This window comes from Aedes aegypti, chromosome 1, assembly GCF_002204515.2.
Source record: "Aedes aegypti strain LVP_AGWG chromosome 1, AaegL5.0 Primary Assembly, whole genome shotgun sequence".
NCBI classification, from domain to species: domain Eukaryota; kingdom Metazoa; phylum Arthropoda; class Insecta; order Diptera; family Culicidae; genus Aedes; species Aedes aegypti.
In genome coordinates, this window is record NC_035107.1 from 216,278,748 (window position 1) to 216,342,088 (window position 63,341).

Consider the following 63,341-nt stretch of genomic DNA (forward strand, 5'->3'; position numbering starts at 1 on the left):
ATTGCATACATTTAGGCGTTTTCCGAGTAATTGTTGAAATTTAACTGTTCGTTATTTATATAAATAATGCAGTGTAAAGAATTTGACAAGCATATTCGGATTCAGAGAGCTCAAATTTATCATGTAGAGTTGTTTTGAAAACTAACAATAATGGCATTGACAAGAGATCAATTTCACCCCGAAATGAGATCCCCTCACTGAGGAAACGAAACGTATGAGTACATAAGTTTTACTTATGGAATAACGACATAAGAAGTATTTTGTTTTTCATTAGAGAATCTTAAAAAATACCACTACAGACTTATGAAATAATACTCATTACATAGCCAGATATAATTTCATAAGAAACTCGTTTTGGTTATCATACGCATTGATCATTGGCTTTCATAAGACAATCTAATGGAGTACGATTTTCTTAACAATTTCATACGAAAATCTTATGAATTACGTGGAGCGATGGTAATAACATAATATTCACGATAAAGATTCATAAGCGCGCTTATGACAATTATTATTAACACTTGTGAAAAACAGTCGACTTCCTATCGAAAAACACGTAAGAATTTCATACGAATTTCTTATGGAATAAAGACATAAGAAGCATCTAATGAGACTCATAAGAAAAACTTGTGAACTTCCATCGATCATTGCGTTCATAATATAAATGGGTATAATATCATAAGATACTCTTATGAAGGATCATAGATATCAATTATGGAATTCTTTTCGACCATTATGTATTTATAGAATCGCTCTTTGAATTTAGGAAAATAAAGATATTCATAAGATCTCTAATGATAACGACAATAATTTCTTGTGAATATCGGACGTTTTGTATTTCATAAGACTCTTATGAAAGAGAGAAAACCAGTCGAGAAATCAATTCACAAGCGTTCTCTAATGAAATTCGTACGAAATTACGGTACCGTAAATTCGGGTGAAATTGATCATTTTTCACGTTTTTTCTAGTCTGTTTTCTATAATGTTTACAATGCCAAACAACTAAATGCAGGAAAACAAGTACGAAGGTGAGCCTCATCGACTCATGTACCGAAATTTTCTAACAAATGTCATTTTAGCAGGGTTCTGAATCATCGGATCAATGATGCGAAATCTATGATTTTTCGCACGTAAGGAGAATGCTTTTTCGCTTCCTCACGTGAATATCTTTTTTCGCTCACACTTATTTTCCCTTGAGTAACGATGAAGGATAACCGAAAATCATTCCACTCCGGGGATAATTTCTTTTTCACCCCATCATATTTTCGCTCACCAACTTCTCCCGAGAATTATCACTATGTGGATAAACAAAAACTAGTGCCGCCGACGGGATTCGAACCTACAACATTGCTAAAAACAGCCGCGATGCGTGCACGCTATCCATGCTACCACATCAAAGCAGCAGTTAATTTGATGCATAAAAGCAACTGCTGCTTGTGGCGATGGACACATGAAAAGTTCTTCATGGAGAGGAGAATGATAAAATAAAATTCTCACAGCTGTGGAGTTGTGCCATTATCTATTTTCGCTTTGTTTTGTAGACGGATAATTTCGCAAGGCAGTTTTTCGCTGAAAATTGTGGTGATGGAGAAATCCATTATCGTGAGAGTGAGTGAGAATTCGGAAGCTTGCATTTTAGTGTTAACAAATATCTCTAAAATGAAAAATCAGGTCTCATTTCGGGGTGAAATTGATCACTTGTCAATGCCATTATTGTTAGTTTTCAAAATAACTCAACAAGATAAATTTGAGCTCCCTGAATCCGAATATGCTTGTCAAATTCTTAACAATGCAATATTTATATAAATAACGAATAGTTAAATTTCGAGAATTACGCGGAAAACGCCTAAATGTATGCAATTTCCTAAGTAATTTAATGATATCTAACAGAAATTCAATTATTTCAACCATATGAGCTAATTGATACGAGTTTTGGTGATGAAATCTGGTTTGGGGATATATCTCAAGCATCCTCACAAACTTTCAGGTATATACCATGTTCAAATCCTTGCTTATAAATAGAAGTTTATAGGTGTTTGTCAATAGTGCACCGTGCATGATTTTAAAATTTTACGTTATTTTCATAGCAATAAACATTCTTTAACGCAAAAAACTTCACAACACACAATTCGACAATGGACCGATACACGAGTTCACTAATTTGACGTTTGAGCGGTGCCAAATTCACTCGTTACCATGACCACATAAATAACACGGCACCGCTCAAACGTCAGATAGTGAACTCGTGCATCGGTCCATGATTATGACAAACAACGTTCATTTACTGCAGCTTACTTTGATATTTGTGCTCCATTACGAATAAATAAAATCGTGTGATACGATGATCAATCAATGGGTTCGATCCCTGGTCGGTCCAGGATCTTTTCGTAATGGAAATTTCCTTGACTTCCCTGGGCATAGAGTATAATCGTACCTGCCACACGATGTACGAATGAGAAAATTGCAATTTTGGCACAGAAAGCTCGCAGTTAATAACTGTGGAACTGAGAGAGAGGAGACAGCTCACTGACAACTGGCTTGTTTTCTTGGCTTTTTGATTTCTTCTTCTCATGTTTGGGCTATGCACAATGGTTCGGAGAGTACAAACTAAGTCAAAACCATTTTCACATTCCATTTGATATTAAAAAGATCATAAAATTTAAAATTTGCAAGAGCAAATGGAGTTCAATCGACAATATTTAAATATTCAACTATTTTATATTCGATAGCACAGGAAAACAACCTAAATTTTCAATTACATCCAGTTTTAGTTCGGTTAAATTTTGACGGTTTTTCACGTTCTGCCCTTCGAATGTGCGGTTTTCCAGTGACAGATGATGACAGGTTTCCATGACTTTTGGGAGCTCGCAATCTAAGCCAGCTGTCTCCTCTCTCTCAGCTGTGGAAGTGCTCATAAGAACACTAAGCAGATAAGCAGGCTCTGTCCCAGTGAGGACGTAATACCAAGAATAAGAAGAAGGCTGCGTTTTTTCCTAGGCTTTATAACAAAAAAAATAAGCAAATATCCACGTGGAGTTGATTTTAGACAAATCGTATGAAGTTCAAATAACATTTGCCCACATGTAATCAATCTTTTCGAAAACAAGTAGAGTCTTTCGTTGAAAACTGGGAGTGGTACCTTAAATAGAAAGTGTGAAAACTTTAGAACCCTACTCAAATCATGGAATAGATCCCTCAAATGTTCCTATATATTGTATTACATATAAATTTTCTTTAAAAAACATAAAAAAGATACATTTCATTCAAAGGAAATCTGAGATATTTAAATAGATTTTAATTGGCCGTGATTATCAGAAGAAATAAACCATAAAAATTAGGTTCAAAGTATGTGTTTTTAGTTATTTGTGACCTCTGGGTGGAGTTTTGAATGAGATGATCGTCGAAATTTTGAGTTACGCCCTTTTTGAAGTGTATCTATTGAAATCACTAATTTTAAATAGATTAATTAGATATTCTAACTCCGGTAAGCATGTTCAAATGATGCCAATGACACATTGCACTTATATGCCGTCAAAGTCTTCCACAATTGACTGCTTTTTTATAGGCTCAAGCGATATAAGGCATTACGGAGCCAATTTTGTAACGTCATTGACTGAGAGAGACTAGCGAAGAGGAAAAATGTCAACATCATTTTAATTTTACTTGCCTCCTTAAAAATCAAAGCTCAGATCAAACCTCTCATGAAATGATTCTACCCCATAGCCCTGAATTTCATTTCCCCGAATTTTATTAATCCGAGAGTCATCACCCTGAACGGATCATTATGCTGAATAATATAGTCCCGAATTTATAATTACCGTAATCCGGGGTAACATTGATCATTTTTCTGAGTGTTTCTTTAATATTTCGTTTGAAAATACATATGTTACAATTTTTATATTTTCAAAACAAGTACTGCCACTTATAGCTCGAGACTATATAATGTGTTTTGTTTATTGAAAGATTTAAGCATGTTTAAAAAATGTTTTAAGCGATTTTTTGATTTAGCTCATATGGGGTTACATTGATCGGCTCCATCCCATAACCCCGAACGCCACTACCCCGAACGCCACTACCCCAAATGGGTCACTACCCCGAAAGCCATTACCCCGAATAGTATGAGATTGCGGGCAAAAATGCGTCTCTAATAAAAACAGGTAATTAATGGAGCGTAAAATTCGTTAGTAAAATGATCATCATATATTTTCCCTTCTTTTATATGTCAGCTATTTTTTTCAAAATGTCTTGTTGGCAACTATATTCTTCTTATTCTTTCTGAGACAATGCCTGAGTGTTTATCAGCTCAGTGGGCACTTTCACAGTTCAAGGGTTTATTCACAAATTTAATAACGCGCAAAACTTCAAACCCATTATCCTCGAGATGGTCTTTCTTCTTGGTGGTGTTCATATTTCAATTTTGTTTTTAAACTAATATTTGCCTTTCTTATGAATATAGGTTTTGCCATAGCTGTGAACGTTTCACCAGTAATTTGACCTTCTTTTTTAAATAGGCTGTTCTTTCAAGTTTTCATTGGATAACTAGTCACTAATATTTGCATAAAGAACAGCTTTTTTTAAAGGAATATATCCTTAAGGCATTCACTAAAGTGATTCCTGCTATAATTCTAATACGAAATTTTCCATTTTTTTTTATCTTCTTGTATGAAAACAGGTCTCTTATGGATTTGTCACCATTTTTATGCCATCATCATTTCATCATTGTCTTGAATCAAACACATGATATTTTGGGAGATATGTAACCCCCTACCCCCCCCCCCCCCTCCCCTTTTTTGTCACGTTTTTTGTATGAGTCCTCCGAAAACTTTGTAAGGCTTGTCACGCTTGGCCTGTTCCCCTCCCCCGCTTGGAGCGTGGCATAATGTGTGCATGAGCCCATAGCAGCAAACAATTCACCAGAAATTTGCCTTTCTTATATAGGCTGTTCTCTCAAGTTTTCGTTGGATAAGCTAGTCACTAATATTTCCATATAGAACGGCTTTTTTTTTCAAATGAATACATCTTGAAGGCATTCACTAAAGTGAATCCTGCTATAATTCTAATCAGAAATTTTCCCTTTCTTTCATCTTCTTGTTTTAAAACAAACATCTCTTATGGATTTGCTCACCACTTTTCCGCCATCATTATTTCTTCATTGTCTTGAATAAAAAAATATTTTTTTTGTGGTTATCTCATCGATATTCAAATTAATGATCCCACAAACCAACGAAAGTTTTTACTATAGCGGCAATCAGAGGCCGCCGTTTTTCTAACAAGTACAAGTATATTAACGTTTCTTTGCTATAGCGGAACGGTTGTCTATCAGGTTGGTCTTTAAGAACAACACTTGTAGCGACGATATCAGGGTGATCTTCCATTACCATCGTATACAAAGCAAAATCTTTAAGAAAATCTTAATGCTTGTAGCACGATAACTAATAAAACGAGTAAAGGAAGTGGGTACCGACGTCCAATAAGAGACTTTACTACATTCTAATTTTGTGAATATTATAGCTATCCGTTTCATACTAAATACACCCTTCTTTCGGAATAGGCTGTTCTTCAGAGCATTACAATGTGTCTGTGTGAATCTCACTAAAATTAAAGGACAAATCCATACAAAACTTAGTGTGTAAAAATTATTTGCTGAAAAATAGCTGCTTTTTTATTTTCTAATATTTGAAAAATACATTGTTGAGCCAAACTATTTAAATACTCATAAGGAATCGTACAATTATCTCCCCACTCTCTAACTAGAATAAGTCTCAAAATGTTATGCATTCGGGGTAATGGCGTTCGGGGTAGTGACCCATTCGGGGTAGGGGCGTTCGGGGTAATGACCCATTCGGGGTAATGGCTTTCGGGGTAATGGCGTTCGGGGTAGTGGCGTTCGGGGTAGTGTCATAGAGTCACATTGATCACCTACGTAAACAACCTTCGGTTATACTGAGAATGTCGTTACCGTAAAACGGTGTAACTTTGATAATGCGGGTAACTATGATAGTGCGAGACTCTCAACATACTAAACGAAATAACAAAGTTCCTGCTAATCTGTTAAACAAACCGAATGCAAAAGTAAAGAGTATTAGTATGACACTTCATGTTAAAGCTATTTTCGTTGGAATCAAGTATATTTGAGGATTTATATGCAAATAAGGAAAATTTATAAAATTTTAGCAATTTTGAAATGCTCTCAAACAATCTGTTCTACGATCACTATTTGATGAAGTCATAATGAATTCGTCACTTATACTTGATAGCCTTGTTATAGTAGAACTCGAATTCGATCTCAAAACCCTTAGCGAAAACAATTTTTACAAACTGGGACCATTTCTGTAATCTAAGTCAGAAATTTCCATATAGTGTTAAACGCCTAAAGGTATGCAACGCCCTACAAATGTTCCATAATTCATTCAATTTTGTTCGATTGATGCTCCATTATCAAAGTTACCCCAAAACAGAAAACCGACTTTCGATTATATGAAAAATTATATATTCATTAAGAATAAATCTTTTGGAAATCTATCAACTGCAATCGATAGTGAGGATACCAGTACTTGTTTTAAAAATATAAATTATAATTCTTTGAATCAGCATTCATAAATATTCAAGTTTTCTTCGAAAAAACTATCAAAGTTACCCCGTTTTACGGTACTGATTTAAATCATGGTCCTTGAAGTCGATTATGAAGGCCAAACGCTTACAAGTCATTTACTTTTTGAGTTATTTTAAAATTAAATACACCCCGATCCACGGAATACGCCTAAAGGTAGGCAATTTCCTAAGAGATTATTAAATTCTTAATAGTAATTCGGTAATGTTGCCTATTTGAGCATACTTATAAAAGTTTTGACAACGGAATCTTTTTCGGCGATGCCATTTTTAGTAAGAACCACATTTTCCTTGTTAATATCGTTTGCAGAACTTATGTGAGACATCAATCTTCGTTAGTGTCATCCTTGCCCTTTGAAATCATTGTTTCGAAAAGTTGACAAATTTACGCATAAGGTAAACGCAATTTTTGCAAAAATCTGCACTTTCATCAGCTCATGAATATGAGAAAGAGAAGCACCATTCATAATTTGAAAATGTTTCATCAATAAATGATAACACGAACTTTTGATGAGATTAGTCATTCCGATCAATATTATCCCGCTGATCAATGATACCCCGGATTACGGTACCTTGAATGACATTGCCCCGTGATAATGGAATTCAAAGTAATGCCATTCTAGGAACTGGGACACGCAATTATGGTCTTCAGGTTCATAGAATTAGAATTCAGCGAATTCAATAGAATTCAGAGCGATATAATTTAAAAAAAGACTTAACTCCCAGTTTTTGTTACATTATTGTGGCTCTTTTTCAATGTTTGTCCAGAAAGATCGAAGATACACAACAAATGAAAATTAGCGATTTTCACTAAGCCTGCCTTGATTGTCGTTGGTAAACTGGAGTTAGAAGCAGAGTTGCACAATATCAGTCATATCAGCTGATGACTGATGGACTAAAACTATCAATATCAGTTGCAAACTATCAATATCACTTGGATCTGACAACCAACAGCGGTGATGCGACATCGCACTCTAGATCACATTCACTGCAGAAGAAGTGATCCCACGCTATTAATGTTTTTCAGTGACCAACACACAGTTTAAATCCGTCTGCAGCACTATCAAGAATATCGTACTGATAAATTGCCATTTTATTTGCTTAATTTAAGACTAAACTTGACCCATCAGTGATATCCATAGTCTATCGCCATCAATGCACTGGTGATGGAATAGAGAGCATGATGTTGATGTGATATGGAATGATCCGAATTGTATCGCAGTCGGCCTGTACAAATCAGCAAATTTCAAGCGTTGATAGTGACAGCAAGCAACTCTGGTTAGAAGCAACTTGGAAAACAATTGTATCCAATTTCGTGTGTAGTATCGTTGCCTCCCTCCCAGGTGTTTACCTGTCTTTTGATACCTACTATTGTATCACCACCTATGTGATTGAAAAATACTGAATTGATACTACGCATGACTGTATGCCCACGTAGAGTCTCATGAAATATGTTTGTGCTATTAGACACAGTACAATAAAACAGCTATTTTCGCAATATAAAAAACGTTGTATGCAACTCGTTGCAAAACTCGATTTTTTCAGCACTCGTTGTATAAATGTACAACTCATGCTGGAAAAAATCATCATTTTGCAACCTTTGAAGGCAGCATCCATTCATTACGTAACACTTAAATTGGTAATTTTGTACCACCTCCTCCTTCCACATTTGGATAAAAAGGCATTTGTGAAAGAGATCCTTGCTGGAATTCAAGAGTATATTTCAAAAAGAAATATAAACCTCTCAAGAAACATGTAAAAACAGTTCCAAGACAATTCCGGTTGTTAATCTTAAAAGAAACCTAGTAGTCACATCCAAAGGAATTTGCTAATAAATTCCAAGAGCTGTTGTGGTCGATTTATTAGATACTAAAATATCGGAAAACTCCTGAAGAAATTTTGTGGGGTAGTTTCTTTTACTTTCTGGCGTTACGTCCTCACTGGGACAGAGCCTGCTTCTCAGCTTAGTGTTCTTATAAGCACTTCCACAGTTATTAACTGAGAGCTTACTATGCCAATGACCATTTTTGCATGTGTATATCGTGTGGCAAGTGCGATTATACTCTATGCCCTGGGAGGTCGAGAAAATTTCCAACCCGAAAAGATTCTCGACCGGTGGGATTCGAACCCACGACCCTCAGCTTGGTCTTGCTGAATAGCTGCGCGTTTACCGCTACGGCTATCTGGGGTAGTTTATGAAGCAGTTTTTTTTTCTAAATTTTCGGGGAGAGGTCATGAAGTAATTTCTTTTGTTTTTAGAAGAAATTTTTTAGGTGAATATGCCGGAGAATTTTTAGGGGAATTCCTAGAAAAGTTCCACGAAGAATCATTTCAACTAATTTTTGAGAAATGGTTGAACAAATTCTGAGGTTTTGTTATGAAAGAAAAGTTGGCAAAATTGCCTACAGCTACAGAATCAAATAAAAATAATCAGCTGTTAAGGCTATTTCGATAGTCCCTACAATAGCATTTGCACTGATTTCGTGTTCTATGTTTCGATATCTCCAAATCCCAATGGTCCCTTCAATATCTAGATGTAGAGTTGACCAGCCTTTTTACATAGCCGAATTTACACACTTTTCCGATCACCCCTTCGATTTTCTAATGACTTAGACTAAATAATTAACACATTTCTTCGATCATTATAAAAGCACGTTTATTCTTCCCAAAATACATCAACAAACTTCTCAACGTCAACCTGTGCCTACTTTGATCTCTTTTCTCTGTTTCTAGCCTCTCATAATCCCTACACACTTTACCCAATGTGGAAGAAAAAGTAGTGTGTTCGTCATAGTGTTGTGTAACTTTTCATGCAAAAATTTGAAATTATTAGGGGGGATCCCCCAGTACCGGACACCTAAGCATCTAAATTCATAAGTAATAATATATTGATTTTAAACGATCTTGTTACCCATTTATAAAATATAATATTACTGTGGGGGATATTCGACCAAAGTCTCGATAGCAAACTCCGTATTTGTGTGATAGTAAGCTTCAAGCTGAAATTTTATTTAGATTAGTTCATAGTTTTTGGCTGTTGGTTGGTTTACTCACAAATTTTGGTGAATCTATGCAAGCACAGAGTGATTCTTTCGCTTCAGCCGGTCTACTAGTAAGCCTATCTAAAATTTAAGTCCAAATTTAGCAATATTTCATTGAATCTTCATATATCATACCTACTATTTGACTAATTCGTTAGGAATTACAAATTAGCGAATGATGGGACACCTTTTTAGGTTATTAGTGCAATCAATACAACTAAAATTTAGAAGTAAGTTATCTTGTACAGATTTAATAAATGATTCGGTCTTTACCTATATGCTTTCGAAACTATGGTGTGAATAAATATATATATAAAAGATTTCAATTCACTGATTTTCAATATAAACTAGAATAATTCAATAATTTGGAGTCTTCACTTCATGTGGTTTTTGAGCACATCACATTCTTCTCTTACGCCTTTCCATACAGTTCAGCAGTCGTTGACGTGGATGCTTGACGTTTCGTCGGTTTGCATGAATTTGACGGCACTGTTGTAGAGGCGCCGCTTCTACGAGGGGTCTCATCGTAACAATTACATTTAACTAATTCAAGGCCATACGTCAATTTTTTGTTGGTTTTCAAACATCTCTACTGTTTCGAAAAGCTATATTCTATGCTATGTGTTATTCTATGCAAACATTGCTCTCCATAATAGCTTTCTTTTCTACTAAAGCACCACCTTGATTGGCCAATGATTTCTCTATTTTTCCACGTTGCTCGATTTTGAGGGTCTAAGCCTATTTAGGTTGGGTGCAGAAGGTGTTAAATATAATCACTGCAATGTGAAAATGAACATTTTATTTAAAAAATTGTTTTCTGTAGGTATTGCATACTAATCGTGAAATTCTTTTTCTCTTCTAGCGCTCATCCTAACGACTGCAATCATTAGCAACGATGGCCAGTTCCTGTCCGGGCCCCGTTACAGTTTGGACAACATGCCCAAAACCAGTTTCACCTGCCGCGACAAAATCCTGGGCGGTTACTACGCCGACTCGGAGACTCAGTGTCAGATGTTCCACGTGTGCGTCAAAGTGTCCGGAATTGGTGTAAGTAGCTAGTGGCTGACTGCTTTTTATATCAAACTGCCCCCTGGCATCATGTGACGATCGTATCACATCAACAACATCTAACCAAAGACGAGATAAACACATAGTGGTCGGGCTCAGAATGGTACTTCTAGTACTGCCTTATCAAGGGAGTACTACATTCGATACCTAAATTTGACAAATCACAGTACACATTTCACAGCATTCTAGATTTTGCTTAATGTGCCATAAAACTTTGAGCATATGCAAAATACATGAATGTCTTTATTTCGTCTTTGATCCAACCATAACCATTAACACTAATCCACTCTGCTCTGCTAAAAGCTTGACCTAGGTCTGCTACCAACAACCACCTACAACTACTGCACACACGCCACGATGAAACAGAAGCGAAAGAAGTGATCTTCAAAAGGAAAAACGGAACGAGTGACTTGAATGGTAGAGCGCGAGCGAGACGAGATATAGCTATGTACACGATTTTCCCAAGAGACCTAGTTGACCTTTAGATTCAAGTTTGGCTCATTCAAGAGATGCGATCGGTGGGTCGCACGACGGGCGCCGTTTTCATCCAGTTACCTATACCGTACCGATACATTAGACCCCTATTCGAGGGAATGATTGATCAGAGTAGAGTAGTTGTTAGTTGCGTTTGACCACAGGTGGTCAAAAAAGCAACGTCTATTAATTACGTAACGCCAATATTGATAACTTTCGACCGCCTCACTCTTCGTAACGCTTTTTGCAAAAAAAAAATATCAAACTATTTTATCAGCCGTAACCTTTGAGGGAAACCCCGTTGGTTCGACCACATTTAATCTGAACGGGGAGTCATGTAGACGAGCGGTATGACAAGATTCAAAATCATACATGGACATCAATTTGCGTTAAAAATTTGAAAATAAGCATCATGAAATAAAAAGTCCAGCCTACCCAGCACGTCCCTAACGTCCTCCTTGTCTGGTTTCCCTCGGGTCCTGAGGGTTACGCATAGATCAGATCTGGCAATTCCGTAATCAGGACGATATCCGACAACATGGTTGATGTCTTGTTCCACAACCACATCGATTGCTCTCTGTGAGACCTATTCAACAGAAATGCGAGCCTAACGAGTAGGGGTTGGACATCAGCCGGCACATTACTTTAATGAAGTCTCGACTCATGTTCATCCCTTTGAACCGCGCCTTCTTTGACACCCGCGGGAGAATGGAATGTAACCACCTGCCCAAATCCCCTGCATCTTATTCTTGTTGCCAACTAAGTAAGGTCTGCTAACGAGCAATTGTGAAAACATCATCAAAGGCGATTTGGTGTTTATAAACATCGCCTTCTATCCAGGTTTTTAAAAATGCTAATGGCTGCCGCAGACAGGCTCGTTTTCTGGTAGGGACATGTCGATTTGACGTTTGGCTTGGGTCGTTTTCTATTGAACGGACCCAAGCTAAACGTCAAATCGTTTAATCCCTACCAGAAAGCGAGCATGTTTGCGGCAGCCATTAGCGCTCGTAAAAAGCTGGATAGCGCTCAACTTGGCGAGTACGTCCGCTTTCTCATTGCTCGGAATTGAGCAATGTGAACGGACCCAAACCAAGATGATAGTATGATTCGGTAAAGTACTCAGAGTAAAAGGAATAGCTTCAATGGAGCTATCCGTGAAAATGATATATCGATCAGAGGAAAGAGAGGCATTCGCTGAACTGTGCAAGGGTTTTGAAGCTTATGGGCGGCGCTATGAAATTCATTTAATACACTGAATCCAGTGGAATCATTAGATTGTTTCCCGTCAGTGTAAAACATTCTGACGCTACTAACGTCGTCGAACTTGTTTGCAAAAAATTGTGGTATGCACTCCGAGCGGAGCACATCTGTAATTCCTTCATGGACCGATCAAAACCGACAGTAGAATTGAAGAAGTCTGAGAAGGAACTATAATTGGGAGCACTTAAAGTACACACTTAAAATGGAACGCAGAATTCTGTAAAATATGCACAGAATGCAAACTGTGAAATATGGTTTTACAGATTTTTCTGTGAAATATGAAGTCATCCAACGCAACTGTCAAAAATTCACAGAACATTCGGTAAAGAGAAAAGTTTCACAAACTTCTGTGAAATCTTTACATACAGTTCGGTGAAGAACAAACTTTTCACCGGACTTAGCGACTTTTACCGAAAATCTGTAAAATCAATCGTCGGCCATGTTGACAACTATATATTGTTTTAGCTTGAGTTGATGTTTGTTCAGTGAAAAGAGTGAAATAAAGTAAAACTAGTTGATTTTTGGACTTCCAAAAAAGGAGTAGACACTGATTGGTAATTACGTTACTATGAATAATATGTGTTTGAAAATAATGTGGAGTTAAAATTTTGGCTGGGCGTTTTAATGGCGAGAATGACGCTACAATAAGGTGATGGAAATAAAGAAACATCACAGAAAATCCGAGAGAAATTACTTTACATTTTCGCAGGACAACTGTAAATATATATATTGTATTGTCGGTGAAACACCAGTGGTAAAATCAAACAATTACAGTAAGTTTGTGACATTGCACAGAAACGTTCGGTGAAAGCTGCAGCATCACACAATAAATCCACGGAAAGTTTGTGAAAAATCACCGCACTCTTCGGTGGTTCTGACAGATGATGTTTTTCAAGGTTCACAGATCGATCTGTGAAATAAAAATCACCGAACGGTTCACCGAAAATTCTGCTGTTGAGATTTCGGTGAAATTTCACAGAATTCTGTGATTCAATCTAAGTGTGTAGGAGTCTGGAGATTCATGTACCAGTAGTAAGTGTCATGAAATTCATTCAATTAGCTTATCAAAATTTTCAATTACCAATGGGTTTAACACCTCACAGCGGATGAGGAACCTGAACGATAATTCCACGAAACGATCTGATAATGGAAGAAATCCTGCTAATACCTCTAAACTCATTGTATGAGTCGAGTTCATGCAGCCTAATGCGATCCGAAGACAGCGTTACTGGATACGTTGGAACTTCAGGATATGTGTATACGCGGTGGATTGAAAACAAAAACTACCGTATTCTAGGACCGACAGAATCGTTCGATATAGCTTTATCAGATCTTTCGGATGGCCTCCCCATCATATTCCGGTAAGTGTATGCATAAAGTTGATTCGTTGTTAGCATTTCTGATACAGATACTCAATGTACTTTCCCCAGGTGCATTTAGAGTCGCACCAGACGCCTAGATACTTACTTGATACTTGATGGGCTACAATCCGCTACGTTGAATCTACGCCGAATGGATAATACTTCTCCACTGGGCTCGGTCCTGAGCCAGTCGCTTCCAGTCGCCCCAAACGTTAAGTGTCCTTAAGTCCTCTTCAACTGCAAAAAGCCAACGAGTGCGCGGCCTACCACGAAGCCGACGACCTCGTCCGGGTTCTCTACTGAATATTATTTTTGCTTGTCGTTCTTCCGGCATTCGTACCACGTGACCAGCCCAACGCAGCCTGCCGTGTTTTATAAGCTTGATAATATCCACTTCTTTATATACTTGATACAACTCATGATTCATGCGACGCCGCCAGATGCCATTTTCTTGTTTACCGCCGAGTATTGTTCGCCGCACTTTACGCTCAAAAACTCCAAACGCTTTCCGGTCGACCTCTTTCAACGTCCAGGATTCATGGCCGTATAGAGAAACCGGAAGGATAAGTGTCCTATATAGCGCGAATTTTGTTTTCGTCTGCAGGCTACGGGACTTAAGCTGGTTACGGAGCCCGTAAAAAGCCCTATTCGCAGCTGCAAGACGCCTTTTCACCTCGCGGGTAACATCATTATCGCACGTCACTAAAGTACCAAGTAACACAAATTCTTCCACTACTTCAAAATTTTCACCACCCAGCACCACTTCACTACCAACGTCGCGATTGGAACCACGCTGTCTACCAGCGATCATGTACTTAGTTTTGCTGGTGTTGACGGTAAGTCCAATCCTCGCTGTCTCCCTTTTAAGGCCGCACGGGACGTCATCATAATCACCCTATCCATTTCAAGAAGCAAATCGCAAGAACCACTCCATATATCGATGCGAAAAATGTATCTCTATGATTCTTTATATGTAGTGCACAACTCAATAAATTTTCAGCTTTATCGGTTCACTAAAACTCGAGATTTGCTTCCACAAAGTGTTAATGATAATTGTTAGAGTGAGACGGAAGATAGAGAAAATAAGACGGTCTCCCGTGTCGCCTTAAAAGGCAAGAATGCCCCTTCTACGGCTCGACGATCAATTCCGATTATATCGATATCGTCCGCAAAACCCAGCAGCATATGCGACCGGGTGACGATGGTACCGCTTCTTTGCACGCCCGCTCTCCATATAGCTCCTTCGAGAGCAATGTGGAACAAAAGGTTCGAAAGCGCATCTCCTTGCTTCAATCCATCTAAGGTTACGAAGGAGGTTGAAGTCTCATCCGCAACTCGCACACTTGATTTCGATCCATCAAACGTTGCACGAATCAGTCTAATCAGTTTCGCCGGAAAACCGTATTCTAACATTATCTGCCATAACTCATTTCTCTTTACTAAATCGTACGGCGCCTTGAAATCAATAAACGGATGGTGAGTCTGCGAGTTGTATTCCCGGAACTTATCAACATTTGTGAAGGATTTTTCGCATGGTAAACATTTGATCCGTCGTTGATAGGCCCTCACGAAAACCAGCTTGGTACGGTCTTAATCTGTTGAACAGAACACGCGACATTATTTTGTACGCCGAATTGAGGAATGTTATTCCTCGGTAATTGGCGCACTCCAATCTGTGGCCCTTCTTATACAGAGGGCAGATGAGGCCCTCCAGCCAGCTAACAGGCAATTCTTCTTCCTCCCATATCCTGTGGTGTGTAGATACATGACATGTGACATGAATTGACTAGTTGCCATTTACGTGGTGGTGGCGTGCTCATCGCGGTTAGAAATGGACTCAACTGCGACTCCATTGTCGTGTCGAACTGTGAAAGACTAGAACAAACGGCTATCAGCATCAAGTTGCATCAGCGCCACCTCTACATTGTCGCCGTATACCTGCCACCGAATTCAATCCCGGAGCTGTACGCTGATTACGCTAACGTGATGCAGCAGATTACTGACCTATCATCAGAGACTGATATCGTCTTATCCATTGGCGACTTCAATCTCCCCCAGTTGGTGTGGCAACAAGACGACGACTTAAATGGTCTAATACCGATAAATGTTTCGACCGAAAGCGAACAAACTTTAACAGACTCATTGTTTGCAACTGGATTCCGTCAAATTAACAATATCGTAAACGAGAATGGTAGATTGCTTGACCTTGCGTTCGTAAACCTACCGGAGTTTCTCGATTTGGCGCTTCCCTCTCTACCACTACTACCGATGGACAATCACCATGCACCATTTGTCCTGTTGTTCAATGGAAGCGATGGACCGCCAAACATGCATGCCGATGGCAGCACGAGCATAAGTTTTAGCTTTAAAACGTGTGATTTCAGTTTGTTGAACACCGTTTTGAGTGGATTTGACTGGGATACTTTACTGCATAATATGAGCATAGATGAAATGGTGTCAACTTTCTATGTGAAGCTCCACGACGTTTTCAATGAACATGTTCCCAAGAGAATCAACAAAACCAGATCCGTTTTCAACAAACCCTGGTGGACTCCAGAACTTCGGCATCTTCGAAACAACCTGAGAAAGGCACGGAAGCGATTTTTCAAATCCAGGTCCGTATCGGACAGATGTTCACTCTACGAAATTGAGTCAGCATACAAAGCGGTACTCCAAACGACTTACGAAAACTATTTGACGAACATTCAATCCAACGTTAAGCAGGATCCATCGCGCTTCTGGGACTTCGTCAAGAAAATAAAATCAAATAACCGCATTCCAGAAAATGTCAAATTCAATGGACTAGTGGCTCATAACGGATTGGAAGCTGCCGATTTGTTCGCTGCGTTTTTCGAGAATGTTTTCAGCAAAGCATCTCCCGTTCAACGCCAAAACATATTTGCACATTTACAGACGCACATTGTTTCACTTCCTGCACTCCAGTTTTCACCTGACGAAATCTTGGAAGTTTTACTAGATTTGGATGTCAAAAAAGGATCAGGACCTGACGGTGTTCCTCCACTGGTCCTCAAAAATTGCGCCTCTGTACTTGCTGTACCAATTACTCGTATCTTCAACCGTTCACTTCAAGAACGAGTATTTCCGGTAGCATGGAAAACCGCATACATTATTCCAATACACAAATCCGGCAACTGTAACAATGTAGCAAATTATCGTGGCATTTCCATACTTTGCTGTCTCTCTAAAGTCATGGAAAAACTGATTCACAAAGTACTGTACAACGCGGCACTCCCGATTATTTCTGAAAATCAGCATGGTTTTATGAAAAATCGATCGACAGTTACCAATCTCATGCGTTACGTTTCGATGGTGTCTCGTGAAGTTGAAGCGAAGCACCAGGTTGACGCCATATATGTAGACTTTGCGAAGGCTTTCGATACCGTGCCACATGTCCTTGCTATCGATAAAATGAAGCACCTAGGGTTTCCTGATTGGGCTACAGAATGGCTACTCTCGTACCTGACAGATCGTAAAGCACTTGTAGTTGTGAACTCAGCCCATTCCCGTACTTTCGATATCACATCCGGCGTGCCCCAAGGAAGTGTTCTGGGTCCGCTACTCTTCAACATTTTCATAAATGATTTATTCCCGTTGCTCTCGTCGTTCAATCTTTCATTCGCTGACGACTTGAAATTCTATCGCATCGTACGTGGTCCTGCGGACTGCGATGCGCTTCAGGAGGATATAAACGCTTTGCTTGTGTGGTGCGACAACAATGGGATGCGTGCCAATCCCGAAAAGTGCAAGACAATCACGTTCACACGGAGTAACGGTGCGTACCAACATAATTATCGGATGGGCACGGCTATCCTTGATCGTGTACAATCTATCTGCGACCTGGGCGTCACTATAGATTCGAATGTGCAATTTAGTGAGCATATTGGAAAAATGACCGCCAAGGCATTCTCCGTACTTGGAATCATACGTCGACATGCTTCCAACTTCACCGACATATACGCTCTCAAGACACTGTATTGCTCTATGGTACGAAGTATTCTAGAATACGCTTCGCCTGTTTGGTGCCCCTACCACATGACGCAAATTCTGGCAATCGAACGCGTCCAGAAAAAATTCCTTCGTTTTGCATTGCGTAATCTACCATGGCATGACCCTACAAATTTGCCGAGCTATATTGACCGGTGCCAGTTGATTAACTTGGAATCTTTATCGGCAAGGCGTTTGAAGCAACAACGATTGTTTATTTTCGACCTGCTTAAAGGTAACATAGACAGCCCAGCACTTCTCGGGGAAATTTGCATCAACGTTCCACCTCGTCGGCTTCGCAACGTGGTTCTACTGGCCATCCCGTACCATAGAACAAACTATGGATTCAATAGCTCATTCAGTGCCTGCTTGCGTGCGTTCAACGAAGTCGCAGATGGGTTTGATTTTAACGTGTCGAAAACAATATTTGTAAATAGGATTAGGAATCGTTTGTAATAGTTTTACTAAATAGTACAGTCTGTACGTAAATCGAAGACGGTGATTACATAAATAAATAAATAAATAAATAGATACATATATGAAATACCCTGCACACTAAAAAAAATCTTAGATTTACACGTAACGTAATTTTAGCTTCAATCATGAAAAGCTATTTCTCATGTATTATTCAATGATACCCAGCAAAAAAAATCTTAAATTTACATGGCACGTAAACTTCTTTGATAAACATGTAAAACAAGTTATAACTGAATGTTCAACGATAAATAATGTAAACTGCCTCATTGCATTCAGGAATGCTTGCAATCTTGAGTGGAATTGAAACATTTCATGATATTGCATCCAACATTCGCCAATATTGCATGCTTTCTTGCATCGTGAAAGTGAAATTGAAAACAAGATCGCTCGGTTTACATGATTTCACGCTGAATATTCTGCCAAGAATAATGCACATGGATGGATCGACGACTTGTCATTCCATGTGCATTGTTTATAATTGAATTTTCAGCGGGAAAATCATGTAAACCGAGCCGTTTTGCAAGCAACATTCTTTGAGAGAAGACGTTTCGCGTTCAATATTAAGGAATTTGGTAACAATGTTGGATATAAAAGATGTGTTTGTAGGTTTTATCATTGAATAATACATGAGAGATGGCTTTGCATGATTGAAACTAAAATAACGTTACGTGTAAATCTAAGATTTTTTTTGGTGTGTAAAACCTACAAACACATCTATTATATCCAACATTGCTAGCAAAATCTTTACTATTGAATACGAAACGTCTTCTCTTAAAGAACGTTGCATGCAAAACAGCTCGGTTTACATGATTTTACGCTGAAAATTCAATCATAAATAATGCACATCAAATAACAAGCCGTCCATTCATCCATGTGCATTATATATGACAGAATATTCAGCGTAGAATCATGTAAACCGAGCAACCTTGTTTGCAATTTCACTTTCAAGATGCAAGAAAGCATGCAATATCGGCGAATGTTGGATAGAATATCATGAAATGTTTCAGTTTCACTCAAGATTGCAAGCATTTTCGAATGCAATGAGGCAGTTTACATTATGTATCGTTGAATATTCAGTTATAACTCATTTTACATGATTATCACAAAAGTTTACGTGTCACGTAAATTCAAGATTTGTTTGCTGTGTAAGTTCCTTATCCATAATTTGAAGTACTACCTTTGCTGGTGCGTGCTTCTTAGAAAAGACAACCAACTCGGGTTTCTCTGGAGAGAATTCGATACCCAGTTTTAAAGAGGCCCAAGTAGACAAATTGTCTAGGGTATCGTGCAGTCCTGTTACAGAGACAACGCCAAGCTGTCCTAGCGTGCAATTTTCCACGAGATACTCATCTATGTCTCTGACATGAAAAATTTAAAGAAGGGGGCTCAAACATGAGCCCTGGGAAAGACCCATATAACTAATTCGTGAAGTTATTGAGGTACCGTAATCCGGGGTAACATTGATCATTTTTCTGAATATTTCGTTAGAAAATGCAAATGTTGCAAATTTTATGTTTTTAAAACAAGTACTTGTATTTTGTTTATTGAAAGATTTGAGCATGTTAAAAAAAATGTTTTAAGCGATTTTTTGATTTAGCTGATATGGGGTAACATTGATCACCTATGTAAACAACGTTCGGTAATATTGGAAATGTCGTTACTTACTCCAATCATGGCCCCTGAAGCCGAATATGAAGGCCAAACGCTTACAAGTCATACATTTTTTGAGTTATTTTAAAATTAAAAACACCTCGAACCACGGAATACGCCTAAAGGTAGGCAATTTCCCAAGGGAATTCTACATTCTTAACAGTAATTCGATAATGTTGCCTAATTGAGCATACTTATAAAAGTTTTGACAACGGAATCGTTTTCGGCGATGCCATTTTTAGTAAGAGCCACATTTTCCTTGCTTTTATCGTTTGCAGAACTTATGTGAGATATGAATCTTCGGTAGTGTCATCCTAAACAGTTAAAATCATTATTTTGAAAAGTTAACAAATTAACGCATAAGATAAATGCAATTTTCGCAAAAATATTACCTTTCATTAGCTCATGAATTTAAGAAAGAGAAGTACCATTCATGATTTGGAAATGTTTCATCAATAAATGATACTACGAACTTTTGTTGAGATGCGTCATTCCGATCAATGTTACCCCGCTGATCAATGATACCCCGGATTACGGTACCGTGAGTAAAGCTCATACGTTTCTCAGACAACCGGTTGTACAATTAGCTGTTTGATAATGGTGAAACTCCACAATCATGGAGTTTGTCTGAAAGGATATCCATAGACGAATCATCTTCTCCAACAGCTTGCGTAAACAAGACAACATCGCGATAGGACTTACACAGCAAAAAATTCGCAAATTTACACGGCACGTAATTCTTTATGATAATCATGTAAAACGAGTTGCAACTGAACATTCAACGATAATTAATGTAAACTGTCTCATTGCATTCGATAATGCTTGCAAACTTGAGTGAAACTGAAACATTTCATGATCTTCCATTCAACATTCGCCAATGTTGCATGCTTTCTTGCATCTTGAAAGTGAAATTGCAAACAAGAATTCTCGGTTTACATGATTCTACGATGAATATTCTGTCAAACATAATGCACATGGATGGATCGACGGCTTGTCATTCCATGTGCATTATTTATGATTGAATTTTCAGCGTAAAAATCATGTAAACCGTGCCGTTTTGCATGCAACATTCTTCGAGAGAAGACGTTTCGCGTTCAATATTAAGGATTTTGGTAACAATGTTGTATATAATAGATGTGTTTATAGGTTTTATCATTGAATAATACATGAGATATGGCTTTGCATGATTGAGGCTAATATTACGTTACGTGTAAATCTAAGATTTTTTTGGTGTGTACGAATTGTAACACAGCGTAACAAATATGACATTTTTGCGTGTCTCTAGTATCAAATTATGTGTCTCGAGTAAATTTGGGATTGCTGAATCTGATGTTTTTTTTTAGAAATTTTCCAGCACGTCACAATTTTCAGCTACAGGTTGCCAAAGTTATATAAAACATTGGTTTCACTGATGTTTACATGATACTTAATATATGATTTATTTTTTTAAGTGATCTGATGTATCAAGCATCCAAAATAGGGCTTCAACTTTCATTTAAGATATAATTTGGTTTGAATATCAGTATTAAATGTTGATTGAACCAACTTTTTCCATATGCTTACAGTCTCCATACATAATTCTTCGTTTCTTATATACAGTATGGGCCATAAAAAATGCGAATTTAGCATCCACAAGAGTTAATTTCATTGTTTTTGTGAAGGAATGTAATTTCTGATTACTGTTGTATATTTTGACATAACTTCGCTATCTAGGACAATTTTTGTCATATTTTTCTTACTACTCTAAATAATGTAATAACTAAAGAAGTTTAAAGGTTTTGTTCGCTCAAAGTTATAAATAGCGTTTGTTTGTGGTGGTAAACTTTACACCTTCGAAAATCACACTTTATTGTTGAAAATATTAGTATGTTTGGTATCAGAGGATGGAAGAGTTCTATGAGAACGTGTTTTTCATGGTCACAATAAAATATTTTGCCAGGGTCATAGTTTTGGGGGCATTTGCGTCTTAAGGGTTTGACAGGCCTTTATTTTTTGTTAAAGTTTATTAAAAAATAAATACAGAGATCTATAACAGTTTTTTGAGGAAGAAATTTGTTCATTCGGTTAGGGACAACTTAGATCAATACTGGCTCATAGGTTTTGAGCAAAGCAGAGCCGCTTATCACACTTATACGAAGGTTCAACCACGGCTCTTCAGAATGAGCCGTATTTTCTAAAATATGTTTAAGTCTCCAATGTTCCAGGTATATATCCATTCTATTGTTTGATATGGGCGTATGCTGGAGACAAAAACTGTTTAGAATCTCACCCAATCTTTGATGTTTTAGAAGTTTGAATCACAAAGATATTGACCTCGAGAAAAATATAAGGTATGCTTCCAATTCCTCTCTACTAAGGTGAAAGTTACCAAAAAAAACTCATGTCCAAAGCGAAAAACAGAGTCTAAACAGATTCAACAATACAAATAATGAATAGAGTAAAGTGGGGCAAAAGTTCGAGTGGGGTAAGAGTTTCTTTTTAAGATTTCTAGCTCAATTCAAAACAAATCTTATAAATGTCATTGTGGTTCGAATGCTATTCAAGTAAGAGACTTTCAATCCAAATATCATAAAAATCGATTGGGATTTGGAAAAGTAATGGCTATTTGTTGTTTTTCGACGTGAATATTGTAATTTTTGGTCAAACTTTCGTTGCATGGAACCAATTGAAGATAAAATCTTTTTCAATATTTTATGTAAGGGAATTTCTAGGCCTATCATAAGGTTGCTTTGAAGTGTATTAGATTTTGAATAAATGCTTGAAAACAATTTTTGGCCCATGGTGGGGCAAAAGTTCGAATCAGCGGGGCAAAAGTTCGACCCATGTATAAAATCACGGAAAAATTTGCAAATTGCCTAAAATCTACAAATTATCTTCAAATTTAGTTATATTTGTCTGATCGTGTGAAAACTGTCACCAAAATTTTACATTTCCACTTAGTTTTGCGAAAAACTGCTATTTTTGAGTATATTACAATTAACCCGTTTTTGGGCAATTTTTTGATGAAAATTTAGTGTGTATTTTTCGGCATACTTAAGTTTACGGCTGGTGTAAAGTATGCCTGCCATAAAAGGATCGATATTTTGGATTTTAGCCAGCGAACTTTTGCCCCACACTAGATTCGAACTCTTGCCCCACCGGTGGGGCAAAAGTTCGAATAAGACAATCAATTTTGAAACTGTTATAACTAAAAATGGGTAAATATTTTGACACAAGTTTGTTCAGCAAAATTATAGCCAATATGTTGAAGGTTCACTGTATGGTATTTGTTTTGTTTTAACTGCTATTGTTTTCCTGGAAACTTTGATTATACCACTAAGGTCGATTTTTTGCCCCACCTTACTCCAACATTTATGTTTCGTTTATATTTCTCATATCAAAGCTACCATAAAACATGATATGACGGTTTTCGCATTTTTTTTTGGGATATACGTCTCTACCCCATTACCCCGAATCCCATTTCCCCGAATGCCATCTCCCCGAATTCCATTACCCCGAATTCCATCACCCCGAATGATATTTCCCCGAATTTACGATTATTTTGAGATGTTGACAATGGTGACATTTTCCAATGATATTAGGAGTTCGGGGTAACGTCATTCGGGGTTATGGGTCTTTCGGGGTTTTGGACTTCGGGGTAATGGCATTCGGGTTAATAGCCTTCGGGGTGATAGCATTCGGGGTAATGGGGTAGAATCGGGCCATAGTGTATGGGAAAATACAATACTTTTATAAACTATCGAAAAATAAATTTTAAGCATATCAAATATTATGAACTTTGTTGATAATAATTGTTTAAAACATAAACTTTGAATTCTGTGGCAAATTAAGCTAATCGATATCCATGCAAGCTGGTAAATATGCATGCAAGTTTTCTGAAATCGTCAAATTATGCATTTTCAATAGCCAATATCTCAAAAACTAGACGTGCTATGATATTTTCGAGAACGGCATTATATCCATCAACCGTAAATTTAGTAAATGGCGGGGAATCGAAAAGGGCCTAGCAATTTCGCTTCTTTTGGCTAAATTAGCACGAACAATTCTGTGCGCGGGAACGGAATCAGGGCATACTTTCTTGACAAACTGACAAAGATCCAACGAGCCAACGAGAAGAGTTTTCCATGTCTTCATTTACTTGTCGACGGTCCAACGGTCCATAATGTTCTCATTGAAGTTTAGCGCGAAAGCCCGTTTACGAAACTGCGCCAATATCCTCGTTTCTTTGCCTTGACCAGGCTACCAAACTTGCGTTCAAGAGAGGTAGGTACCGTTAAGTCACCAGTCACCGTGCGGCCTCCATTCACCGTGCACATATACAAATTCCTACAGAATATTCATACAATTTTCACAAATTATTTTTTTGTCAGCAAAATAAGATAAAACTGATGAAATGAGTGTTCTGTTCTGCGGGTGACGAGGGCAGAATCAAACATGTCGCGCGTCGGTCGAGTTAAGTGAAAAAGTGCCGCGATCGGATAGTTTTCTTTGATCTTCCGACCTTGATGCTTGCTCCTGCGGGAGCGAGTGACGAGGGCAGGATCAACATGTCGCGCGTCGGTCGAATGAAGTGAAAAAGTCCCGCGATCGGTTAGTTCTGTTTGATCTTCGACCTTGACGCTTGCTCTTTGGCAGTGCGTCAAGAAAGCCCGAGCAGTCGTCAGTTGTTTTCCCTCTCGGATCGTGCGCCTATTTTCTCTGAGTGCTTTTATATAGCCGAGCAAACGAGTTAAGCTGAAAGTGAATTGTTGCTGCTCAGTCAAGGAAGACGGATCAATGGACCAATGCACGACTTCACTGATTTGACGTTTGAGCGGTGCCGAATTCACTAGTTGCCATGGTCACGTAAATAACACGGCACCGCTCAAACGTCAAATAGTGAACTCGTGCATTGGTCCATTGGAGAGCTCGTTTCATGATACTATTTCTAATCTATAAAATATGTATGACTGCACATTTAATCGATACAACGGTAGGACGTATATATGATTTTTCAACAAACTATGAATGGTTCGTCACTGTGAGTGTTGACATAAACTCTAATTATTAACGTTTAACATTTTTTTTGTTTTCAAAACACCCCTTTCTTTTTATATTTATTTTTGTAATTAAAAAAAAACTTTGAATGGTTCGACACTACAAGTGTAGACTTGCGAAAGGTTCACTTTATTCAACAAACTTTGGATGGTTCGCCACAGTAAGTGTCGGCATAAGAATAAGAGTGTTCTACCGTTTTGATTCATATTCCAGACAGCTTCAAATTCCGGACACTCTACTTTGTATGGGAAACATTTCACGCGAAATGTTTCAATTTTTGGTGTTCAAAAATTTTCAATTTCAAGGCTCGTTTTAGTAAACTTTTTCCATAAATACCTTTGAAAATTTTTAATGCCCAACTACCTTAGATGTCTCTTTGGTGGTTTAACGATTTCGATTGATGATTTGACTGTTTCATTAATGATTATCATGAGCTGTCCGGAATTCGATTCAAAGTGTACGGAATATGAGGCAAAAGTGAGGAAGCGTCCGGAATAAGAATCATGAAAAGGCCACACATTTTGATTTATTTAAAACTATTGAAGTTGCGGAAGCGTATTCTTCACCCACCGTTCGAAAGTAAAGGTCTTCCGACGCTCGATAGCGTTAAGGAATCATACAGAATGATTTATTTTGTATGCTCTATGCTGGGTTGTATTTCCATGAGTCCTTAAGTGTCCGTAATATGAATCAAAACGGTATGATGTTCCAGCAAATCGAGTTTTTTGTTTCTTTTCAAATAAGTAAAATATAATAACACATGCTTTCGTCCTGACAGCTGTAGGAATGTTTCATTTAGGTATTTGTTCAACAAACTTTGAATGGTTCGTCACCTCAAGTGTCGGTATAATTTTCCTCTACACAGAAATTGTTCATATCAAATGAAAATATTATATTTTCATAAAAGCATATTTATATTTGACAAATAACTATTTATCATGGTCTAAACACTTATCAAAGTGAATCCTTTGACCCAACGATCCTCCCCATTAACAAACATCCCTCTTAGGGGTCGTCCATAAATGACGTAGCATTTTAGGGGGGAGGGGGGACTTCACGAATTTGTGACGATGTGTGACGAGGGGGAGGGAGAGGTCCCAAGTAATGGACGTAGCATTTTGAATCATGTCGTTGATAAGAGTATGAAAATAAATATTGTGTTGAAAAAAAATTACAAACAGATATAATTTTAAACTTCTTTGTTTTACTTATTAAACTTGGGTTATTCAATGATGATTCAGCTTGAAAACATTAATATGACAAGATTCAAAATTTTCTAATTATTTTAAATTTTCGTGATAAGATAATCGCACATATTTTATAAAGCTTTCAATGGATATTATTATATTATATATTCTATTATATATTCTATTATATTCAAGTCTAAACTAATTTGTTTAATTTATTTATGAATAAACTAATAAATAATAAATGAATTATGCGTTCAATTTTGCAGGAGATATCTACTCAATGAACACATTGATTTATTTTTGTATATCAATCCTCTTGATGGAATAGCCTCGATAATCGATAATCGATAAGGACACAAAATTTGAGTGATCTCAAAAATGTCCTATTCAGCTTTCTAAATCACTCGGTAGTTCAGGGAAATGGCTTTTTATTATGTTTTTGTTTTATTATGAGTTGTGTAAGAACATTTCAGAATATTGTTTTAATCATATTCACTGCATTCAGTTTGTTAAGCACGAATAATAAAAAAATAATATAACGAAATTCCGGTTTGATATATTATGAATTATATTTCACTCTTACTCATTACTGTTGGCTTTATCAATCCGCATTAAGGTTTTTACTTTTTTTATAAATTGTTTAAACCGTTTTCCAAGGGACTTTTGACCGCAACGGTATATCAAACTATTGTTCGTCAGATTATCATGAGGTTTTAAGGTTTTAGTCAGTTAATAATATCAATGGATTTTAATGTTTCGGTTTAGCCCAATAAACTGAGGAAAGCAAAGAAAAAAATAAAAAGAGGTGGGAGGGGGGGGTGTTTGATATGCTACGTATTTTTCAAGGGGGGGTATCAGAATTTGTGACGAAATGCTACGAGGGGGGAGGGGGGTGTAAAAAATCAGTGAAAAAATGCTACGTCATTAATGGACGGTCCCTTAGTAACCTTTGTGGAGATGCAGAGGCAAACACGGTCTCCAAATAGCAAAGGTTACACACTAACATTCCTTCCCTCAATCCCACCTGACTGCAAGGATGTGGCCGGTGCCGTTATTGACCTTGTATAAATAGAGGCACTGAATTATGCACACTGAAGAAGATTATGGCCAATCCCAGCCGAACTTCTAGTTGATTCTTTGTGCATTTTCACTGACTTCGGTCAATCACGGAATAGCAACCATTGAGCTAAGCTAAAATAAGATAAAACTGATGAAATGAAGTGGTTTTGTCACAAAGCATTTTGAAAAACCTGGTTTATGTAGTCAAAATCATGTGAATTCTATTTGATAATAAGATTTTTCAACACTCTTAGTAGAAACACCAAAAATTCACATTTTTCATTTTAACGATAGAGTATGAAATTTTTCAAAAATTCAACAAGTTTTCATTGTGGATACTATTAGTAAGATGTAATTCATCGTATGAGTAATGAGATTTTATGCAAATTAGAATTTTATATTGAGTTTCAGTCGAAACCCAAATGCACGGTGAATGGATATCTCTCTCAATATGTATGGTTCCTATTATCGTGCATTAGAGTAAAAGGCATGAAATTATTCGGTAATATTAGATTTATTGTTATATCGTCATTGAACTACTTCATATTTAGTTTTTGAGTGAATATGGAATGATTTGGACAATGCAGTCCTATAACGATTTTAATAAAAAAAAATTATTTAGCCATTTTTTGAACTTTTTATGGATTTTATTGTAAATGAAGATTTGAACAGACTTAAAAATGAGTACGCTCACTATTAGCAACATAGTTGCTCCATCAACAACGTTTCTTCAAGAAACAAAATTAAATCATAGCGAAATCTATATGCACGGTGAATGGTGCACTAGTGTGCACGGTAAATGGTGACATAGAACGGTACGAGACGACCTTAACATGAGATTTTCAAACATAATTTTTGAGTAATTTTTAGTTATGCATCACTAGTTTTAGATTTTTCCCTGAATTATTTTATAATTGTACGCTAGGTAGTGGTATTCTAATACGCTTCTAATTAATTGGAAAAGTTATATATTTTTTTGAAGTGCAAATTTTTCTTAAATGCACGGTGAATGGTAGCTTGACGGTATACGGCTCATAGTTTTCCCGAGACCCGCGTTTCCGGTAGTCTTTAAATACGGCGGATTTTTCACGATATACGGCGGTGCACTAGTCACTCATTATTCCACCACGGAGTAGGTAAACGGCAGTAAACGCTAGAAGAGCACTGTGTGTAATTAACTCGGATAAGAACAGTTCTTATCTTATTCTTCAGTTACTGATACTCTTCCAACGGAGGAAGGGTATCGACCGACTGTTCGCCATCGGTAATCGCCTCAGCATGTTTTCCTCAGTCCCCGGAAATTCTTTACACATTGTAAATTGTAAATGAGCAAATGAATCATAAATTCGACCAATTTAAGTTTTCATCTTCTTGTTAATGACAAGAAGAAGAAGAAAACTTAAGCTCACTGGAACAGAGCCTACTTCTCAGCTTAGTGTTCTTATGAGCACTTCCGCAGTTATTAACTGAGAGCTTTCTTTGCCAAAGTTTCCATTTTCGCATTCGTGAATTGTAAATTTTGCACCTTATCGGACGCGACGATTTGTAATCGTCGCCAGCCAACCAGCCGGTGTGAATTTGACGTTTCCCCAGTTTTACCAACACAGCGACAAAACACCTACTTTGATTAGTTCACGGTAAAAAGAAGCAAGGTATTATACTCCGAAAAATGACATTTGGCAGTGACGTCATTCCTATCGCAAACTCGAACGAGTGCAAAAGAAAGCAACGCTTGCTGTCTTTTACTATCCTGTAAGCCTCATGCTTGGCGATAGGAATGACGACACATGTTTTGATTGAAAACCGTTGTTTACACGTGGGAATAGCCTACCTTGTTGAGTATACCGTGGATTAGTTTGCTGGCGACGATTTTCTCGGTCTGTTTAAAAGTTGACGGCGCGTTTTGTTGTCAATGAAACAGACAATATCGTGTGAGAGGTACGATGAAACTCTATGTCCAGGGAAGTCAAGGAAATTTCCATTAAGGCCTTTTGGTGCGTCATCACAAAATGGCTTCTTCCAAAATCATTAACATATTGTTATGATAGTATTGGTATTTGCAACATCGATGAAATATAACTGCTTATCACCTGATTTAATGGATTATTTATGCGAAGAAAAATGCTTCAGGTGGTATTTCAATATTTAATCAACACTTTCAGGTACAGCATTATCAATTTGGCGACAATATACATGAGATTTATATTCTCAAAAAAAATCTCCGATTTTATGCCGCATTTCATTGCCTCACACAACTACACTTGTAAATAGAAGGTGCTTACCTTTTCCATTGTAATTCTGCAGTAAACATTTGTGTTTTGGATTTCATATTGCGTTCACTACACTTCCACTAAACAAATCTTTCATTCATTTCCCCTAAAGGAACACATTTCGAACGGGAATCAAATATTTATAAAGTTTTATCAACCGCAGCACTCAAAACTATTATGGCGGTGGTTTTCACTTGCTGCGAATCGACGCCGCCACCGCACACTGAGACATGCCTGTGTTTATAGTCTAAAATATCCAACTTTTTTTCTGTTGTATTAATTTTCAGTGCGGATAGGTTGGGCAGAGCATAGAAACTTGAAATTTATACGTGGTTTGTTTTTCGATTCTCTCAAATTACAAAAACCATCTCTACGAAGCATAAAATCATACCAAGAGTTTATCAATTTGGACCACCCGATATAATTGAAAAGCTCCACAGTGCGATGCGTCGGGACGCGTCTATCGTGTGTGCACAATCATCGCGATCGTTGAGCGCAGTGATGTCAGAGTTGCTATCTGTAAAATCATAGCATTTAATGTGAATTGATCACAAAAATCATTAAAATTTTATTAAATCAGTGATCTTGTGATGGAAAACTATTTGCAAAATGATAAGTTTTTATGATATGCAGCAAATGTTCCGAAAACAAGCATATAACAATTGATAGAAAAATCTGTCATCAATCACCTGGCAACCCCGTCATCCCTTGCAAACATAAACCGTACCGATGCATAACAAAAATATGCGATAAATCCAATTAAAAACAGAGAAATTTCGATGCCCTTCATTAAATTGTAATGTTTTTTTTGATATGTACGATTGAAGAGTTGATTTTGATTTCCAATACTCGTCAATCTACTAAATTTCCCATGTGTTTACATAAAAATATGCTTAACACAAATGTTATATTTTTGTTTGTTTGTTTTGAAATAATACATGGAAAGGCGACACTACTTCTATTACATCAATGATGATTCTAATGATTCTTTGACTTACACGCCGCTTCACCTTAAGAGAAGATCCTAGACCGACCGGGAATCGAACCCAGACACCTTCAGCATGGCTTTGCTTTGAGGTCGTGAACTCTAACCACTCGGCTAAGGAAGGCCCCAAAACGAAGCTAGAATTTTCAAGAGCACAAATCTAGAGACACTAACAGCACTCTGCGAAGAAAATTTTATCGATTGATCAGTAATCAATCGAACTAATTTTCAAAACTAACGGATATCAGGTTCTTCAGATTAGTGATTTCCAGAAATAGAAATAACTTCGTTTTAAAATTATATAAATAATTCAGAAAATCACCCAAAATATAGCACACTGACTGGATTCTTAAGCTGCAATGACAGATCTACCACACAGTCATATTCGATCAATTATCATTTCAGACGCAAGGTGCAGACTAATTTTCGTTACATAACGAGTTCCCACGGTTCCGATGAGAGGGGCCTTGGGAAGGCCATCCAACCCAGCGCACGGTTGGTTTATTCTAGCGCTGAGAGGCACCTTTATTTTTTGCATGGCCAATTGCGCAAAAGATCCCGACACAGCGAGGACCGAAACGACGACGCGCTTGTTTCACACCTCATTTTATAATCACGACCACCATTGTTTTCCACAAAACGTTCGGTGCACCAACTGGTACGGGGTACGGTACGCCGCATAGGTTTCCAAACTTTTCGGATGTGCGACCCACCTAGATGTCAGGCATATTTCTCGCATAACTTCTGATCTCGCCCTAAAAGCCATTGGTAACTATGTGTGTAGCTCGTTGTTTCTGAGCATTTGAATGGATTTTCATGTTATTTAACAACGCTATAGGGAAGAAAGGATCATTATCTACCTGCCCGTGATGTTGGTTTGGATGTTTATTCTTTCATTTGCTCAGAAACAACGAGGTACACACGTGGCAACCAATGGCTTTTAGGGCGTTATGCGAGATTTCTTGAGATTTACCAGGGAAAAATACTGAATAATTGGGCCATGTATTATAGCTTTTGAGGATACTCGTTAGATGCCGACCATTATTTGCGTAAGGAATTATGAGTAAAGAGCTAGGTGTTGAGATTACTTACGAGCGAATTTATGTTTAATGTTTATGCAAAGAATCTTACCAATGCATTGTAATCCTGATCCATTGCAATGCTTAAAATTGTCTTACGTAGGTAATGAACAGACCCCTACTTTGTCGGCAATTCGAACGTAAGATGATGCATCAAAAGTGAAAACATTAGTTTTACTTTCTATTATCGTCAAAATAAAACTGTCACTATCAGATTGTTCAATTCATGGAGGGATAAATCAACTTTAAAGTAAGGTGGAGCAAAAGTAATTAATATGTCCACAAAAGCTAAAACAGTTGTAAACGAATAAATACCTCGCAGTGCAGCTTCGTCATATTCACTGCACTTTTACCTGCACACATTCGTGCCATTAGGAGTACTATACTACCGTTGCCTTGGTTTCTGTTGAGTAGCGTCATAGGAACCTGTCTGCCAATTTTTGAACTCTCAGTCACATCAAATTTTCAAGATAAAGTAACATTTCGCAAAATGTTGATAACCATCGTTGTATTGTATTATCTCTGTAAAAACATATTCCGTGATAATTCGAACGGTTTTCCGGCCCTCCTCGGTGATACGTTTTGTTATTGTTATTTATTATAGTAGGGTTCAAAAACAGCTTCAAAACTCTGGCCTGTGGTGTGTTGGCACGGTGTGAGACTCACGTTAGGCTTCCTTAACCATTAAACAACTTTCCCTACTGCTTCTATGCCTCGATCTCCCTCGGAATTACATCACGCAACTTCATCGGAGGAGGGCTATGCTCATGCACTTCGTCAGTCTCAGCCTTCAGCTGTTCTGCTAGATTGCTGCTGGAGCTTAAGGTGATTATAAAAGGAAGCCAAACTTTGAATTTTCAAGTGCACAATACTGGTGAATCTGACAACAGTTCGCGTTGAAAATCAATCAAATTGCTTGCTTTTTGGTGATGACCGATGGAATACATTTCCAACGCGGAGCGCTGTTTGGTTCTCAAGACTTGTGCTCTTGAAAATTTGAGGTGTGGCTTCGTTGTGTAATCACCTTAATGTTGTCAAATTGACGGTTGAAAATCTCGCCGGAGCTTCGCACAGCTTTCTGTGCGACAACGCATTCTTCTCTTGGGCTGGTTGAACTTCTACTGGACGCTCATGTGCACTTCGCTACTTTACGACGACTCGTTCTCCACTGCTGCTTTTCGAGCTCTCATGGTTGACCAGTTGAATGCCGAGATCCGCCCAGCGATTCCGGTTCGAGGATGACTTCCGGTTCACTGACGCCCCGAAGGCTCAAAACTGGTTTGTGGCGAACACTGCTACTCGGCCTAATCCACGATGATAGCTAGTCTACTCTGACGAAGATTTCTCCGGCGGCGGAAGATCTCCCGAACCAATGCTATTCGGGCAGATGACAAGGTCGGTCCTGCGATTCCGGTGGAGGGAAACTTCCGGTCCACAGGTACCCTGACGACCATTTGCCGGTGCTGTTTCGCGGATTTTTCAGCTAGACCACGGCGGTGGATCCAGCCTACTCTGACTAGACATTGGTCGGCCTTGTGCCAGGGTCGGTTCTGCAATTCCGGTTAGTTTACACGTGCCTCGACGACTTCTTACCGATATTACGCTACTCCCGTTCTACTCGGTCGACCGAGTACCGATCTAGCCTACCCCGATCACGGCCCTGAGCTCTCTGGTCTTCACGCCATCTCGTTTGCAGCGACGACATAATCTGCGTTATCCCTTTGTTCACCGCATTCTAAGTTTTTTCATGCTGGCATATGTTCTGCACGATATTGTCCATATCTAGGACGCTTGCGGTATCTGACATCTTCTCGCTTCGTATATTCCTGAATCGAGGGCAGTCGAATATAACTTGCTCCAGTGTCTCCTCGATGTTTGTACAGGCCAGACAATGTGGAGACTCTACATGTCCGAATCGGTGCAGATGTTTCCGGATGGACGCTTCCTGGCCTGATAAAAACTGAGTCAGGAAGACGTTAACTTCTCCATGTTTCCTGGTCGTCCACACCAAAACGTTCGAAATGAGCCTGTGGGTCCACCTTTCTTTCTCCGAGTTATCCCACTCCTACTGCCACTTGGCATTTGCTGGTAGCATGGTATATCCTGAGCCAGTGTAATGCAGACGGTGATCGTTCCGGCGATAACGCATACTGCATTTCTGCCTCCGACGATATAGTGCGGTAAGCACTTGCCACCCGTATAGCCATGAGCTGGAACGTACCTGCCAGCTTCTCTCGGTTACGTTTGATTCCCAACGCTGCAGTCCAAGACGCTAATGATAATAATAATAATAAGACTAATAATAAGACGGTACTCCGTATCTCAATATGAACTTTATGTTGCCAGAAGACGCCTCATACTGCCTCTTGGTCCTTCAATGTTGAGTCTTATCTTGGCTACAGTGTTAGCTGCTTTCGCTGCTTTTTCGCAAGCATAATCTACGTGATGTTGAAATTTAGCATGTCGTCGAACTCCAAGGTGCTTTAGAGAGCGCTTCGATGAGATTGCGTGTCATCCGAAGTTGATCTCAAACTGCTGAAGCGCCTTGCGGTGGCTCTGTTTTATGATGAGCCAACTGCAGCTTGACTCCAGTCATCCACGATTAAATGATGTCTAGCGATTCCGCCGTCAGCATCAACACTTTCTTCGCAGTCTCACCAGTTATTATCGCAAGAACAACGTCAGTGTCAAGGTTAGCATTCCATCGTACATCATATTCCACAATGTTGGACCAAGGGTGGATGCCTGTAGAACTCCCGCCATTACTTTAATTGACATCCGTTCCTGGTTTGTGTCGTAAACCAGTACCTGGTTCTGAAAGTAGATTTGCAGAACTTTACATAGATATTCCGAGACCCGCATTCTGTGTAGGGCTGCGGCGATAGCCTTCCAACTGGCACTGTTGAACGCATTTTTAACATCTATCGTTACCACTGCGCAGTATTGATTGCCTCTCCTCTTCTGTTTGGGCGCTTTCTCCGCGCACGCGATGACCGTCCTAATAGCATCCACCGTCGAAGTCTTTTTACGGAATCCGAACTGTCTTTTCGACAGTCCGTTCTCGGCTTCCGTGTAGATCGTCAGCCTGCCGAAAATGACGTTCTCCAGAAGTTTACCGAGAGTCTCCAGCAAGCATCTTGGTTTATATAAAGCAGGATCTCCTGGCAGGAGCTCGGCGTTAGGAACTTGGCATTTACTTCACCAGCGTCCACTATCAACTTCAGATAGTCGGAGCAAATTTCAGGTGGTGTGACTGGGCCCTTTATTTTAGCCATCACTATCTGATTGGCATTTGCGTCAGCTTCCCGGCACAACTTCTTGTACGCGGCTCGGGCCAGCCAGTAGGTCACCTTACGCTCTTCTATGCTAGCTTCCGATCTAGCTCTCTGCACGCGTCTTCTGGCTCTTATGTAGACTGCACGGAGGGTGCTGAGTCTGTCGTTCCATCAGTATGCAGGACGCCGCTGATTCCTTGGCTTCGATTTCCTCGGCATAGTTGCGTCACACACTCTAGCCAACGCTTCTGTAAGCTCTCCTGCATTCATGTTTGGAGCATCGCTCGGAGTGCTTTGACGCAAAGATCCTTGCCGAAATCCTTCGCTTTTCGCCTACGTTCTCCATTCCTCCTTTGACATACTGCACAACTTTCCTGCTTCTCTACTTTATGAGATCTTCCTGTTCTCCTGGTGTATTCCTCGTCCTTTTCTCCGAGCGGGTGGTCGGATTCTCAAGTAACATTAGTAGCTGAACAACAGTTTCTTCAGCTGAAAAAGACATTAGAGTGATTTGTTCAACTCTTATTTCACTAACATGTTTGTTGGGTTGCTCCTAGGCGTCTCCTGTGAAGTGACTATTGCATTCACCGGGATCAATTTTCGGATTTTTTCGCTCTAATCTGCAATTCCTCCTGTTCGCGTTCTACAGCTATAACGGCGAACTTGATGCTCGTGACCAGCTGCTTGGTCCTGAGGTGGACATTGTTTTTGGTCTTGACGAACTCATAGAGTTCATTGACCTTCCTCTTTACAACTACGACTTCTTACGATGCCGGTCATCGTCTTGAACAGTGCTACTCCCTGACATTGGTGTGAACACTTGGCTCAGTAATCCTGCATCTCGCTGGTTTCCCGGTGGCTCACTCGGTGTTCTGCATCTGCTAGTGCTTGCTGCTATCGTCTATGGTCCAATGGCAAATATTATCGGGTCTTCGTTTCCTCTACTAGATTCTCCTTCGGGCCGTTCTCTCTACTCGTTGTATGTAGTTGCCTCTCGTGATCCTATGGTTTGCTATGCAAGCGAGGAGGCCATACCACAGTTAACACAATCCTTCATGGGGGATGTGTTTAGAGGCGGATCGCCGTAAGTCGAGAATGTTGCATCTGAGCCTGCTACTAACCGAGGTTGGTGACGAGTTTCAAATGTACACGAAGGCCTGCCAAGGTTTTATCAGGACGGTTGAAGTCTCCTCATAGTCCTATTCACCGTTTCAAGTTGGAGTTATCCTTCCTTTCTCAGGGAACAGTAGAGTGCACTGCCAGCCCACGACTGTTAGTTGGCGTATCAAATCCGTAATCCATGTCCTGTCCGTTATTCTGTGCTGTGACCAGTATACCATAACTAGGATTTTACTAGCCTTCCTGTAGTGCCGGTTGGCACTACTTGCAGATACGTGGTTTTCTGAAGAGATTCAACAAGCCCACTGATGCACTATGGGCGACCATGTGGCCAATAATCGAAAAAATGACTTGTTCTGATAGGTTTTTCTTGTACATCATTCCATAGCAAACACTTCTATTAAGATATTCCTGGAATATTAAGGCAAGATCTTTTATAGTTTAATTAAAACAGTATGTCAAAGTTAGAGTTTTAAAGAAAAATAAAGATATCTGTGCAAACATAAGGTACACATTGAATTCAATATACTGCATAATCGTAATATTTTATACAGATCTTTACACTGTCCGGAAGCTTATTTAGTAAGCTATCTTAAAAAAAAATAAATAAAAATTCGTACTTTAAGCGAAGTATGCACTTCAACAGAAAAGTAATCGCCTATCTCGATACGTAGAAAATTTCTTGCAAGAAATGGTCAAAAAAAGCATTTTTCTTTGATCGCAGTACGCAGTTGAAAAGAAATGCCATTTCAAATGGAGCTCACTGTGGAAAATTTCTTGGCCATTTCTTGCGCAGAAATTTTTACTTTTCTTGAGCGGAACAGCATACTTAGCTTGAGGTTGGAAAAATGCGAGGAGTGCACTCAGAGAAATATATTGAATTTTGTATCGAGACTTTACACATCCCATAGGGGAAAAGCACCATTTTTCGACCCTGTGCTAATTTTCGACCCATTTATACGATTTTGGCCTACTTTGTATGGAAATCCAAAAATTGGCACAGAATTCTTGTATGTCGAAAATTAGTACTTTTCCCCTACTTTTTTGTCCCAAGTTGTCCCAGGCTAAAATTTATTTCCAAGGGTACTTTGAGATGTAAACTAACGGGTCGTGAAGAATTTAGCTGCACAAATTTGCACTTTTTTAATTTAGGGCTTTTAAAATTTTTCCAATATTTTTAACCATTTTCTATTAAAGCAGCTAAAAAATAATTCAAAAGATAAATGAATTTCGCTAAATCATTCGTATAATCATTTCTATGTAAGTTCTAATATTTTTAATGGTTTGCCCAACGTTAATCGCATAAATGGCTTATATGCATCATTAGTAACAAAATTTATTATTTCGCTATAGGTCCAATTCAAAAGTTAGTCTCGAAAACTTGTTTTTGAAAATAAAACATCAATACTACTAGAACCTTCACAAAAACTTTATACTACTATAAAGTTTTATACTACTAGAACCTTCACAAAAACACTAATAGAATAACAATATACTCACGCTTAGTTTTCAGCATGGGAAATGAAAATCATTTAGCATCAATCTCTCCAAAAGCTGGACTCACAGACAAACAAACGTAACAATTAAAAAAAAGCTCGTTCAAAATCATAGTCACGAGGGCATGTACGCCCAATGCTAAAATCGCTGTGTTTGGCTGACGCGCCAACAGATGGCGGTAGTGTGTAAACGTCAAACACGAACAAAAACGACGCGAGCGCTGCGGGTTGCATTGGCCACCTATCATATTTTTGAATCGTTCAAGTTCAATCTGTTTTTCGCGTTGAGCATGATTTATATTTGTAACTTTCTCCATACAACAGAGTAATTGAAAGCATACCTTAAAATTGTATCATCATGCAGCCATCGAGATCAATATCTTTGTGATGAAAGCTTTTAAAACGTCAACGATTAAATATAAATAATGGAATGGATTCATGCTCCAGCTATAGCTGTAGATTTGAACTTATTTTAGAATAAATAACTCATTATGAAAAGCCGTGGTTGAACTATCATATAAGTTTAATAAACGGCTATGTTTCGCTAAAACCCTATGTGCTAATCTTAATCTAAGTCGTCTCTAACCAAAGGAAAAAACTGTTTCCTAAAAAACTCTTGTAGACCTCTGTTTTTATTATTTACTATTGGTCCCGGCAAACTTCGTCTTGCCATCAACTAGGCTGTTGGAAAACGTCAAGAATTCTCCCATACAAAATGAACCTTAGTCTTTTTCCATTTTCCCAATTATTCCGAAGACTTTCCCGAACTTTTTCGTCGCACGAATATGTCGCATCCCTTGGGGAGTGTAACGGTGAAAAACTTGCGTCAATCCGTTGACCGTTTCTCAAGTCATTTCGTGACATACAAACATCACTTCATTTTTATTTATAGAGAAGACCTTTGTAAAATATTTTATTGTGGCCATTATATTTACGTTCTGTAAGACCCCGTCCAACTTCTGATATCACACAATCTTAAGTTTTCAAATATTAGGTGTGATTTATGTAGATGGAAAGTTTATCGCCAGAGTATGCGTCAACAAAGCAAACTATACATTATTTAGGTTAGTAAAAAAATATGGTAATCCAACATTCACTCACGAAAACAATTAAAATAACGCTTGTACATACTAAACTTACGTTCAAACAATTTTCGCATTTTTCCTAAGCATTTCTGTTCAATAACTTCATAGTTTAATGGTTCCTAGTTATGCACACTCAGGAAGTATAAGAATGTAAATAAAACAACAAGTTATACTTTAATAATAATGCTTGCTCGTTAAACAAACTAATGCCTACCTACTTTTTTTAATTTCGCTTAAATTTGATTAAGTGATGAGACAACCTCGTAGCATTTTTTGCTAGCGGACAGTTATTGCTGACGTTTTCCATTGTTTTCGAAGATTTTCTCATTTTTTATTAAAACAATAAATAAAGTTTGTCAAGAAAACAAATCGCGTGCTTTTCCATTACTATTGTAGCAATATTAGAAAAATAAATATCGAACGAAGATTTAAGTATCTTACTAGATCTTGATAGTTTTGGTGAAAGTGTACAGAATTAGACACGGTACTCACAAAAAAAATCATTTTTCCGACCCACCAATTCTCGGCTCATGACCCACAGTTTGGGAAACTATGCGGTACGGTATACTGTAGGAGTAGGTAACTAGACCAGCACTGCCAGCCCAAGCACACGCTCATAAGGCACGCCGACACCACGCGCCTTCACCCAACAACAGACCCAAAGACCTACACAACTCAACAGAGAACCACCAAGAAACGCAAGAAGGCAGACTCCACGTACCTTCGAGAGAGAGAGACCCCACGCGCTTCCACCGAGCACAAGCACTGACTGTAATTTAAATTTTCTCACGAATTAATCTGTTTTTCTTCTTTCGTTTTTTTCCCCTGCGCGCATATGACTTCTATTGTATTCCTTCCTTTGTGGTGCTGTGGAAATTGATCTGCGTGGGCGCACGTGGCCTTGCGCAAAATTGCACCACAAACACCAACGTTTGCACCGCCCCGCCCCCCTCGTCAACTCATTTCTTCCATGACAGGTGCAAGACTTCAGATTCCTTTGCCCCAATGGTACGGCTTTCGATCAGGAAGCTCAAATATGTGCCGATTGGGGCGATGTCGACTGTGAAGCAGCCACGCTCTATTACGGCAGCGATAACTTCGACCTCTACCGACTTGGATCCGGTTTCGAGAGCAAGCGGGCGCCGTTCGCCGAAGAGGAGGAGGCCACCTTCCACCTGCAGAGGGCCGAAACTAGTGCGTTGATTTGAATAAGGGCTGTAGAGTGAGAATTTTGATAATTGCTTTTTTATATTCCAGATGACGCTAGGCGCAGCAAACAGTACATTGTGAATCAAAGCTCAAAGCCTCAGCAGCCCCCTGCAATTGCACAGAACCCCAATCAAATCCCTTCGGTTCATAGGCCCCAGCACCATCGGCAACCGGTGGTCCATACGACTACGACCACCACCACCACCACCACGACAACCACTCCTCAACCGTTCTCAACGACGACTGATTACTACAACAAGGCCAACAATCAGTACCAGAAACAACAAATCCAGCAAAAGCATCTGCAGCACAAACAGCAACAGCTAATCTACAACCAGCAGCAGCAGATTCAACAGCAGCAGTACCGACAACTAACTGCTCAAGCGGCTACGGCCACGCCTGCCGATCTACGTCGACATGAGGAAATTCGCTCCACGACTCCAACCAGCTTTGTGCACAACCAGCGTCCTCAACAGCAACCACAGCCGCAGCTGCAGCAGAACAATCATCAGCAGCAACAGCAGAAGAATCATCAGCAGCAGCAAAAGAATAATCAGCAGCAGCAGAATCAACAGCAGCAACAGAATCATCTACAGCAGCAGAATTATCATCAACAGCAACAGAACCATCAGCAGCAAACGCATCAGCAGCAGCGCAACGATTACAATAGTAAGTTATTGCTGATACTCTACCAGGTTTTTTTTCATGTTTTACATAACATTGATTTCTTATATCTAGGTGTTCTATGTTACGCAACACTATCGTTCTAATCAATTAAAATCTATCAACTAAATTGAGAAACTATTATCTTTTTTTTCAATAGTTGAATAGGCCACAGATCAGTAGGAACGAATCAAATTCGTTACATGTAGGAGTTGATGAGTGGTCTGATGACCATATCGGAATCCAAAATGTTAATTCAGTAAATATTTTTCGTTCATGTGAACCATCATTCTGTTTGAAATAACTTCCAAAAAGATTACTTATTGACAAAACCAAGCTGAGAGGCTGTAAAAAATTCCATCATTGACTCTCGTATATTTGAATTTTTCAAGTTCTTCACTTTCGAAATCTCGAAGAACTATTTTTTTCTTTTTCTTTCTTTGTTAACGAGATTTTTAGCCCTGCAGGTGAATTCCGGCGCACATTTTCTTCGAAGCAAGAAAATTTTCTTTTCTTCGAAGAAAATACGCGCCGGAATTCGCCTACTGGGCTAGTTCATCTCGGACCACTTTACTCGGGCTTTACTTCCCTTCCGAAGGAAGTCGTCCTGGGATTCGATCCCAGGTCCTCGGCGTGAGAGGCGTGTGTTCTAACCTCTACACCAGGTCCGTCCCCTCGAAGAACTTGATTTTCAAATCGATTTTCAATTTGTATGCGTTTTCAAACTGCATCGCAAATTTTGAAGCTTTTTTGCAATTAATTAATAATACAGTGGGATTCCGTTTTTGGCAACAAAGTCGAAATTTTCGGTTGCCAAAAACGGAACCATGCCAAAATCGGAACCCTTTTTAAAATTTTATTTTTCAATTATTGTTTTTTTTTTGTCAGTAGCGATAGGGGTAGTACTGGCACTCTTAATCTGCCCTAAGCTCCTTCCCAGCATTTGCTTTAATAAGCCTCTATTGCGTTCATCACACAGACGTTCCTAAGCAATGTTGCTCAAATGTGCACTGTGTACGCTAGCAGCAATCAGCCCTTGCCGTAGTTTTGTAGTCTAGTAGTTCAGACTACTATCAAACTATGATAGTGCCTGAAATGCTACTAGAGTGGTTAAAGTGAAGAACGAAATAGTTTTATTAAAAGGTCCTCATTCCCCATTTCATTTCATCACTCACTATCGTCACTTTTATTTTCGACACTATCACGTTATCACCGATTATCACTCATCAACTTTCGTAATACACTTCATATATACTTACCATTATATCACTTTTCACATCACACCATTTTCATATAAACTCATTGTTATTACCATTTACCATCTGTTAGCATTACTAGGTAATTAAAAGATATTCAATTTAAATGTATCATTAGTTTTGTTGCTGTAGAGTCATTACTATTCAAACTACGATTTAGCACTATGATCAAGAAAGTTACAGTAAAAAAAATCACTTCAATCCATTCTTCTGCACTCGCTGTCATTATTAACACTTTTATCATGCACGTTTGAAGAACTAGGCAATAAAGTTTATATTCAGAGAAATGATTGCACAATGTATTACGGCCATTATTAAATTAGTAGAGTTCACATCATTATTATTATATTATTAAAAAACTATCAGCATCACTTCCACTTTCATTTTCAAATTTTCATCACCATAGATTTTATTATAAAATCACTATTAGCACCTTCACAATCACTAAATTTAATAACGACGAGTGTAACGCACTGTTCCACCAAACACTCATTCTTATGTTGCATTATAAAACGATTGATCACACGTTGGCTTCGAAACATAACCACCACTGTTGATTAGTACAAAGGATGCAACAACTCGTGTGAACGAACTGAAACATCAACAACCAGCCCTGTTTTTTTAAGTAACTAATGAGCCCTGGCGGTCCCTCCGTTCGAAGAGGACCTGATAATATTCCGAAACATATTAACAGATCCTCCGCCTGAATGCAGCCGTTTCATGATAAATCATGAACCGTTGGAGGTGTGCCAAAGTATTAGGAAGGTGATATGTTGCACAAACGGGTATTATTATGGTGCACCTTCTACTTTGGCACCGTCAAACCCTGTGATCGTGGCCAGGGTATTTTACAATTATTGGTTTTAAAAACATTACTAGAATGTTGTTACAGTACAATGATTTATTGAAACTTCCGTCAGCAGAAGAAATGCCGGAGTACGCACAGCACAAAATACCAATGTGCACTATTCTTGATTAGTTTAACCTTTTTTAACAATAGCAATTCTTGCCCGTTTCTTTGTTCTTTATTCATTCTACAGATGATGAAATCTTCCGTGGATCGCACAGTTCCCACTTCTTCAACAATCGTAACAACGGCAAGGAAGATTTCGAAGACGACTACGTTCGCAAGCCCGCACAAACCAGCACTGCTGCACCGGTAACAACTTCAACGACAGCTGCCAGAACTCAATCGCGTGGACGTAATCGTGGCAGAGGAAGCGTTCGTGCCCACAACCTCAACATCGTACGTAATGAGGTCAAACCAACTCCAACCAGGCAACAGACACGCCTACAGGCAACCACCCCAGAGGACTTCGTAGATGTACCAAAGATTCCGAACTTCAACCGTGGAACGAACAACAATTTCCGCCAGCAACCGACAACCATCCTGCAACCTCAGAACAATACTCAGGTCAACTTCAGAGAACCACCAGCATCCACGCCGGCACCATTCTCCCGTGGACAACGACCCACTCAGAACTCCGCCAATAACCGCAACAGTAACGGTTTCTTCCAACAGCAGCAAGTCAACACCACGCCTGCCCGTACTCCACTCATTCAGCAGTACCAAACTACTCCAGCGTACTCACAACAGCAACAACAACAACAACAACGAGTACCATCTAGCACACCTGCTCCTTCCAACTTCCGAGTCGTAGCATCAACACCTGCTAGCCGCATTAACGAACAAATTGGAAATTTCAACAACCAACCGCAGTTCTTCCAAGGAAATTACCAAAACCCTTCTACTTCAACTCCTCTCCCCAATATCAACTTCCAGTACTACAATCGCAATCCAAACAATGATTTACGCACATCCACTACCACAACCACCACCACCTCAACTACCACAGCGGCACCTCCACAGCAGAACTTCAACGCGCGAATTACCCAAGCTCCACAATTTTTCAATACTGGTTTTGAACACAAAGCCACCGAACGCACAGTCACCGAACAGTTCACTACAACTCAGGAACCACAACGCACCCGTGCTCAAGCTCGCATTTTCAACGTAGATCCCGGTCGTCTCAGTCAGTTCAACTATAACGAATACCAAGGAAGTCGTACAAGTACCACAACTAGCACAACCGCGTCTCCCAGCACTCCTTCAGCATTCGACACTATCAAACCATCCACCTATAATCCACTAAGTTATCGTCCACAACCTCAGCAACACATCCGCCATCACCCCCAATCCCTCCAACAGAATCCCTTTGATCCCCGAACAACGGCTGCAACGCCTGTATCAACTACCACAACACAGCGACCAACGGTCACCAACGAACGCTATCAAACCATTTCCCGTAGCAATAGTGATAACTACACGCCCTCGTCCATCAAGAAATTCTCGACCCTTGTCCCGAAGGACCAATACAACCCCACGACGTTCAAACCTAACGCCCTCAGCAAGAAAGCACTTCTTCAATTTGCCATTCAAAAGCCCGAAAAACCCCAAGAAAAGTTTAACCCGGCTCCATCCCGTAGTACCATCTATGTCCCAACTGTCCCACCTGTAACGTCCACAACAACCTTCACCCCTAGCACCACCACAACCACCAGTACAACCTACGCTCCTCCCATACAACGAAAACAGCAAATCAACTACTTCCAACAACCTCAGCAACGCCCAGTTCCTAGTACCACAACCACTCCCTCCACCACAACCACCGACATCGACGAAGACGACGGCCAGTATCATCCGGAGCTCTACGAGAAGGACTTCTACCGAAACCGCGTCAAGGCAAAGTTCAACCAGGAACGCAAACAATCCCACGATCCGCTAACCTCTTCCCGAAACAACTTCTTCCAGCAGTCGACACCCGTGTCCCAGTCCCTGTCCTCCAGCGACGAGGACGAAATCTTCCGAACGGCCCATTCCCAGAACATCGCCGCCAGCGGTAACGACCTCATCCTTGAGCGAGCTCGCCAAGCCGCCGCCAAGATTAACGAATTCCTTTCATCATCCTCGGCGAAACCGACCGTCCCGGCCGCCCCTCCAACCAAGAAATCATCCCAACATGCGCTCAACTCCGCCAGCAGTAGCAGCCGAGTTAGCCCGAGGCCGTTCTCCAAGGCTCCTACGATTCCACCGAACGCTACCAGCACCAAGAGACCGTCCGACGACAAGGACGAGTACGACTATGCCTACTACGATACCGGCAGCCCTGATGTTCCCGAGTACGACATTATCGAAGATTTTGGCCGAACGTCCCGGAAGACGTCGTCGCCAAAGAAGGCCAACTAAACGAATCCATGCGCTGAACCTCGAGAGTGTTGAGTGCTGCGCAAATGTATAGATTTTAAACTAATTTAAACAAATTTCTTTTATGTTCTCGGTTGAAAGTTTAGAACGCGAAGGAAAAAAACAAAACGAAAGCGACGGGAAATGCGATTTCCTTGTCCTGGCGAGAGCGTGAGATGCGATTCGCGTGCGCCCCTGAGTTGCAAAACAGAAGAAACACTGCCATTATTGTGATTATCATTTTGTTGATTTTTTTTTTCTCGGTATCCTGTGTCTGACATTTGTCCGAAGACACAAAAACCATTTGGGTTATGGTTGGAGTAATCGTCCAATCGTTTTCTTTGTTCACAATAGTCTGCCGAACGAAGGAAGAGACTGGGCCGAATTGGGCGGGCGAAACGAAGCCAGTATTCATCAGATGATATTTTTAGCTATTGTAGTTACCATTTCTTCTACCATCCGAACAAAATTAGCTATCATCCGTCAGTCTATAATAGAAGAGCTTCATTAAGTTATTACGTTTAGACAGAACCTACTCTTGCTCTTGGTAGGCTAGTTTACACCATTTCAATCGAGATGCACTGTACAATTATTACGTCTCATTTCTCCATCTGTCCAACTGAAATCAATCGAAAACAATTGTAAATATATATATTTCAAAAGAAAGCGAAGTGTACGACATAAGACAAAATAAAGAAAACTACGATTATTAAAAACAGCTTGCGGTACCGTCTTTGTTCCTGGATCCGAACGTTTCCACCTACGATGCTCAAAGCCGTTGCATAACCTCATGGCGCTCTAGGCAAACTCCTATCTAAGAGCCCCCTCGTTTCTAGACGTCTTGTGTCGTGAAACACAATACAGCAATCCTGTATAAAAATTAAATATACGTAACAAATTGACTGATTAATTTGCTTAAAATTTGTCTTCTTAGCATCTATAGCGGTACATCAACACCTATAGTGGAGGGTCCCATAAGAAATCAATGCATAGTGCCATTAAAGGAACCGTGCTAAAACATGCCTCCACTAAAGGAACAGTGTTCCTATTATTGGTGCAAGAATTAGTACCAGGGAAATTTAGTATGAATCGTGATTTTCACACATTTGAAATATAGAAGGATTTGAAATCTATCGACTGATACTTTTGAATGACTTATTTTGTTATTTATTAAGCATATTTTAGTTGTTTTTCCTTAGGTGCACCTCCAATGGTACTTTTTCCCTAGCATTTCCCTAGCGATAATCTTCGATTTGGATTGAACTTTGAACATGTTTTTGGTATGGTAGAATAGGTGTTTTCCATAGAAAAATTGATCATTCTGACTCAAGAATAACTTTTGCTAATGGTCCATAGGTTTTGGCGTGCAATTTATTTGATAAATTATAAATCCGAAACTGTTGATTTAAGAGAAAAATGTTCTATGAAGTTGTAGCGAACCATTTGAACTACAGTTAACTCTCCCTTACTCGATATTCCGTATCTCGATATCGAGTTAGAGAACCATACTAAAAGTAGAGAAAATGGTATTAAAAAAGTTTTTCTAAGAACATCTTCCGGTCGATTTTCAAAATTTGTTTTTTTTTCAAAATAAATACGTTGTGATCATACAATAAGAATCTTAAAATTATTGTTAGATATAAGTAAGCCATGTCTTTGGTTTAAATAAAATTTTCACTTTCTGTTCACACGTCAAACGAACAAGTCGTTTTTCATTCTTGTCTCAAGATACAATAGGTTATGGGCCTATCGTTTTCAAGCCGAAGCAATGAAAATTTCGATGATGAATTCCGGAAGTCAAGTAGGATCAAGCGGCAGTTCCGTGCAAGGAATTTTAAGTCTGCCAGGAATATCTAGCGATCATCCGGAAGTTTGCCGTTCAAACGTACCTCGAGCTGGAAGATCTCTGGGAAGCCGTCAAGCCTGCGCTGAGAGAGGACGGAACGTACGAAGCCGTGGAACCTGCGAAGGACCGGCAAGCAAGAGCCACGGTAATTCTTCTCCTCGAACCGGTGAATTATGTTCACGTCAAGGAGGCGAAAACGGCACAGGAAGTGTAGGGAAACCTGGAGCGGGCGTTCGAAGATTCAGGCCTAACCAAGCGGATCGGTCTCCTTCACAAGCTGGTGAAAACCGATCTGATGAGCTGTTCGTCGATGTCCGAATACGTGAATTGGATAATTTTGACGGCCCATCAACTCAACAGAATCGGATTCAACATTTCGGAGGAGTGGATTGGTGCCCTGCTGCTTTGCGGTCTGCCGGAGGAATACAGGCCAATGATCATGGCCCTGGAAAATTCTGGAATCTGAATCACCGGTGACGCGATAAAGACGAAGCTGCTTCAAGAGGTGCAAATTCCATCGGCGGATGCGGCGTTGTTGTCGAAGGGTAAACGTAACCAAGGTATCCCCAGCCACGGCAACGATAGCAACCACAACCGTGGAAATCAATAATCGAAGGGACCGAAATGTAGGAAGTGTCACAACTACGGGCTCATTGCGAAGGACTGCAGAAGCACAAAAAAGGAGACGCTTTTTGCACCGTCCTGTCTACGTTCGAAGCCGCCAGTGATGCTGACTGGTACTTCGATTCTGGAGCCACGACTCACATGATACGAAGCAAGGCTCTGTTGCAGAACGTGAAGCCGTCTAGTGGCACTGTGGTGGCCGCGAACAAGGCCGCTATGAATAACGAGGGAACAGGAGCCGCTGCTCTCAAGCCCGTCTGTAAGGACCAAGGAAGTGATGTCCACTACATTCCGCATCTGTCGGTGAATCTCCTCTCCGTCAACAAAATCGTAAGTAAAGGGTACTCGATGATGTTCGACAACTGGATGCCACGAAAATGGACTACTCAAGCTGGAACAGCACGAGCGCAGCGGAGCCGGCAAGGCGTTGGCTTGTCCGTCGGATGATTCCATGGACGTCTGGCATCGGCGTTCGTATACTTCCTACGAACGAAATGCGCAGGTGAAGTTTTGAGAGCGTTTCAAGCTTTCCACGTGATGACTGAGCGGCAGACCGGTTCGAAAATCAAAACCATCCGAACCGACAACGGGCTGGAGTATACCAACAGGAAATTAAAGAGCTATTTGGAGAAGTTTGGTATCCGGCATCAGCGAACGAATGACTACCCCCCGCAGCAGAACGGCATGGCTGAGAGGGCAAAGCGGACAATCTCGACGTGTGCTAGGTGCATGCTATTTGAAGCAAACCTGGAAAAATCGTTTTGGGCAGAAGCGGTTTCGACGGCGGTGTACCTCATCAATCGATCACCGACTCGCGGTCATGGGATGACACCCGAAGAATGCTGGAGCGGAAAGAAGCCGGATTTGTCCAACATTCGGATCTTTGGAGCAAAGGTAATGGTTCATGTCCCGAAACCGAAGCGGCGTAAGTGGGATGCGAAGGCCCATGAATGTCGTCTAGTTGGATACGATGAAGACACGAAAGGCTATCGTGTATACGACCCGGCAACGAAGACTATATCAAGAAGTCGAGATGTAACGTTCATCAATGAGAGCGACGCCGGTACACCGGCGGCAACAATCAAAAGCAGCAAACCACTGATCATCAAGCTAGACGTAGAAGAGGCGGTATCGTTTCCAAACCCAGAAGAAGCTACCGGCATCTGACTCCCGCGGATGGTGCAACTGGTTCAGTTGAAGTCGATGAAAGCGATTGGGACGAAGAAGAATTCGAAGAAGCAGCAAGCAACATCAGTAGTTCTTCTACAGATACCGTGACTGACATCATCGTGCTCCCCCCACGACAAACTTCAAATCCACCTCCGTTACAGGTGTTGAAGCGCAGTGGTCGGGAGCACAAACTTCCAGGCAAGTATAGGCAATTTTGCTATTTCGAGCAAAGGCTTGCCCTGTTCTCGTTTTTCCCATATTCCTGCAATCGATGACAGCAACCCATTGAATTCCGATGTGGCGAGCGGTGAAGCAAGCGGTTCATCCCTGGGTCCTGAACGCTCGAGCCAATTCACTGGTGTGGCCTCTCAGCAGCAGAGTGACGAACAAGCCACGATTTCTGACGACCCGACCACGCATCAACAAGCAATGAGTCGAGATGATTCGGACAAATGGAAGGTTGGCATGCAGGAGGAGTTTGACGCTCATATGGCGAACGAAACGTGGACCTTGACGGAACTTCCTGAGGTTAAGTAGGCGATCCGTTGCAAATGGGTCTACAAAACGAAGCTGGATGCCAATGGAAACCTTGATCGACACAAGGCGCGACTTGTGATCAAAGGGTTTTCGCAACGAAAGGGGGTAGATTATGACGAAACTTACTCCCCGGTACACACTGTAGCCGTCGCTGAAAAAACGTGATCGAAAATGTTTTGACCTTGAAAACATGATTTTAGTACTATAGTGTCTTCGGGAAAGTTTTTCCATAAAATAATCGCTATTTTATGAAAGTGTCAATTTGGTGATTAATCCACCTATAAGTGAGAACGAAATTTTATTTTTCGTATTTATGAATTTGAAAATAAACTTTATTCGGGAAAGTTGTAGGTAATATTAGAAGAAACAACTTCGCTGAAGACACCGTATGCATATTTTTTGATTTTCATGTACATTTGTGGAGTTTTTTGTGGAACACCCCTAAAAATCACTTTTTTCATCGTGGTTGGATGATTTTGTACAATTTTCAATTGTTCTAGTGTTATTTGTTACTTGCAAAAACGCATAACTTTCTCCAAAAGAGCATATTTTTATCTCTCATACTTTTCGAGTTATTGAAGGTTTTATATAAAATTTTGCACCTTTTTGACACTAAAAATCATTTGATCGCGCACATTTCCGCAGTCTGAAACATGTTCATCCAATGGTTTCAAACTAATACTATGAAATGCAGAGAAAGCCGCTTTTAGCCTGCTTTAGCCTGACGGTCAAAAGAAAGTCTGAAAAAATGTTTACTTACATGCAGATATAATTTACACTTATTAACTACCCCCTATATTGGCTTAACTTGAATATCTGGCATCACTGTATCGAATTTTATGCAATGAAATCAACAATGACATCAATCAACAACAGATCAGAATAATCTGTTCAGACAGGTTTACCACAGACAAACAGACTAAATATCATACACTCTTTTCATCGTTCACTTTTCTAACGTTAGTTCCATATATGAAGTAGGTGGTCAATTAGGGATTCCGGCTCCGACTACTTTTGCTGAATACCGATTCGACGGTACTACATCGATCAGAATCGGTAGGGTTTATGGACAAAAGGTCGAAAGACAAAACGTCGAAAGGACAAAAAGTCGAAAGACAAAAAGTCGAAAGGACAAAAGGTCGAAATTGATTTGCTTGGTGAAAAATTTTTACTTCTTTGAAAAAAGATTATCGACCTTTTGTCCCTTCTTCTTTGTTCTTCGACCTTTTGTCGTTTCGACATTTTGTCTTTCGACCTTTTGTCATAGATTCATCGGTAGTACTAGTAAAATACCGATAATGATTTTTTTCCCACTAAACCAATAAAAAATGTTATAGTTTTCGTTTGTTCATAAGAAAACCCTATATTTTAGTTTTATTCACAATTATAACACTTATGCATTTTACAATAAATAGTTGATAATTTGTGGAGAAAGAAAAAAAAAACATTTGTTGAAATATTTTAGAATATTAGTAATAGTTATCGGAAATATTTACCCTCGTGTCATGTGATTTGCCATCACCAGAACCGCTTGATTGATGATACGATTGGCGAAGGTTATTTATCAGCATCATACAAAATAAAACAGCGGAATTACTGAAATCTTAAGATGATCATATTAAAGATCATGTAACAAAATTTGTTCATACATTTTTCTATGATAACATTTTGTTGAATTTATTCATTTGTGGTGATCGAACCCATGTATAAAAGGAACCATTAATAAATTACAACCTGCTTACACTGCTCATCTACACTTACTTGTCCCATTTTCTATGTAAACCTTATGAGCTGCGAGCCAAATATGCGTAGAACGGCAGTACACGAAGGCGATTGTGGATTGTTTCTTCATAATTGTGTAAATATGTTTTAATGCGAGAAAATCGGTAAGTATGCATTTCAAACTGTTTAATTGCTTTTTGGTTTATATGAGTGGCACCCAATATCAGCATCCGTACTAGCTTTGGCTGAGTTTAAATTGATATTTCGAATATTTAAGTTGTCATTACGATTAATCGATATTTTGAATCGATGTTTGGAGCATCTAGAATCAAATGAATTGATTTTCTTAATTCGAGTTTTTGATTCGATTCATTTTGTAGAAATCGATAAATATTTTTTAATGAATTGATGGGAGTGAAACCAAATTTTTAATTAGTGAATTTGTTGTATCTAATATGAAAACTGATTTTATTGAAAGAGGTTGGTGTCGACTGCTAATTCATTTGATCCCATCCCAAACTTCATAAATTTCAATTCAAATATATAGATGCAAAGGATTCGATTAAATCAATGAATAGATTCGACAGTTCAAATGTGAATCGATTCAATAACATCGATGCTATGGAGAAATTTGTTCAACGCTTTGTACACTGAATCCTTATACGAGGAAGTGAGGTAATTTCGTTCTTGGTCTCTATTGGACAGTTGACCGAAGAGGCTCAAGAGGATGTAACAAGGATATTAAGAATTGCAGGGAGGATCTCCAGAATTGATTCTGACTAAGAATTATTACACTGTTTGTTGGCGACATCAAAACCTGTGATTACATCTATTAGAGCATTCCCGAGAAAAAAGTGTTTCCTTATCAGGATGGGAAAATATTTTGGTTAAAAAAGATAACGAACAAACCAGTGATAGCGAAGCTAAAAATAATGATGATAATCTTAAACATAAATATTTACTGATTTATGGATTGCATATGAATTTTAAAGGATAAAATAAATGTTTCATAAATATATTATACATTTTAGTTTTTGTTGCGAGCTCCGAAAAATTCTCAAGAAAGGACTGAGACTTCCTGCAGAAAAAATAGCAATAAGTGTTTTCCTGCAAAAAATAAACAGCTAACGTTGGAAAGGTGAACGACGAGAAGTGTGTTGAATATGTTGTCTGTTTGTCTGTGATAAACTTGTCTGAACAGATTATTCCAACCTTTTGTTGATTGATTATATTGTTGACTTTATTGCATAAAATTCGATACAGTGATGCCAGATATTCAAGTTAAGCCAATATAGGGTGTAGTGAATAAGTGTAAATTATATCTGCATGTAAGTAAACATTTTTTCAGACTTTCTTTTGACCGTCAGGCTAAAGCAGGCTAAAAGCGGCTTTCTCTGCATTTCATAGTATTAGTTTGAAACCATTGGATGAACATGTTTCAGACTGCGGAAATGTGCGCGATCAAATGATTTTTAGTGTCAAAAAGGTGCAAAATTTTATATAAAACCTTCAATAACTCGAAAAGTATGAGAGATAAAAATATGCTCTTTTGGAGAAAGTTATGCGTTTTTGCAAGTAACAAATAACACTAGAACAACTGAAAATTGTACAAAATCATCCAACCAAGTTATGATGAAAAAAGTGATTTTTAGGGGTGTTCCACAAAAAACTCCACAAATGTATATGAAAATCAAAAAATATGGTACGGTGTCTTCAGCGAAGTTGTTTCTTCTAATATTACCTACAACTTTCCCGAATAAAGTTTATTTTTAAATTCATAAATACGAAAAATAAAATTTCGTTCTCACTTATAGGTGGATTAATCACCAAATTGACACTTTCATAAAATAGCGATTATTTTATGGAAAAACTTTCCCGAAGACACTATAGTTCTAAAATCATGTTTTCAAGGTCAAAACAATTTCGATCACGTTTTTTCAGCGACGGCTACAGTGTGCGGTAGTCCGTCACAGTTCGCTGCGATATCTGTTCGCCATGGCGGCGAAACACAATTTGGAGGTTCAACAGATGGATGCTGTCACCGCTTTTCTCCAAGGTGAACTGAAGGAAGAAATCTTCATGGAGCAGCCTCCGCTGTTCGTCGATCGGCGGAATTCATCCCTGGTGTGTCGCCTCAACAAGGCGCTATACGGGCTGAAGCAGTTCAGTCGAGTCTGGAACCAGAAGCTGGACCACATGCTGAAGCAGTTCGGGCTAAATCAAGCGAAGTACGATCCCTGCGTGTACTACCGCATCGAGGGTAGCAGCATGATATTCGTGGCAGTCTACGTGGATGACGTCATGATATTCTCCAATGACAGCGGATGGATTGAGCAAACGAAGGCGTTCCTGAGTGGTCATTTCCGGATGAACGATCTTGGTGCGGCAAAGAACTGTCTTGGAATCCGAATCACACGGACGGACAGAACCTTAGCGCTTGACCAACATTCCGTACCAGGAAGCAGTTGGAAGCCTGATGTACCTCGCTCAGTGTACTCGGCCAGACATTCTGTATGCCGTGAATCAGTTGAGTCGGTACAATTCCAGTCCCGGAATGCAGCACTGGGGTGCTGTGAAAACCCTGTTTCGCTACTTGCGCGGAACAGCATCGATGAAGTTGGTGTACCGCAAGGTGTACCGACAACAACATCAACGGTTACAGTGATGCAGACTGGGCGGCCGACGTGGACGACAGAAAATCAACCACCGGCTACATTTTCACGCTGCAAGGGGCAGCTATCTCGTGGTGCTGCAAGCGCCAACCGACGATTGCCTTATCGACCTGCGAAGCAGAGTACATGGCGCTGTCTGCTACTGTTCAAGAAGCATCGTGGTGGCAAGGACCCAGCCAACAAATTTGTTCACATAACTGAGATTTAACTCAGTAAAGTGAACGCTTATGCGAAAATAAAAGATTGTTTAAAATGCATAGATTCCTTCTATGGGAACAAATGTGGAGGCCATATACGTACATTCCAGAAAATTCAGTGTGATGAATATAACTTAAGACGAATTCGTTTTGAGCTTTCTAAAATTTCGTAAATAATTATGTTTTGCATTTTATATGACTTTGTTTTAACAAACAAAAAAGGTAAAACAAGGCAGTGTAAGTCTCCATGCAATGATCTTCAGATCGCTAATCATATAGGCTACCATTACGCCATATAATTACTATTAAATGCCACGGAAATTTGGCAAATATAAATCCAACAATAAAGCGCATCTGCACTCACTTCTACCTCATGCCACCCATGTTCAAGTGAATTCGTCGTCGATACATTTTGTAAGTACATCAACACCAATTTTTGACACAATTGTACCATGTTTTGAAGTAATTGATTTGTTCCGTATTTGATAATAATACATTAGCAATAATAATATTATCATTATTTAAATCCATGAATTCCTTCTATTCGCACAAATATTAACCCTCTAATACCCAACCCCGCCTTTGGACGGGGTACACTTTGGAATTTTGTGTATTTTTTCGTAGCTCTGAAATCAAAATGATTTTCTTTTTGGCTTAAACCTTGACTCATTACACGCATATAAGAAAAGTTTTTTATGACTTTTGAAACTTTTTTGTATTTTTGAAAATTGTTTGAAAAATTGTATTCTTATATAATCTACAAATGCCTGGGTTTAAGTTAACGTTTAATATAAAAAATCGTTTCTTTTATATTTTTCTACGATCAACCTATCGCAGAAGAAGCGTTTGGTGGTATTAAAATAATTTCAAACCAGTTTTTCTGTTAATTACACGGAAAATAAAAATAATCCCTGAAAAAAATTAAAAATTTTATATTTTTAAAAGTTTTGTGAAAACTTGAATTTTTATTATTGCTAAAAATCAGTCACTAGAAGAGGCTTCAAGAAAAAATGAAAAAGGGTAGGGATGTTCAAAAATAAAAATTATAAAAATCAAAAACCAAAATTCATAGATTTGCGAATAAAAATAAATCATTGCCCAAAACGTGTTTAGAACGATTTTAGATAACTAAAAATTATATTTAGATCGAAAATAAAAATTTGGGTATTAGAGGGTTAAGGCCATATGCATACATCTTAGACAATTCATCATGGACAATACAACTCGAGAGAAGTTGATTTGGCATGTACTATAACTTTGTGTAAGACTGTGTATTGCAGTTTATATGACTTAATTTTTACAAACAAACGTGAATAAAAAATTGTGATGCAAGTCGAAAATTTCTGGCCATTAGTTTTAAAATTATTACAATTAGAGTTCTAATAATTGGTTAGTGAAACACCCTGTCCTTCGGTTCAGAAATGGGTATGGGCGCGTTCTGCCAACTCGGTCGAGGCAGATTTCTTGTGTGAGCAAGTTACAACATGGATGTTCTAAAGTGCCAGAATAAAGTGTTGTGCTTGTGGGGAGCACTTGAAGATGGGATGGAAGGTCATTTAACTTCGCGTCCTTGCTTTACTTCTGCTTATCTTAAAAGTTATATACAATTACCGACCCTTAGCTTAACTATCTAAATTAACAGTTGCTAATACAATTATCGTTCTGAGCTTACTAACATGTCGTCGCGTTAATATTGTCATAATGATCTTTTATCTACATCCGCCGAACCATTCTGAATGGCCGTTGTGAGAATATCACCGAGAACTTCTCACATGCAATAAAGCTAGATTGGCCTACATTGAAAAATTGGGGTTTTCGCTCTTTCGGATTCATTTTTGGTTGTTTATCATCAGTTTTGTTGTGATGTCCTGCGTGCCGCACACGGCGTACAGTGATCATTGCCATGGAGTTTCTCGGAAGCTGCATGGAGATTGTTATTGTGGGAATCCAAAGAGCGAATTTTGTATAATTTCATTGTAGGCCAATGCAGCACTAAAGCATGTAAAAATCACTAACATTTCTTCTCTCCTTATCCTTGTTTCCATATCCAACTCGCCATTACAACGAGGAAAAATTCATTGGAGAGGAAAGACATGGCAGCGTATTGGCCGAGAGAAGGAGGCCCAAGTCATCGGAGAGGAAGGATATCCCTTATCATGGCAGCGTAATGGTCGAGAAAACAATGAGTATAATTTTTATTTAATCATTACTGCTAATTGAGATAAATCAGATTAAGTAATTATATACTAATAACAAATTTGTTCCACAGAGCTATTTACAAAACACCACACATAATCCCTACTTTCCCAAATCCTTAGGCAAAACACTTCACTACCGCTATATGTTTGACTGATTCCATGTTCTTTTGACCTTGCATCATTCATGCGTGTAGTGGAAGTCTAGAGTAAAAGCAAAACTTAAAGAACCTTCTGGTCAAAGATGTTGCGTTGCATATTTCCCAAACTCCAAAACCCCCCGTGTATTATGGAAGGTGTGAGTTTTTAAACTTATGCTGGAGACTTGGCCCCTGACCCCCTTGTACATCAATAAAATAAAAAAAAAAAATTAGAGTTCTAATAATTAGTTAGTGAAACAGTTACGGTCTTTTCCTGTGTTCTCATCATTAATCATATTCTCATCGATTAAACGTATGCAACTGTAACAGCATTGTAAGACTGGCGAAAAAATGCGGTCTGAATAGTGACCGCAGCCGCTCCCAGTGCATCCAAGTTTAACAAAAATTGAAGGCATCAAACAGAAATGCTTGTACAAAGGGATATCATTTCGTTGCTGTAAAACTTTGATGTTTGTTTATGCCTGGTTTTGAGATGCATCCGGCGATGAGTGATCTTCCCCTATATGATTTAATTTTTGCTTCAGATGAACTCATATCTCTTCTCGTACCCAAGTAACCACGAAGCTACCCAAGTAACCACGAAGCTATATATGAATACTTTATGTTTGCTCTATAGTGTGCTATCAGATTTTTTTTTAAAGTGACATAACCTTTAAGAGCTTTATAAAACATAATTAAAGTGGGAAAGGGCCCCACAACAACCAAATTAAAGCAATACTTGGTAAAGTTGTTTTAATGCACAAGCCCTACTGAAGCATTTATGTTTGTATATTTAGGGTTCATGATGTATATTAGCTTAAAATTATGTATGTTTAGGGCTTGCGTTAAAAATAAACAAAACAATGAATCCATTGACTACCTTTCAATGGTTTTCTTTACCAGCTTAATGATTTTTTTTGTTGGAATCAGGATTCGAACCCACAACTAGGATGATGGTGTGCTGGATGCCTGGCGCGTTGGTGTCCTGGGCTAAAGCTGCTGATGTAATAAGGTAGGATAAAAGTTCCTTATAAACGAAGCCACTGTGTGTTAACATTACTATTCGCCCAATTATTACGAATAGAAAGAATTCTCTTCGGAGATTGAACAACAGTGATTTCCTTTCCTCAGCAAATGAAACATCAATAGAAATAATTTGATCACCATTCTTTCTTGTAGAGGAAATAACAGAACTTAACCCACAAAACAAAGCCCTAGCGCAATAGAAATGATTTCAGGGGAGATAAATTGATCGACATTTCCTCTCGCTCCTTATGAATAAAAGAGTCTCATAGATAAAATACAACAATTCTGAATGAATACATACATCCTTAGATCATGAAATGGGAGTCCGAGATGAAAGAAAGTCATTTCATTATTCTCCCATATCCACTCAAAACGTAATGAGCGAGTGCGAACGTGCTCGATCGTCTTACTTATTTATCATAGATTCGAGTGCGTTTAATGAGGTTATGTAATCTTGTAAGACAGCATAACTGTATATTCACTCTAAACGCTTAGCATAATGCTATATTAAAATAATGCTACAAAGCATTTACAATGTTAATCAAATGCATCATTGCTTGACAGTTATTGAATAAATGCATAATAACATTATTAATGCAAAAAATGTTGACTTTCGACCAAATTAATGCAATGGAATAATGCTTGTGGTTACTTGGGTATTGAAGATTATAATAGAATCAAATAAAGTAAAATCTGAATCTTAAGAAGATGGCAATTCGAAGTTACATAGGGTAAGTGTTCCCTTAGTTGTGGGTGTTCCTATAGTTGCGGTAGTGCCGTTTTCACTGATTTTATTGCATTAGCCACAGAACCGACACTGCCAATCGACGTATTGGCTTATTGATACACGGAATAGTTAAAAAGAGCGTTCAAATTGCTTTAAAACTGATGAAATACCACTAAATTTGCTAAAACTGTTCTTGCTTGTACCAATAGTTGCGGTAAAGTGTTCCTATAGTGGAGGATCCCATAAGAATACAACGGATAACGCAACTATAGGAACACAAATTAAAAATATACCGCAACTAAAGGAACAGTGTACCAATAGTGGAGGTATTATTTTTCACTGACATGCCGTGGATTACTACGATGAAATCTTTTTTCTCATTAAGTCAATGGTCGTTACTTCCCGTTACAACATCAACATGTGCATTAATTGCGCTTCTTGAATCAAGGCGGTTATATGAAGTTCAATCGTGCTTAGTACCTCCACTATTGGTACATCTACCCTAGTTTGCCATATTAAATTAAAGTTTGATAAGATGCAAATTCAGATCAGATCATATTTTTGATTCCATTAACAATCTGAAACAATTAAATTTGCATCGTATCCAATTCTAACGTAAAATGCACACTTAAACAATTTGAAACTAATATCTTTATATGATCTCTGGTTTGCTGGGGACTCACTGCACAATTCGGAGCGACGGGTTCAATATCCATCAACTGTGACAACCAGTGCACCATTGCGATTGCTAAGAACGGTGGCTACAACCCTCGGACCAAGCACATCGATATCCGTCACCATTACATACGGGATGCGCTGGAACGAAGAATAATAAATATCAAATATATTGAATCGGACAATCAACTCGCCGAATCGTGAAGCCATAGGAGACCTAGCTTAAGGAGGAGTGTTAGATATAGGTAAGCCATGACTTTGGTTTAAAAAAAATTTTCACTTTCTGTTCAAACGTTAAACGAACAAGTCGTTTTTCATTCTTGTCTCAAGAATCTTGATTCAAGATACAATAATAATTCTAAACCATCTGATTATCATGATCACTTCTTTAGAAGTAGCCATTTTCGAATTATATCAAGTTTAGTGCAAATAATTATTAGTTATAAAATAGGGGAACACCCCAAGTAACCAGTAAGCACGACAATGCGGCACGGTAACAGCATTATATGCGCATATAGGGTAATCATTTGATGCATGTCAGTTTTATATACGCATATAATGCTGTTATAATGCCAGAAAAGGCGAAATAGCGTGCCACTATAATGCAAAGATACAACCATGCTTCTCTGCACCACTAATGCTAATATAAGACCACGTAAGAAATGTGAGTTGTTTTCGCCAGGTTTTTTAGGGCGAATATCTTGTGCTTTCGCGTACGCAGCCAGAAAGCTTTCGCGTATGAACTAATTTACAATGACGTCACGCTGCTTCTTCCACCGGGAAGAACACCTTTTACTGCGGGCCGTGTTTACAAAAAATGAACGATTTCGTTGTGTATTCATCCACATCATGTTCATCCGGTGAACATTCGTCGTCCGGATGTTGGTCCGGATGTCATTTTATGTAAACATTGCCCGCATTTAGAGCAGAAAAGAAAAAGAAAGTCGAGGATTAAAGAAGACCGTGGATAAATCCATGCGGCCAAGCAGCTGGTACACGAGGTAAATAAATGAATGAATGAAAATGGATACCTCGAATAGTATATGCAAAAATATAATGAAATGATTCAGATAGTACTTCTCTGTATCAGACTTATTCGTTTTGGTGGTTTTTATCCTTTTAAGGGTTTGCCATTGCCACACTTTGTTCCTTTTTTTATGATGATGAAAATTCTTCATTTTGCGTCTCGAACCTGCGACACCCGTATTGTTGAGTTGTTGAAGTCCTGCTCCTTTGCTCCTTCGGCCACATAAGATATATTTTTGGGAAGAATAGTGAACAATTTAAACCATCACTTTACCCCATCATAAAACCTGCGATTGTAGTAGTGAGAAGATTTATTTTTGACTCCCTCTTACCACTGTATGCAAACACAAAGCACGTGGTATATCTGTCAAAACACTGGAGGACATTTAAACATACCCTACACTGAGAACAGCGTTGCGGTTGAAAATACTATATCAGAGGGTTAAATTAAATACACTACGCCACTTGATTTGTGCAGACTAAATTTGCATTTATTTAGAATATTTTGTGCATTCAATTTTACCATGGCACCATTTGTATAGTAAAAATTACTCTATCATGGTTAAAAACTTGCAGCAGACCAGAATCGAACCGAGGATCTGGCGATTGACAAGCGCGAATGCTAGCCGCTCGGCTATCGACGCGGTTGGATTGAGAGGGAACAAAACGCAAATAAAAAGCGTTCATGATAGCTCAATCGTGGTTGGAATAGTTAATTTAAAAACACGTTCATGGTTCTCATTACTGCAACGCTTGTTTCAGTGTATGGGCCCATTCGCAAATTTCATAACGCTGTAGGGGGTGGGTGGGTGTCCTAGTGTTGTTACAGCTCATACAAAATTCGAAAAACATTCATACAAAATGCGTTACGAGGGGGTGGGTGGGTATCGAAAATGACCATTTTCGGCGTTATGAAATTTGTGAATATACCCTATGGGCTTGTTCACAAATTTCATAACGCTGAAGGGGGTGGGTGGGTGTCTTCGAAATGTTACAGATCATACAAAATTCGTGAAATATTCATACAAAAAGCGTTATAAGGGGTGGGTGGGTGTCAAAAATTATCGTTTTTAGCGTTATGAAATTTGTGAATGAACCCTATATGAGCGGTTCCACGCCGTTTCGCAAACCCGATTATTTTTGTATTTTTTGAATCGCCTTAAAATTTGCCTACAGATTCTTTATGACCAAAAATGCCATAATGCACTTTCAGACCGCCATCTTGAACCTCGCCTTATTTTTGAGAAGGGCGTATCGGAAAATGCATGGCAAATCTTCAAAAAACTGTAACTCGAAAACGGTTTGTCCGATCGATTTGAGATCTTCTACAAAGTTGTAGGTATATCTTAGGACTATATGGAGAAAAATATGCACGGTAAAAAAAGTTACAGATTATTTTTTATTTCAAAAACAAAATTTTAAAATCAATTTTCTCCAGAAACGCAGTTTTGTTTTTTTTTTATTTTTGGATATTTTTTAGGGGACAACTGCACAATGTTTCAAAATGGAAGAATTATGGACAAAAAAGTTATGATTTTTAAAAAAATTACAGATTTTGAAAAAAAAAATCGTAATAGAGGAAAACAATGATTTTTATGTGATTATTTGAAAGTACAGAAAAATTGCAATCGAAAAGTACTTAAGTAAATTTTTTCTAGGTTGCATCAATTTCGAGATATACTCATATTTATATAAAATTTTCAAATAAAAAAAGAAAAATAGGCCCTTTTCAAGCATATTTCGTGTTTCTCCATTCCAGAAAAAAATTATTTTGATTGAGCGAATCGTAGCTAAATCGTTTATCGTTTGATCAAAACAATTATGCTTAAGTATTGAAAAAAGAGTGCACGGTAAAAAATATAAGCAATATTTTCAAATGAAAATTTGAAGCTAATAGTTCTTAAAAACTGCAACATTGATGTTTTTAATTTTTGGATATATTTTGCGGTTGTTGTAGGTATTGTTTAAGACTATTTGGAAAAATATGCACGGTAAAAAAAAATGACAGATTTTTTTAATAAAAAAAAATAAAATCGATTTTCTATGAAAATGCATCTGTGATTTTTATTATTTTTGGACATGTTTTAGGGGACAACTTATGTGATTTATTGCACAATGTTTCATAATGGAAGAATTATGGAGAAAAAAGTTATAATTTTATAAAATATTACAAATTTTGAAAAAAAAAAACGAAATAAAGGAAAACAATATTTTTTATGTGTTTATTTGATAGTGCAGAAAATGCATTGGAAGTGTACTTAAGTAAAATTTTTCTAGGTTGCATCAATTTCGAGATATACTCATACTTATATAATATTTTCAAATAAAAAAAGAAAAATAGGCCCTTTTAAAACATATTTCGTGTTTCTCCATTCCGGAAAATTTTGTTTTGATTTCAACAACACAAACCAAGTCAAGTCAAGTACACAACACTGAAGACGGCTTTACAGTTGAGGTTGAAATACGCGTATCTGTCGAAGGATACAATAGTAGAATTAAAAGGAACAGTACTACTCATCTTTTTGTATATTTACAGGCATTCTACTAAACAGGCTGCACAAGGGTTTTCATCACTTTTGCCTGTGTTAGTAGGTATGATGAACAAACACGTTTTTCCCATACCCATACATTTGGACATGGTAAATGAATAAAAGAAAAACGATGCTTTTTTTAAACGTACTTCATGGGTACAAAACTAATGCGCTATGTTGTCAAGTTTTATCACTGTAGCAATCATCATTGAAAAATGCGAGCTTGAGCTTGAGCTTGAGCTTGATTGGCCGCCCGTGGATGCACTCCAGTATCGCCAGATCAGCAGCACTTACACAAGGAACCAACCGAATGACTGCTTGGGACTAACAGGCATCCTCAGTGTATAAGTGCTGGTGATCTTCTCTATTTTTAGGCAACAATGGCACCTGCCACGTCAGAATGCAGACCAATGAGGGGAAGGGGGAGGAATTGATGATGCATTGAACTGGCTCCCACGTAGACCGTATATTCCACTGCATCCACGCCAGTTCATGCGGGAGTGTATGGATTGGGGGAAAGGCATGGCAGAGAGGTTTGCTTTTGAGGTTAGCAGACTGCCTATGTATCAGGCGTAAGAAAGGCGTGCGCGTGGAAGTAGGAAGCGTTAGGGAAACGGTTTCTTGTCCGTCTCTGGTTCTAGCGTTTGCTATGAACGAATAGTTTGAGTGTGATATATTTAGAATGAAAGATAGAAGCAAGTGAGAGATATACAACTACAAAGTACGAGGAAAGGGACGGGCCTGGGATTGAACCCATGACCTTCTGCATATGAAGCAGAAGCGGTAGCCATCAGACCACCAACCCCGTCATGTAGCAATCATCATTGAAAAATGCGGTACAAAAACTTCGTGGTGTGAAGTACCTATGTAGTATATAAGTCTGAAGTCTGAAACCGTGAGAGCATTAGTGTTGTATCAACAGTGATAGTTCAGTGATTGTAGGTGACGTTTGTTTGCCTGTGAAATTGACGTGCTACGAAAGAAGATACAGCATTATATTGTGGATTAAGGAGGCGTTTTACAGAGGTATTTATTTTTGTTGTGCGTGAAGCTGTACAAATATCATTTTTTCGCAATGAGTTATATCAGTTCAAGATGTATTGAGGTGTTCAAAAAAAGTTGTTCTAAACATTGTCGAAATCTTACGGAAGATAATATTCAGAAATTGGTTTTGTTGGGATTTGCTGAACAGAATAAATTAAATAGTAAGCTTAAAATTTGTGATTCTTGTCGTTTAAAACTGTCTAATTGTACTCAACTATCTAGTAGCGATGACTCATCGAGCAGTGATGAACATGTAACTTCTGACACTGAAATGAATGTTCCAAGTCAAGAGTCTTT

At 38.8% G+C, this 63,341-nt stretch overlaps 1 protein-coding gene across 1 annotated transcript; it reads left to right on the forward strand.

Annotated features, from left to right (window-relative positions):
* Window positions 1-10,502: 10,502 nt before the first annotated feature.
* Window positions 10,503-45,564, forward strand: LOC5569220 (mucin-5AC; the record flags this gene model as incomplete). Its single annotated transcript, XM_021838610.1, has 4 exons — window positions 10,503-10,697; window positions 39,518-39,734; window positions 39,798-40,418; window positions 42,709-45,564. Coding segments are annotated over 4 exons (3,240 nt in total), but the record flags the coding sequence as incomplete, so codon positions are not given.
* Between the last annotated feature and the right edge of the window lie 17,777 nt (window positions 45,565-63,341).